At 41.7% G+C, this 71369-nt stretch overlaps 2 protein-coding genes across 4 annotated transcripts; one reads left to right on the forward strand and one right to left on the reverse strand.

Annotated features, from left to right (window-relative positions):
* The first annotated feature begins 12405 nt into the window (after window positions 1–12405).
* On the forward strand, window positions 12406–57051 carry ZMYM4 (zinc finger MYM-type containing 4). Of its 3 annotated transcripts, XM_067311329.1 has the most exons (29): window positions 12406–12411; window positions 25731–25773; window positions 26183–26713; window positions 28304–28371; window positions 32218–32296; window positions 32730–32982; window positions 34542–34716; window positions 34835–35047; window positions 37008–37158; window positions 38030–38145; window positions 38274–38546; window positions 39034–39184; window positions 39427–39599; window positions 39891–40041; window positions 41695–41835; window positions 42124–42161; window positions 43373–43517; window positions 44128–44249; window positions 44594–44765; window positions 45723–45776; window positions 45890–46069; window positions 46602–46696; window positions 47296–47467; window positions 48730–48825; window positions 49190–49341; window positions 50710–50821; window positions 52169–52417; window positions 53496–53625; window positions 55236–57051. In XM_067311329.1, the coding sequence occupies exons 3-29, from the start codon at window positions 26206–26208 to the stop codon at window positions 55441–55443; spliced, it is 4377 nt and encodes a 1458-aa protein (XP_067167430.1). In that variant the 5' UTR covers window positions 12406–12411; window positions 25731–25773; window positions 26183–26205; the 3' UTR covers window positions 55444–57051. The 3 variants fall into 3 exon arrangements, with proteins under 3 accessions (XP_067167430.1, XP_067167431.1, XP_067167432.1); XM_067311330.1 differs by lacking the exon at window positions 48730–48825; XM_067311331.1 differs by lacking the exon at window positions 38274–38546.
* An 8855-nt stretch (window positions 57052–65906) lies between these two features.
* LOC136994290 (interferon alpha-inducible protein 27-like protein 2A) lies at window positions 65907–67961 on the reverse strand. Its single transcript, XM_067311447.1, has 4 exons — window positions 67879–67961; window positions 67235–67285; window positions 66680–66841; window positions 65907–66189 (listed from the first exon to the last, which is right to left on the reverse strand). The coding sequence occupies exons 1-4, from the start codon at window positions 67895–67897 to the stop codon at window positions 66077–66079; spliced, it is 345 nt and encodes a 114-aa protein (XP_067167548.1). The 5' UTR covers window positions 67898–67961; the 3' UTR covers window positions 65907–66076.
* Window positions 67962–71369: the final 3408 nt, after the last annotated feature.

Below are 71369 nucleotides of genomic sequence, written 5' to 3' on the forward strand. Positions count from 1 at the left end.
CGTTCAGTTTCAGGTTTGAAGAACCAAAACCTTATGAGAAACCCAAGTGAAAGCCACATGTTTTCCTTGATTCACACAGAAACCATAATTGTTGCATTTTTATGAATATGACATTATAAATCATAAATATTCGTGAACCTCTGGGCAGTCAAAGGTGGACTTCACCGCTTAACATACTGAATTTCCCTGTGGCTTTAAATTTGTAAAATAAAAATCTGATATAGATTGATCTTTTCCCCAAATCAGTATTATATTGGGCGTAAGACTTCAACCAATTCCACTGCAGCCTGATGAAAGCCCCAAGTTTTGTTTTAAAATGGATTCTCTCCCGAGATGTCAGCCCCTCACTACAAGCAGTAAACGTTTCCACCACGAGGTGTCTCAGAGGTTATAGCACTAGAAGAAGAAATTTGGGACCGACTCTAACAGAATACAAAAAATGGCATTTCCTCATTGTCACACCTGGTTATTTCTGTTCAGTAAACAACAAAGAATATTCAGTGTAAAACAGTTTTTTCTGACTTTGTTGTATCCTAAGTGTAAGTGAATTGTATTTTAGGAAGTTAAAAATTTTTACCATTCTTTGAAAGAAATAAAGAGTTATGGTGAAACAACTGTGAGAATATCAACCTCAAAACCGAAGAATAAACAAGAAGCAATTCTTGGTCCCATCTCGCAGTGGCAAGCTGGTACGCCCACTGAAGGCATCAACAAATGCAACATCCATGGGATAACAAGAGGATACGATCTCAACAGCAGGTATTCCAGCTATAGGCAAACTGAACTGGCACAAAGAGTGGACAACTGAAGGTGTTCACCACACTCAGTGTAGTAAAAGAACAGATTGACAGATTAGGAGGACTATGAACACTAAAAACACATATTTTAGAAAATGAAGGATACTGACGAGAAACTTGCAGAAGAAGTTCTTAAACTAATTCTTGTGGAGGAAGAAGTGCTAAAGAAAAGTATTTGTAGTAACACTATTTGGATGAATGCTAAAATTTTATAATCCTCACCCTTCTGGCATGCCCACTGCCAAGTAGATCAGAAAAACCCTGGCAGATTAAAAGACACTGATTTTCTCTCTTGCCATCTCCAGATCTGCATGCACATGGCATAGGCTTTGATCCACCAGACATATGTTCCAAGTTGCATGTCTTTTAAACACTGGAGCCTCAATCCCCTTCACAAGTGACACAATTTCTTTCTAGTCTCAAATTACTACATAGCATAATTCTGCTCCCAGACCTGTTTAAATCAACAACTCACTTGAAGTCCACAAACTAGCCAGGATATGATTAAATGTCTTTGTAACACCATAAATGCATTATAAGTATTTATCCTGGGCTTGAAATCAGAGACATCGATGTAGCTATGAGGATCTGAAACAGAAATGACCTCTGCTAACAGTCACCTGATTCTGTAAATATTCACACTAGGCAGCTTGCTGTTATAATACAAAAACAAACACTGAGGAAAAAAGCTTGAGATGTTCTCTACAGTATGTCCCACTGTAAATAAACTTTGTGCCTGAGACTGGAAACTCTTCAGGACATCTGTGATACATTTGAAGCTGCTCTGTAGTATTTCTCCATACTTCCTATATTGATTTGGTTATCAGGATGCTTACTGCATATATTTGTTAGTTTAGTTTAATAGAAACTTTTGGGAAAAACAAGCAAGCAAGAGAACTCAAGATCCTTGCCTCCCCCAAAATGCTAATAGCTACATTAAAGATAATGCCAGTGTCACTACTTTGAAGATTTTTCCTACTATACAACCAATCTACAAAAGTGAATTGAGTCAGTGTAAGAAGCGGTCCATGACTAAAGAGAGGAAAAGACCTGTAGCAAGCTTCAGAAGGAATATTCAAAAGAGTGAATCAGGCTGACACTGAGGTGTCTGAAGTTATGCATGTCTCAGTTACCATCAAGGCAGTGATAATCTTCAGGTATGAAAGGCATGTGTTAGATTCATTTTCCCTAAACTCTTTCCTCTTCCTGTAACCACAAACAAAATACTGACAGGAAGAAATCTGTTTTATCTCTGTAGTATTAGTTGCAGATTTCAGGAGGAAAAAGCCACATGTGTCCAACCAACTAAGTAGGAATAATTACCCCTTGAGGTTCTGTAAGTGTCCCACCTACAAACAGTAAAATTGTATGCATCACAGTAACATATACCACAGCTAAAGAAACAATTAAATCTTGCAAGGAGATACTGAGTCTGCATTCCATGTGCATTCCCTGGGCATTTTTTATCTAGAAGGGAACAGTTTAATGGCACAAATTCAAGTAGTACCACAGGAACTCCAGATGTTCAGCAATTTAAAAAAACCAGGAAGCAAAACAGAGGAGTGGACAGAAAGATCAGAGCAGTGAAGAACCAGAATGTGCAGCCTAGCACCTTTGCCCTGCTGCAGGCTCTGTAGTCAAGACTATGGCGTACTGTGATAAACCTGTCTGGAACAGCAGGGATTTCTGCAGAACAGTTTCATTAGACTGGGGCTCAACACAGTTTCATGAATAACAGCGTCACCTTTTAAAGAAGGAAGGAGGAAGTAAAATGCCTACAGCAACATCTGGTACATAAAGCTGAGAGACAGGACAAAAGGAGTGTCTAATAGCTGCTGCACTGGCCATTCAGTGTGCACAGCAGAGCCCTCAGCAACTTGCCTGTGTCACTTGATGATGAGAGTTCTCCTCTCTCTCCCTCCTCCACTGTTTCACTCCTGCCTGAGCACTGATTAAATCTGCTCTCCAAGTGTTTTTTCCTGTACACCATGACAAATATGCCTGTAGGCCATTTTTTAACCCAGATGAATGAAAGTAATGCAGGGCCAGATAAGAGATTACGGTGATAGTAAAGCAAATTTCCGTGGATATAATCTTGACTTCTACTGGAATAAAGGAGATCAGAATTAGGCTCAAGAGTCTACAAAAAAGGCAATATTGGAAGTCTGCTAGTGGAACACTACAGAGACCAGAAGTTCACAGTTCTGCAAGAGACTGTATTCTCTCAACCAGGAAGGGATGGATAAAGTTAAGGATTTTCCACTTCTAACTTCTCCAAACTAAATGAAGTTTCTGAAACTTCTTCAGTAGCAAAAATTTTGAGCCCCCTGTCAAAATTCAAACTAGCATCGAAGTCACTTAAGAGAAAAATTAGTTCTTCTGTGAAAGAAATGTTCAGTACACCAGTGGAAAATACAACAGGAAACTTACTCTGTCATGTCCCCGCCTTTCCCTTCCCCTTTCCCTTCTTTCTACCTTTCACTCTTCTCCCTCTCCTTTCCATCCTGGGCAGTGCGGCTGGTATGGGAGGCCACAGGGGGAAGCTCTAACCAGTTTACAGTTACTTTGCATTGCTTAGGAGATCCAAGGACAGGCACTTCTACACATAACTTCACTCCTCATTGGCTTTCCTGACACTGCTATGGGTTCCAGTGTTTGTAAGGGAAGGTTTGGTCTGTGAGCCTGCGTGGGTCAGACAAGCATTGGGCCTGGAAGGACAATCAGTGGACTTGTTGAAACCAAGAAGGAAACATTATACACCGCTATTATAGCCTGAGATGGCGAGTATAGCTACTTATCACTTGTACTCATGCAGCTCCAACTGCCATTGTATCTGACTATCTCATTACCTTTAACATGTTTAACTTCATACCCCAGCTAACAAATAGAGAGCTCCAAGACAGGGAAGTCCTGCGACTTGTTCAAGTTCACACGAACAGTCTATAGCATGGCAAGGAAAGGAACCTAGTGTCTTAAGAGCTGGATGGGCACTGGAACAACTGGGCCTTCCCTCCCCCAGCTGCCTGCTTTCTCTTCTCTCAGCAGTAGCTGTGTTCTGCCAGTGGACAGAGCAATGCTTGCACACAGCGTGCATGTCTGCTAAAGGCACACTTGAGCATGCCAAGTCTGTCTTCTCTGAGGCTCCAAGAGCCCTCCATTTCCAATGAAGTCAATTGGAGTGAAGGATGCTCACAAGCTTGCAGGAAGCACTCAGCAAAGTTGTGTGACAGAGCCATCAATCTATACATTTCCTCGAGCTGTGGAGAGAAAAAAGACATTCATAACTAAAATGTATCCTGCTGCCCTACAGTTGGCAACATCCATTTCTTCTGTTAAGAGAATTTCAAATTTTGTCACTGACAATAAATATGTGACGAGAATGGAAGGTAGCTGTTACAGATAATCCTATTCTTCATTCTTACAGAGGAGGAAACAAAGGTTCAAGGAAAAACACATACATCAGCTCTGCAAAAATTCCAGCAGCTCTGAACTGCTGTTTTGGTTAATGTTTGCCTATGCAAAGAATGTAAGTGGGGCAGAAAAAGTGAGCAGACTCACCACACTATTTCATCACACTGCCATGACCTTCTGGAAGTTTTAAAGACTGGCCATGTCTTCTATGTATATTTTCTATCCATTGTTACTTCCAAAATATAAAACTCACAAAAAGAAGGAACATTGGAAATATACAGAAGAGATAACCATAAGAATTAAAAATCTTTTTTTTTTCCATAACATGAAAATGGTAGAAGTATTCAAATAAATAGTTTTTCTCTGCACTTGGAAAAAGTGATGTAGTCACAGCATGAAATTCAGGATGATGTTAAAAAGCAGCATACAGAGTTTCTAAGAGGGCATGCCCACATAACTTGCAATAAAAACCTGGAAGAGCTTTCCGAATAACAGAAATGGCCAAATAATTCCATAGATTATTCATGTCAATTTTCAGTAACTCTCAGAAGATGAGAATAAAGTTAATATTGTGGTAACATCTAAGCAATAGATTAGACTTCCCAGGGAATTATAGGTCTGATCTGACGCCTATGCCAGGCAAAATTTGTGACCTTGAACACACTTGGATTTTGCAAATGTCTAAGAATTCCCTTTTTTAAAGAATAAACGTTTCCACATCTTATGGCAAATAATATTGTCTGAACAGCACCATATCCCAATGCCTACTAGGGGCCTGTAAGCAGCATGAAACAATATCTCATTGAATTCTTACTAATCTCAGTGTATATTACTCTGAACCCTCAGCAACGACAGTTTGTTGCCAACACTAATTCTTCCATTGCTGATCAAAGTAGCAGAGAGCTTTGCTTCAGGAAATAAGTTTATGTGGGGTTGGAATTTAGATATTCTGCAATGAAAGAAAAGCAGATGAAAAACAAAGGAAACACAAAAGCCAAAAAAAAAGGGGGGGGGGGAATGGAACTGAGACCAGAAGTAGCAGTGGTATAGCAGGGAACAAATTTTCCTTACAGAGGCCTGATTTTCCCTTAAAAATTAGCTATACTACTTGCAGGCATGAAAAAAACCCTACAGCTTATATGGTACAGCTTTGCTGGCAAAAGCCCAAGTGCTGACATACTTCATCAGCAGTGTTGGTGCACATCTAATGGTCTAGGGTTGTAAGCGATGTAAGATTTATAGGGAGAGGTAGTATCTTCTATGAGACAACTACATAGTTAGAAAAATGTTTATATGAATCCCAAGGATATTAATTTGGGTCTTAGAAGAGAGATTCTGAATTTAAAATTTCACCTAGTCTTTCCGACAATATTTGTTAGTTTATTAAAAGGTATTTGCTCTCCCTTGCCTTGGCACAAGAATCTGATATGAACCTGGTATGAACTCTTCTGTTGGCATAAACAGGCTCTCCACCAGGAGGACTTGCCAATAAATCTATACTGGTAGCATAGACAAGGCCTGAATGTAGCAGAAAGCAGCTAAAGGCAGTGTAGGATTACCTACTGCATCAAAGATGTGTTTTCTGCTTGCTCTTTATGCTAACTGCCACTTGAGATCTGCTGCGGACTACATGCATAAATGTCTTGAGGATGTATCTAGCTCATGGTCTATAATTCAATAAGAAATCCAGGCCCCTTCTCCCTCTGAGTTCTGTACTTCTGCTATAGACTTTTTCATAATAGAGCACCTAGTATAAAAAAAAAAAAAGCTTCAAAAAGTACTGCAAGAAACAGTGAATTGTAGATGGCTTACTGACAAATTTTTAAGGTACAGAACACAAATGGTTGAATCACTGATGTGGAGTAGTATCAGCTGTCTTTTAATACAGAATAAGGTGTAAAAATTTAGATACCGGGTTTGCACATGTTGGTCACTATCTATTTAAATATTTCATGAGGCACGCAATTAAGTTCCTTTATCATTTTATTGACTGTATGATTTTAGATATCCAGTGTACTTATCACTCTCTATGTTTCTGGCTTATTTTTGCATTTCTCCAGGGTTGCACGGTGAAAATGAATGAAAACAGTTTCCTTTGTATTTATAACCAGATTCACTTTGGGAACCTTAGATCTGCAAAAGTTGACTGCCGGCATGTTTTGAAAAAAAACCCTGTGTTATTTAGACTTAAAACAGAAGATGCAGAATAGATTTATAGTGATTTGTAATAAAAGCATGAGTGCACCGAACTTAAATTCTGGTTCAAATTTCATACACACCCATAAATCCATCCAAATAGAAATTAACTTTATAATCAATACTGGATCATTCCCATTACAAGAAGATACTATTAACTATTTATGGTGGCTTTATTTCTTCCTAGCTGTTTGCATTTTTTCACCTTCCAGTTCATGGAGTGCTTTGGATAATGCAGCACACAAATCAAATCGCTCAGAGCCATGTAAGTGATTGCTCCACTCTCGTCCTCCCTGAACGCAGGAAGACCCTGCTACTCTATGTTCTTATCAAGCAAAATACAGAGGGGCATTTGTTTGCACGAGCAGAGCTAGAATATTCTCTTTTGAGTTCAGCTTCCTCCTTTCATCCCACCCACCATCAGACACTTCCTGACATTTCTCCTGCAGGCAGAGCAAGGCAACTGCTTTTTTTTTCCCTTTTGCAACGGCTGCTCCTTCAGTAATCCGTGGGTGGTGGGGGAAGGGGATGTTATCTCAACAGCAAACACCGCCAAGCAAGTCTGGGATGTGAGGGGGAGTTTTAGAATGAAAATAGGCCTCTGCCATCCCTCCTGCATTTGTGTATCTATGACTAAGTACACTGAATGCGTTGCTTTTTAAAACTTGGCCTCTCTTTCCTTGATCTTTGTCGTTTCCAAGCCTCTTGATCCCCTTTGTCCTTGCAGCCTCGGGGGACCTTGCTGAGGCAGGCCTCTGACATAGCCAGTGCCATGGAAATACAAATCCTGCCCAGCAGTCGAGCCCCGCCGCTTGCCAAGCAAGCCCTGCCATCCTGGCTGCTCCGTCACCCATGCCGTCGGCCTCTGCCGTGCCATATGCCACCGGTGCTGGGGGACAAAGTGAAAGCAACCCCGGAACTGGGAGACAAACCCCTATTGCTGCTCAGGCGTCCTCCCCACCCCTCCCGGTCTGCTCAGGCACCAAGATGAGGCTACACTAGGATTTTTTTTCCTGAAATATTCACTGGTTTTGCTTATATCATCACAGCCCCATCTTGGAAGCTGCTAGCGTCTGAAATATGGGACCATCTAAAACTAAGAAGTTTGAGCAGCTCTGCACACACCTGGGGCAAAAAAGGTTGCCGGCAGCTCATCTCCTCTAGAGTTGTCACTACTGCTCCGCTGGGGAGCTGCCTGTAGGTTTAAGGGACCAGTAGGAGAGTATGAAATAAAGCTGCTAGGTTCCAGTCTCTCTTGCCTAGACCAGATTCTTAATCTCTTTCCCCAATATAGCTTCCTCTGAGCTTTAAACGCTATCTCCTCTGTACACCCAGGCCAGATTTGTTGAGGACGGTAGCTTCCTCTCCCATTAGCACTGCCTAGGGGACCTGCAGAAGTGGCCTCTCATCACATCCTTTCTCAGTCCCCTACCACAGTCTGGACAAAGAAGGGCACAAAGCATTCTTCTTTCCTTCAACTCTGATGTTCCCTCAATCCTGTAAGTTCTGGTTCCTCAGACTTTGGGCCACTGCTGTCCCCTACTTTCATGCTAGCCTATCCCACAACCCTACAGTGCTTTGCTCATTACACTCCTTGGCTTCGTATGCCAAGCAAACAGGCACTCTCCTCTTGTCGAGTCTTATGTCTGTTGTCTAGACCAGACACTTGTACTTGTGTAATAACGTCTGGAGGTCAAACTATGTACTGGCAAAATCCTGAACTGAGAGGAGGATTGAGAACAGCATGAAAGAACTCATGTCTGGATTTTGCTCAGGAAACTCCACTGGCAATAGCACATTGTTACTAGCACAAAGCATGTTTGTAAGGGGATCGTTTGCCAGTATAGCTACGTGAGTCTAACCTATATCGGTTCAACCTTTTCTACTGAAATATCTGGGCAGGCAGGAGACACACAGGTTTGCTAACTCCAAGCTCCCATTTTATTAAACAGTACATGCTACATTGTTCTTCTCTCATTGGGCCCCCCAAATGCGGGTACAACATATGCACCCACCATGTTTCTCATATTCTTTTGTATCAAGCCCACCTTACAAAGCCTGTCCTATTAGGACGCTCACAGAGCTCACTGAAAAAGAAAACAAGATTATTTATTGTTATTGCTTTTGATCAGAGTCACTTAACAGTATTCTAAGCAGCATCTGCAACTGTAATTCTCTGAACAGAACCTGAGCTCAAACAGAGGAAGGAGCGTCCGGATCTCAGTGTGTAAGGCTGGCAGGTTTTCTGGATGATCTATATTCAGCTGTGCATGCCCATGGGTACGTGGAAAGATCATTCATCCAGTTCACTGAACTGCAGCCTGCATGTGAAAGGAGTTTTATGGTTTCTTTTTTAAATGTCACTGTTTTAAAAACGAACACTCTCATGCAGAATTGTACAGCAGATTATAATATGGGGACTCCAGGGGTAAATTAAAAAGCAATTCAAAAACAATACACAGTGGAACAATCTTATCTTTTCCCCGCCTTATCTAGGCATTTATCTAGGTCTGTTCCTACACTACTCATCACCACATTATCTACATATTATACAGTCTCTTCTTTCGCCACATTAATACATATACGGTTCATTTAGAGTCAAAAGTAAGTCAGGTCTGAACAAGCCGGAAAATGTGCTGCACCAGTTCAACTGCCCTATTCATAGAAAGGGCTGAGATATGTCTACAGAACACATATACTGGTGTTGATCTAGGTCTAAATGGTCCATGCTTGTTGTCACCCTCTCAGCTGGTGAGGGTTCTCAACATCAACTTGAGCAAACCCATCAGGCACAGATTTCAATAGCATATGATTTTCTTACACTGTTTTAATGACAGTATCTATTCTTAACAAAATATTTGGTTTATTGGCCTGAATGCATTTTCAGTTGCATATTGAGAACTCAAATATTTCCATCAGCTCCCTAATTTACTTAGGGGAAACACGCAATAAAATAGAGCTGCTTGTTCCTGTTAGTATGCTCTGACCAACTTCTATAAAATTTTCATTTTATAAAATACTATGGACATACACAATATAGCCCTAAGAAGTTATAACAACAGTTTTGTCAAATCTTGTGATGTTAACTGGAAGTTTCACAGCCTTTGAAGTTATTCTGAATGCCTAAGGTTTTGGAGTCATGATTACATGACAATATAGGTTTAATTAGAACAAACAAACAACCTCCCCAACACACTTTCTAACTTTACGCCTGAAAATGTGAATGCAGTGCACCATAACATCTCAGAAACCAGAGGTCAAACAAAACCTAAGTTTGTTATTCTCAAACTCTTGATTTATAAGCCAACCTCATCTTTTAAGGTCCTCCTCCTGACTGCTGAATACTTGGATTTCTCAACGTTGTTACTAATTTTTTAAGTCGTTTATAAATATTTATATTCTAACAGGGCACTTGCATTTTTCTTTTCTTTCTTTTTTTTTTTTTTTGCATTTTCTATCTTTATAGAAAGTCCGCCTCAGAAATATGTGCATTTCCAGTGCTTAAATGAACTGCACATCTACAACACATCCCTGTAGCTACACATACGCATTTGAGAAATCTGCGCATGCACAATGGTCATTTATGCAGAATGTCCACATGTCTTGCAGTCTAATCAGCACATTAGTGGATATATCCAAGGGGAACATTGATAAATGGTAGCCCTACATTTAGAATTTCTAGCTATCCAAGAATCAAAACCAACATAAATACTAATTAAGTCACATAAAATCTTTCATTGTTACTATATTTTGTGCCCATTAAAATATTCACACTTCTCATCTAAAGTTATCTAAGGATAGAAGTACTTCTTAAACAGTTATTAAATATCACATCAACCTCATTTTCCACATAACATCTTTAGTCATAAAGAATCCCAAATTCTCTAAGAAACATAATGAAATGACATATTAACTAGAATTATTTTATACTTGAGGATGAAGATTACTGTATAAGTGTAAAGTATTATTTATAAATTATTAAGTTATAACATACATTAATTATTTCATGAACACTGGAATGCAGCCACTTCTAAAGAAAGACTTGACAGGATTTCATAAATGAATCCTGATATTATGTATCCGATGTTTTTGGCCAGATGAACCATGGTGTTTACATAAGAATCACTTCATTCACCATTGAAATGCAGCTGCTGTTTAATACCACATGTCAATTGTGCACATCAGATAAACCCAGGAAGTGGAGATTTCTCTTTAAGACAAAGTTTTAATTAGCAGTTAGATCATTTAAATAATAAAGAGAAAGGAATACATTGTTCTTATCAACTATTTGTAGGTGCTAATAATGTTTGGCTTGTTCCCAATAAAAATGGCAACAATACGTATCTCATCCACAGTTTTACATTTTTTCTTAATAGGCCTATATCTTGCTAACATTTTGAGTGTGTTAACTATTGGAAAACATGAAAATGACAGGCAACATTACAAAGCTTTAAATATTTAGTTTTTTCTCTTGAAAAGTTATACCAATTTTTGCAATCAAATGAGACCTCTCAGGTATTTCAGGCTAAACACATATGCAAATCTTCATAGGATTAAGACCTCAGATTCTGCAGAAAGAACTCTTGTAGGAACTTTTGAATGATACTAGATTAGCAAAAATCTGGTCAAAAAATAAACCATCCATTGCTACATTTAAAACACAGGTGTTTTATTGTTATGCTACCAAATGTTAAATTAACTAGAAAGTACCTAATAGTTCATTCATGGTTGATACAGCACAGGCACTACCAACAAAACCCAGATTGGTCTGTTTTCTCTGTTTGATTCCAATAAAGTGAGAAAACTCAATGTCCTGCAAATACTGCACACAGTCTTCAAAACAACAACAGTGCAGTAGATCCAGCATAGGAAGGAAGTGCCTCCAGGCTCCACGGCAGTACAAAACTAAAAGTGAACAGCCTCGGGCCGAAAGTTAGGTCAAATCATCTCACTGCTCAGGGTTGCAACACAGTTAGTTTGTTACACGGCGTTTTGTACGGCGTTGAGCATCCCGCCGAATAAACAAATACATACCCTCTCCAACAGGAAGGTCGCGAGTGCAACGCCTCCACTTCAGGAGAAGCGCCGAAGGGAAGACGCAACGGCGCTGATCGCTCTGGGCCGGTCCTCACGGCTGCCTTCCCCGCCGGCACACCTGCGCGGGAGGCGGGGAGGCCATGGGGGCGAGACAAGAGGCAGGGGAGCATCGCGCCGGGGATGGCGTCGCGTGGCCAGGCGGGTGCTGCGGCCTGGCGCCAACCTGACGCGCCGGGGTGGCGCGGGCTGGAGAGGCGAGGCGAGGTGAGGCCTGCCCACAGGGCTGCCGGCGTCGGGGACAACGCCATCGCCACCGGCTCCCGCCGCGCACCGGCCTGGCGGCTGTGGCATGAGGTTGCCGGCCTGGTGGCCACCACCACACGGGCCCAGGGCCGCCATGGCGCGAGGCTCCCTCAGGAGAGCTCGGCGCCTCACGCCCCAGCCCGCCTCAGGGCGGCCGTGCTGGACAGCACCTCGGCGGCCACGGCGCCCATGACCCCCCCGGGCCCCCCCAGACCTCCTGGGCCCCCCCGAGGCCTTTGGCGCTCTTTAAGAGCCAGCCCTGAGGGGGCCGCAGCGCGCCTGCGCGGGGGGGGGCCGAGAGGCGGGGCCGGGCGGCAGTGCGCAGGCGCGCGGCGCAGGCGCGCTGCGGCCCCGCGCTGGGCTTGTCGTTGCTGCTCCAAGTGGGCTCGCGGCCTGGCGGGTCCGACCCCCGCCCCCCGCCGCCCTGAGGGAGCAGCCGCCCCCCCGCCCCCCCCCCCTGACGGTGCCAGCCCCCTCCTGCCGCAGCGCGGCTCGGGGCCGGCCCCGGACCCCCCGCGGACCCTCCCCCCCGGCTCCCCCCGAAGCGGGGGGGGGAAGGCTGCGAGGGAGCGACCCCCCCGGCCCCGCGAGCCGGGCTGGGACAGCCGAGGGGGGGGGGCGCAACATGGCGGAGGCCAAGGAGGAGGGACCCGGACCCTGCGCCAGGGTGAGTGGGGGGGCCGCGCGGGGAGGTCAAAGGGGAGGGGGCAGGGGGCAGGGCCGGCCGCGGGCGGGGGTCCCGGCCGCCCCCCCCCCCCGGGCCGGGCCGCCCCCGCCAGGTGCCTCGCGGTTGCCCGCGGTGCTGCTCAGCGCAGCCCCGTGGTCCTGCCGGCTGTCGCTGGCCTCGTGCGGTGTCTCGGGGTGTCGCTCCGAGCCCTCCTCGAGGAGAGCGTCCCTGAATAGCCTCGACGAGCGTCGCTGAAACCGTAGGCTTGCGCCTCGCTGGGGTTCACCGCCACCCGAGCGCCCGGCGTCTCCGCGTTTGAGACACGCGACGCTCTCGTCTCTACCTTCAAATTTGTTTCGGTCGCCCGCGTTGGCCCGAAGCGCGTCGCCGAGGCAGCGGTGTCATCCGGTTCTTGGGTGCTCAGGCCGCAGCCATTGCGTGAGCACCGTTAGCTGTGCTAACCCTGAAACTTGGCCCTTCCTTGCTGCAGTTGGGTCTGTAAGTATACTGGGCATAGTAACTTACGCAAACAAATAACTCATCTTTTAAAACCAGTGAAAGATTCTCTTTTGCCCATGTCTAATAGCCTATGATGTAACTGAGGGAAAATAACTTTTTTAGCAGTGCTCGAAATAATCATGCAACAAGTAGGTCCTCTTTCCTGCAAGCACATAGCTTTTGATTGAAAACCTTCTGACAGAAAGGAGATTAAGTCTAATTTTGAGGTTGTGTGGAAGGGTCCATAGTCCACTGCCAGTATCTGAGCTGTCCAATTCCCTTTTTGTAGGGGTGAGGAGGTCTTCCCAATCTCTAACCTTGAGAAAGGCAAAAGCGCTATCCAAACCTTTCTATTCCTATATGTGAGAGAAGTTTTAGTTGCTGCATTTATTTCAGGCAACATGAAACTTGTGATTGCTGTGAAACTCATTGTTGTTAAACAGAATAGTTGACTCTCAAGAGTATAATTGGAGGAGCTGTTTGCACATTGTTCAGATATTCTACAATTATGGAAAAGAGCATTGTAACTGAATTGTGTTAAACCCATGTCTTTCAGACATTTGCACTTTTATATACCTACAAGCAATCTCAAAGGGTTTTATGGAATTGCTCACAAATGTTACATAAATTTGTATGTCTCTAAGATCAAGATTGCAGCTATCTGCAAGGTGTTTAGAGGGAGGTAGCTGAAGGTAGGACAGTAACTTAAGAGATCTTAGCTAAAACTTCATTGCCAGTAATTTAAATGTTACTGGACATAGAGAAGAATTTTCATACCATGAGGACAGTCGAGCAGTGGAAGAGGTTGCCCAGAGAGGATGTGCAGTCTCTATCCTTGGAGATTTTCAAGAGGAGCCTGGATAAACCCTTGAGCAACCTGGTATGACCTCATAGCCAACCTTGCTTTGATCCTAGAGACTTCCTTAGGTCATTTCCAACCTAAACTATCCTATGATCTCTACTTTTTTAGATCCTGTCTTTGAATTGGTGCTTTATGTAGTATGTGTTGTCCCAGTGTCCAGTGATCTTAACATGCTCAATGCCTTGATATGCTCAGTTTATCTGAGGCGCTATCTGGAATTGCCCAGCCGAATATATTGGGAAAAGAAGAAGATGAAATTTTTTTCTTCTTAAACTTACTCATTGTCTGCTAAGGAATAACAGAAAAGTATCATCAAGTTAGTATCCTCTTCATCGGTCTCAGGAAAAGCTGGTTCTGTACCACCAGGATAATCATGCACTAGATGCTAAGTCCAGCAGGCTCCATCAATTATTGCTCCATATGTCCCAGCACATCATGGAAAGCATCTCACATGCTGTTATCTCTGGCAGCATTCTAGCTTCTTGCAGAAGCAGAAAACTTGTTTGGTAGAATTTACAGATGATCTTGGAAAGTTGCAGTTACCTCAGGCTGTTAAGTAAGGGAAGAAGAAACACTACTTGCCAATCTAACCTGAAGGAAAATACCTTTCTGGTCCTAAGTCTGGTAGTGAGCTTAATCTTCAGTGTGAGAAAGGCTTCCGTGAGATTTTAGAACATCTGGTAGCACCAGTGCACTGCATTCTGTCCATCTGTGTGCAAACTTCAGAGCCCAAGAGGTAAATTTCCCCATCTCCTCTCCCCACACCCAAAACCAGTTTATGCACCAAGATGTTCTTGAGGAATGTGGGAGAAGTGATCCTTCCTGGCTGCTCAGATGAACAGTGGGAAGCTTTGAAGAATGAGATTAGCATACAGTAAAAAAGGTGAACTTGTATCTCTTCTATTGAAAACAGTAAGTAATGAGGTCTTGGAAATCCTGCGTATCCCCTTTCTCTTCCCCTGTGTGGTCCAGTTCCCGTTCTACAGGAGATAAGATGATAGACTCTTCCAAATCCTGGGCTTAAGGAGCAGTGAGCATTTCTTATAAAACTCTCTGTCCCTTCATATGGAAAAAATAAAGACTGATTTTATAAATTTTTTCGGACAGGAACGTTGTAAGTGCTGGTACATTCAGAATTCTTCTTTCCAATGAGAAAATCTATTCCAAAAGCACGTACACTGAAACTGGCATGTTGTAGAACCCATTGGTAAATGGATGCCATCTTTTATCTTGAGGCACAATAATTAGCAACCAACTAAAAAAGAAAACTTTTGTCAGTGTAAGACTGATAGAAGTTTTCTGATTTTGATTTTTAATAATATCCTGAAAGTTCTCATTATTAAATTGTTATTTCAGAGAAGTTAAATTTCTGCCCAAAATCAAAACTGGTGTTTTTTCTAAGGAAAATATATCAACCTATTTAACTTTTAATTATTATAGATATTACATAATATCAAGGTTGACTTAAAAGGTGTCTGGTTATATTGCTTTTTATTTAGCTGATCAAAAAAATTTATCACTTTGGCTTTAATTTGTATGTAACGTCACTGTCTTGAACAGTTTACATTTTAAATAGAATGATCATTTATTTATGACCATACTCTGTCAACCTATTGAATTAGACAGGACAATTTGTGGTGCACAGTACTAACTACTGAAATTTGACACTTGAGCTCTTGGAAATTAATTTGATGTGAGTAGGTAAACAGGTGGGTGCCTACATCAATAAAGCAGCTGTTTTCAAAAGATTTTTAATTTTGCATAGCTTTTATTAAAAATTGAAGGTGATGAAAGTTTTAGAAAGTTTTGTTATTGGACTACATTTAAATGGTACAAAGACAATGATTTCTCTGCAAAAGCTTATCACCTCTCAAAGGATGCTTTGCTGTCATAATTCTTATATTCACATTCTAAAAATAAGCATGATGGATCTCAGTCTTTTACATTAAGGCTTTTCACACTGTATAAAATACAGAAAAATAAGTAAACTATGCCCACTTCAAGACCCTGTACATGATTAGAATATTGGAAATCAGGTGTGAGAATCACTCCCAATGTTTTTGAAGTGGTTATCTCAACATTTCCCATAATTACGGTTTTAGCCCCATCATTTCTACAAGACATTCCAATTCATGTTGACCTTTCCTTAAATAAGTCTTGTAGCAAGTTTTATGTAGTGAATTTTCTTGAAGGATTCCTGTCAATGACTTCCTCTGTTAAGATGATTTCCATCATCCATTTTATAAGTTTCTTAACTGCATAAAAGCAGCACTGTTGTACCTCAGTCCTGCTTTTGCTTGTAACATTTATTCTCTCTGATCATCTAAACTCCTCAAAATAAGGCTTCTCCAGCAGAGGATATTTCATCAAGGGCATGTGCATGCTCACAGCGTCCATCATCTTAGCCTGTGTTCTGCCTTTCATCCTTTAATAGAAAAAAATTCATGTTTCCACAAGGGCAAAAAAGGACATGGGCAGAGAACACCAGCAAGGTTGGATTTTCTATTAGTTTCTATTAGTTGTCTGGTGGAAACAGAAAAAGAGAATGAGCAGGAATCAATCTGGTAAAATAACTTGAGGATAAAATGAGCTCAGTTCTTGGGAAGGTCCAGTAGAGTGTTTCATGAACGCCATAGGCCTGAGGCTGTGATAAATGCAACCTTGCATAATCTTGATCCCAGGAGCAGTCACTTTATTTCTAGAAGTTCATACGAGGGTGAAGCAAAAGCCATATGACAACTGAGTTTGAAAGAGTTTGAAATCTCCTATCATGAGCTGTTCTTTAGCCATATCAAGGAAAGGGAGACCAATTTAAGCAGGCTGCAGACTGGTGCTAACCTCATGACCTAGAGTAGAAGATGACCTTTATTGCCATACTGTTCCTTCAACTGTGACTTTCTGAAAGTGCAACTCAGAAATTTCAAAGGAAATAAAAATTGAAAAGTTTAAAGACTTAGCTGTAGCTTTGCTTTGCCAAACTGATACTGATCCAACAACTGCATGTTGCATTCTGTCCTTTTTATAAAGACTAATTGAAAACTGGTGATAATGTATTTAATTTTGGTTACCATATTTGCTCTCTACTTTATGTGTTTAAATTTAATTTAAAAGCAGTTTGAAGTATTAAAAAGGGTTTATATATAAATTATCTGCAGTGTTCTTTTTGAAAACCCAAAAGCAAAATCATAGTTGGTGAGTACTGGAATGGCTTAAATTTTGAGGATAGTCATAGAGAAGATCTGACTTGGGGCTTTTCTGTGCTCTGACAATACCATCATTAACTTATTAATGCTTCAATTTTAAAGTGTATTTAGAATCTTTAGTCTAGTCTTAAGAGGCATTTGCAGACTGGAACAGATAGTTTTAAAGTGTGTTGTATCTAATACCTTTGAAGTTTTTAATGAAAAATGTATGATACTCAGTTACCATTATAACTAAAGCTCTTTTTCTATCACATTGGGTTTTATGGAATAAAAAGTTAACTACCTGTGTCAAAACCATAATTTCATTTTTACTTTTGGTCTCTTTCCCCCAGTTATTCTGAATGTTTGATGGCTGGTCCAGATTCAGAAAAATCTTTAAAGTTCTCATAAGCTCCAAGAGCTTGGAGAAGTTTAGTATCCAGATCCAAGACTCCTTGGAAAATCTGAATCTTGGCCCTGAGTTAGCTAAGCACATTGATCTGAGATCCATCAGGCTTATCAATTGCCTAAGTCCTGATCTTTATGTCTTAGGCTTTTGTTGTCCATACTGGTGGTCAGAAAGCATAAACTCCCTCCCAAAGGGTAGCACAGGAGAGTAGTAAGCAAGGTACGAGAATGCTAGACACTGCTGAATCAACAAATACTGCAAAGTTGCTTCTGTGTACCAGTCCGCTGTGCCAGTGCTGAAATGGTCTCTACATACTACACTGTATTGCAGATGATAAATATAGGACAAATAGTTGTTGATTCTTGTTTTTGCTTTCCTAGCAACATAAAGGGGAAAGAGTTTAGAAATAAATGTATTTTCCTCTTTCTCATCTTCACACTGTAAGCCATACCCATAGAAGAGTTATCTGTCTATTTTAGCTGAGGTTATCTTGACTCTTTGCCCCATCAGTGAAAGAGATGGGGATCTCTGAAAGATCATCTGCCCAATCCCAGGGTAGGATGGATTGCCTTCTGGAAGTGCCTCGTCATTTCCATTGAAAAGAGAGGAAACCTGAATGACTGGCCTAAAAAACTAATGTTTAGTTGTCTAAATATAGGTGAGAAGAACATGGGACAGAATTAATGTAATAGGACACAGTTGTTCCTACAGGAGAAGTTTGAGAATACTTGCTTTTTTTATTGTTTTTTGAATAAACTTATTCTTGTCTTTTTTGAATCTTGAAACTTGTCAAAACAAGCTAAAAAGTAACTGGAAACATTTCTTCTTTATTCTAAATGGTTCTATATGCTCAAGAAGGCTTTTATGAAATATAGTTTAGTTATTACAGACTATTAGCCCAGGTCTTTATTATGTTTGATATTGCCTAGTAGAATTTGTCACAGTGTTCTATGAAAAATGGCACTTACTTCCTTGGGAAAATTTGTGTTATCTGGAAACTTACTGATTTGATAGGTTTTATACGTCTTTAAAAATGTTTTTTTGGGAAGACTGAACCGGCAAGTTTTACCTGCATCACTTATTTGCAGTCAGAAGAATCTCAAGTAGCCATGGATCAGTATTTTTTTTAATACCTCACTGTGATAGTTGTTCGTTTCTTTGCAGGCATCTTGTGCAGACAACCTTGTTTGTTTAGGTAATAGGGCAGTTCTCAAGTGCTCCGTGAAACAATGGCAGGAGCTTTGCAGAGAGCTCTGATCACATAGTATTAGTGTTTTTTCTGCCTGTTTTTACAGGTGTTCAGGCATTTCATTCTGAAGAGCCTTGGATACCTGTAATAATACCTGCAAAGAAGGTGGAACATCCAACTAAACCACCTATTCTAAGAACCACTTCTTCATAGGAAAAGAGAAAATAGAAGCCAACCAGGGCAACAACTACAAATGGGACTGGAGTTGTAGCCATCTGAAAGAGTGAAATGCCAATTTTTATAGGAGCAGGAGAGGAGAAAATCACAGGACTGTACAGGAGCCTTGAAGAGAAGTAGAACAGGCAAAAAGGAAGCCTGAGTTAGGAAGATACTTTGAAGAATAAAGTAGAGCACATGACTGCTTTTATTTCTTTAAGGGCAAAAATACTGGAGTAGAGAAAGCTGCATATACATACAGCCTCTCCTGTTTTTACCACCAGTTGTTGTTGGCACCTAGCTCTTGTGAGAAGGGAAAAGCCTTGCAGTACCTAATGGTGGGTGAGACGATTCACCAATGTGGGCCTATTCCCATACAAACCGTCCTGTAAAGGAGGGCCGATAATCCCTGCTGTGTTTCTCAACAAGCAGAAGGTGCTACACTGGTAAATTTTCCTGACTTGCGTGCAAAACCATCTTGTAGGCTTTTTATTTGAGGGCAGATTATAATGACAAGTGGACAACTTAGGTTTTATGCATGTATCACTTTCTTTAAAGATTAATTTACTAAGAGTAACATAACTGTTAGCAAAACAATGACTAACAAGGCTAATTACCCTGTTGGGGGAGACATTGAGTAAATGAATCTTTCCTAGGTTATAGTGTTCTGGTCTTCCAGCCCCCAGATTGTTATCCTCATTGCTTTTTAGTTGTATTATCTGGACCAGTTTTTCCTTAAAGGACATGGTGATGACTTTCTATTAATGAGAGACTCAGCTTCTGAGTTAAATGGAATTAAGGGGATTTTGTGCTTTGCAAAACATAATCTTCTAAATAAATTATAGCTACTCTTTTGAAAGCTTTGGACAAAATATTTAAGTATGTGTTTGTAATCTGGGAAATGCTGTCCTTCTTGTGGGATGATAAAATATGTAACTAAAGTGAATTATTTGGTTTGGAATAATTGCTCACTGAATATCACATCAGAAACAGGCATTGTTATAATGCAACCACTAGTCTGATTTTGATGGGGGATTTTTTTATATATGCGTAACTTTATTCACTTCATTTTAGTTTTTTTCTGACTTATGCTGTGAGAAATAGGAATTACCCTAATTTCCGTTCACTTAGAGATTTAGTTTAACCAAACTCCCAGTGTCAAGGATTGTTTGTGTAATGCCTTAAGCAGTATGAAAGTTCAGCACATAGCTGGGGAGGAGCATTTGGAGGAAGAAGCTACATATATATACATATATATATATATATTTTTTTTAAGAAAGGCTTTTTAAGCCTTAAGTGTGATGTCTTGGTTTACTTTACATGTGTTTTTTATGTGTGTGTTTCTTAATTTGCAAGGCCTGTGCATTTGGCAGGCTTCAGATCTCCATATCTTATTCTGGTGCCTTTGCAAAAACTGTTGCAAGCTGAAGCCTTCAGTATGGAGCTGGTTCCTCTTCAAACTCGCACCCTTGTGGGGGAATGGGAGACGGGCTAGGACCCCCCTCTGTTCTTTATAGGTATTGATTAAAAGTACTGAAACACTGAGAGAAGATAAGGCACGCTATAACATTCAGTGTATTTGGCAGGCTGATCTGCTTGGCTTCATATATTTTTGTAACACTGTTCAGCGTGTGTGTGTGTTTGGTAGATATGGAAACCACGGATACAAGGTGGACAGAGGTTTTGTTTAGAATTGGCCTATGAATATTCAGAAAACTCAGGAATGTCAAAAAAAATCTGGGGATAGGAAGGAGTAATAAGGTTATGTGCTGAATTACTCACTGGTATTTACGGTGAATTCTAAAAATGCAAATATAAAATGTCCTCAGCACATGCCTTAATCTTATTTTCTGAAACTTAAGAACTTAAGACGCCTAAACAACATATAATTGTATTTCTTGAGCAGGAAGAGCAGGAGCCCTAAGAAACAGAAAAATGTCTGCCTTTGTCTTTTTACGTGTGTAGATGATTGTTTGGATTTGCCTTTAAATTCACCCATCATAGCATCCATTTCATTACGCTTAGACTGAAATAGTGATTGCAACTAAAATCTAGGCACAGTCTTCTGAAAGCTTGAACATTCCTCAAATGCCCACCGAAGTCTGAAGGACGTACCTTGCAAAACCTATAAAGTTCGCGTCCTCCCGACTCCTGCTCCCCAAACGCGCGCTCTGATTCTATTTCCATCTGTTAAAAAGCGCCGGCCGGCAGCCTGGCCCGCTGCGCGGGGGGCGTCCGGTACGCGGCCCCCCGCGCGGGCCGCGGTGTCCGGCGCGGAGCCCAGCCGGCCGGGGCGGCTAGGGGGCTCTGCAGGCCCGGCTCCGCGCGCGGAGCTCTATGGCTCGCCTGACCCCGCCGGGTTCTCTTCCTGCCGCAGTGGTTCTTTTCCTGTAGCAGGTATCTGCAGCAGCCTGGCTCTTTGTTACCCTCTGCTCCTTCCCTCTCTAGGTGCTTTGAAGGTATGGATCGATGGGTCTGTCTGCGATGCTGCAAAAGCAGCTCTAGGAAAGACCTAGTGCTTAATTCTGCTTGTGCTGCGTGGTTTTCCTACGGAAGAGGTGCAGTGCAGTTGGCTGCCTGCCTGGCATCTCTTCTAGGGATGTCATGTGTAAAAGGTCAGGGGATGCTTCCTGATCTTATTACACCTGGTTCAAGAATAGGAATTAAAATGCAAATTGCTTTTTAAAAAATTATATCTTCCTTAGGAGCTTATTAAATTCTGAAGTGGGGGTGTATGCTGTGCTCTGTAGGTGTGAGGAAACTGTACAGACAAGAAATTGAGAAAATCTCTGGGTTTTTTGAACTGCAATTTTCTTAACATCTCTGTTTCTTCTCCACAGTTTGCTTATGGATCCACTAAAACCTAAGATCAGACTTCAAAAGGCTTGCTAGAAAGATATGTGCCTGTGTATGTTAAGTTGTTATGATTTTTTTCTTTAAAGTAGTTTTTTATTTTGCATACAAAACAATATTGTAGCCATAGGGCAGCTTCTGCCTTTGTATTGCACAAAAATAATCTATTGTTTGGTTTATGGATGCTATGGCAACTTTGAATGCCATTATAGTATTGAACAGGTTTTTTAGTTATTGCAAATTAGCACACTGTATTAAACTGTAAACGGTGTTCTTCTGTCACCCGCTTCAAGCAAATAAGGGGTGAGTACTGTGGATGTAACAATATTTCCCTAGTGTCTAGTGTGTAATTACAACAAAATCTAGCAACATACCTAGTGGAATAATTTTTATAAAAGCAGTGCTGTTGTTCTGTTTGTAAAGAATAGTTAATTTAAAGCAAACTCATTGTGAGATTTATTTTAGTAACTGTAGTTTCACTGAAGATTTTGTTTCCCCAGCTGATAGAAAGCCTGACATTTTTCTTTTAAAGTTGCCGCTTCCAGAAATGCCTAACAGAATTTGTTTTATCACCATTTGTGTATTATTGTATTATTTATTTATTTATTTGTTACAACCTGAATAGGCAAAACATTGCTCTGTGTACTATTCTAGCTAATGAGACAGAATCACTAAGAAACATATATTCTAAAACATTTCATTTTACTAATTCCATATCTAAGCTGTTTTGTCTTAAAATCTTAGGGAATGTTTGCTATCTTAAAAGCACTGATTATCATTAAGTTATTCTCTGGCAAAATATTAGCCAAAGTGATTAAATGAAGGTGTTATAAAATATAGTAGTCATGTGTTTCGTTTTAAAACTAGAAGTGTGTTTTGAGGACTATGTTGGGAATTTCAGGCCTAGAGTATTGTAACAGAAGACTTTCCGTTCTGCATACTTTCCGTTCTGCAGTGACCTAGGACTTAATCTGTGATATGAAGGTGCCTCTTCTTAGATCTGTCTCAGAGGACCTTTAAGAAATGCCGTCTGATGAATCAGTTGCATGTTTGCCTCTAGAGTACTTTTGTTCCTTTCTAATCACCACATCTTAAAAAAATTAGAGCAGAAGAAATGAAGGGAATTAAGAATGGATGACAACTAATCAGAGGAGGAAATATTAGGACTGGTAAGAGAGGGATCTGCAAGGTAACTTTATCTAAATAGAATAATGTGGAAGTAGTAACTTTGGCATTATTACTTATATTTCTGTGTAATACAAGACCATAATCCAGTGAGAGCCAACTCATTTAAAACTTATAAAAGGTGATACAATTTTTGTGTAACTACTTGTTAATATATGAAAGTTCCTCCTGAGTGGCATTAAATAAGATCTTAATAGGATTCAAGAATGGAATAGAATGTATATAAATGGGGAAAATACCCCCCACTATTTCGGAAAAAATATATAAAGATATGAGCCCTCATTTGAGGGCATAGTCCAATTATAGGCTAGAATTAATAATTTATTGGGGTTATTTTTTTTGTGTGTGTGCGTAGATACCTATGTATCGAGACACATGAACATGCAAACGCTTCCTCTAGGTGCTTCCCCACGTGGGGGTTCTGATGCTGTCCACCATCAGAAACCACGACTGCTAATATTATCAGATCCTGAAGTTCCTATTTTATAAGTATTTGTAATGCAACCTTTTGATAGTAGACGCAGATATGCCTACCCATGTAGGTCTGAAATATGTCTTCAGATCCTTGATCCTTAATTGGCCTGCGCATTTCCACTTCACCGACCACCTCCCTGCACAGGGTAGTTATCCCTTCCTTTTCTGACTCCAGACTGTTGCAGCTCTACTAAGGGTCCCAACTAGTGTGTGTTATGACCTGAATATTCACTGCTGACAGAGACTGTAGCATGTGAATCAAACTGTAACCTTTGTAATTGCCAGCACAAGCTTAAAGTAGGGGAAAAATCACATATGTAAACTAAACACAATTAAATGTCTATCCTGAAACCTTTTAAAAGGAAGAAAATTGATCAAGATCTAAAAGTTCCCAAGGCAAACACATCACCTACTATTTTCATAGCTTCACAAAAGAGGAACAAAATCCCAAATAGTTTTTTTTTCCTAGGATGACCTTGTGGTTGGGAAGTGTCTTGGATTCCTTCCAAGCAGATTGTAAGTGTTGTCCAGAATATTTATGGTAGTGCCTAATGCCCCCTTGCAAATGGCACCTTGTGCCAAGTTAAACCATGCATTTCTTTGAATGAAACAGTTAGAGAGGTCCAGACAGCAAAATTTCATCTTCTGCTAATAACGGGGTTTTTGTTTTGTCACCTATTAGTAAAAAATTTATTAATGCCGGAGGTGGAGGAGGAATACATAGGTTTGGGACATAAAGTGACCAAGATTGTGGTAGAACCTAGAACACTTCCCCACAGGTATTCCGCATCTCACATGAGTCAAAAACTACTTTGATGTAAATTTACTTCAACAAAAGCATTATCTAATGCTTCATCTGCACTGAAAACTTCTGTTATCCTACCAGCAAGGAAAGGATAAAGGAAGGTCAAGATGGAGGAAAAAAATACAGGCTATTGTTTATGCATCAGAGGGCTTCATACTCTGGTGTTATAATCAAATGGCAGCAAGTTCCTTTTACTGATGTTATATAAAAACAGTACACCATCACTCTTTTTGCTCTCAGCATCTGGTATTAGCACTAAATATATCAGAGATTTATGGGATTAGTTTTACACTAGTGTAAACTTAGTTGATTACATGTGGACTTGTAGATCAACATTAAACTTGCATCTCCTGAGACACTCTAGTATCATTATAGCAGTAAGAGAACGCAGGCCTTGCAGACCTTCCTGGAAGGTGGTTGCTTACTCTTTTTTCCTCTAGACAATTATGATGAATGTGGCTTTTCCAGCCACAACTATCTCTGCTCACAGAAGCTGGAAAGTTTTGTTTTTAAAGTGCAGTACTGAGTTGTCTTGAAATTCACAATGCTGGACAGGGCCTCACTAGAACTTAGTTCCACATTTGTCAAGTTAGGCTGAAGGAGCTAACTCCCTGTTATGGACTTGTAGGAGATGTTGGATTTAGACTGATGGACACTGTGCCATCAGATGAATCCTGTGACTGCGTTGTCATCTCTTCCCAGAGCTGTCTGCTAAGAAACTGATAGTTCCCCATCGCAGTCCTGTGGAATCCCCAGATTATCGACTAAATGACTTGAGTTCAAAGAAATTAGTGATTATCCCTTTGCTTTCAAATCCCATTACTTTCCTTAAGATGGCTTAAGAATTGATGTGTGAGCAGGATCTACCAGCAAAGAAAAGTTAGAGCTGGAGATGCAAAGAAAAGAGAGATGACTTAAATGAACTGCTATTACTTTTTAGGCAAAAAGGACAGATGCTAATAAGAGCAGGACGTTCTAGAGAACAGCAAGTATTCTGAGTGCACATGCTTCTTCAGACAGCATTCAAGCATGCTGTCAACTTTAACATGTCAGAGGAAGTGTAATGAAAGCAGATGTTTTGTACAGTGCACAGTCGTCATCTGGTTCTTCAGTGACACTCACACTGACACTCATTGCCTCCCAACTCCTAGGAGTTTCACTGTCACTGGAAAGGGGACGTTCCCTAGTAGAATGATTAAAGCTTTGCATCAGTGTAGCCCATGTCAGTGAAAGTGGTATGCATTGGTATTGTTCCATTTATAATGGTTAGATGAAATGAAAGCTTGCAGAGAGCAGAAGAGGGCAGAATGCTTTTGGTGTGGGATCCATAATCTTGACCTGATACAAGTATCTCCTGTAGAAGTGAAAGTTTTAACATTCCCTTCCCTCTCCCCCCACCTTTTCTGTAAAGCAATACTAGTTTTAAATTTTCATTGTGTGCTTTTTCTATGTACTTCTAAACTCCTTAGGATAAATGTCACTTTTTAGTAATTTAACAGTCCAAATTCACAAAACTTTGCTTGCAGCAGGAAAGGAGGGAGGAGGAATTGTGATTTTTTTTTATGGTTTTGTTTTTGGTAGGATACATTTTAACAAAGTACATCTCAGCTGAGCAAGATAATGATATACTGCTTTCCTTTTTACAGTTTGAAGATAAATCTGATGCAGTATTTGATATTACAGAAAAATGTAAGTATTTTTATTTACTTGTTTAAGGTCATAGTTCAATAAAACACTTCTTAGACATATCACTGCTGCCAAAAAGGCTGTCTTGCTCTTCTCCCAGCCCTTGCTATTCATTCCCTCTCCGCACTGCCTTCTCCACAAATACCGCTTATGATATGAGTTAAAGACAGTGCCCTTTATTCCTGCATTAGTTTTACTAAGCTCAGTTTCTGCTTTACCCTGTGGTGAGTAGGGCAGAAATGCTTCTTGTGTCAGCAGCATTTTATCAGTAATGTTGGCCCAAGAAGGCTTAAAAGGGTTCAAGGAATTGCAGCATTAGACAAATTAGCAAAGGACATTTACACACGTCCTTTGTTACACATAAAGTTTGTGACTTATATGACTGTTTACCAATACTTCTTTTTCTCCTTAGGTGGTGAAATCCTGGATGCAGAAATGTCTGAGGACGCTGACCACAACTTAACACCTGCCCTCGACAGCATATCTTATGGAATACAGAATCGAACAGGATCTGAAAACTCGCTGCTGGATGATGATGATGACGATTACTTTCTGAACTCTGGGGATCTTGCAGGCATACCTGTTGTTGGGAGTGACAATGAAGATGATCAAAATTTCACTCCAAAAGACACTCTCCCTTCAGCAATTCATGGTGAAGACCATTTGGAAGAGGGCAAGAGAGTTACAGAACATGAATTGGACAGTGAAAAAGAAATTCAGATTCAAAATGCAATCCAAAAGGATCTTTCTTCTCCTTATGAACAGGGCCCTGTATTTAAATCAATTCGAAAAGATTTTAGCATAACAAGAGATAATGGCAAAGAGACTTTTTCCACAAAGGACAAGAATAGAGAAGGACATTTTCAAGAACGTGAAAAACGGTTGGAAAAAATCCCTAAAGATATGGATTCTAGATTGAAAAGCAGTTTTCTTGACAAAGCAGGTAACTTGACATCGTAGACCTGGCTACCCAGGAAAGAGGAAGCACGAACTAGATAGAAATTAGTGATAGAGCTAGTTGCTGAACACCTCGTCTTGGCAAAGATAATGTGCCTAGTTGTATGTAGGGAAGCATTTTATTAAGAACCCAAAAATACAGTGAACTCTGTATTAGGACTAGGATTTGCAAAAGGGCCTGGCAGCATTAGGGGGTCTCGTCCTCCACAGTTTGTGTCAAAGCCTCAACGTAGCCTTTGTTGTGGTGTTTCACTAAACCAGGCTGGGTGACACTTTAAGCTTCCTTATGTTTCTCTGGCAGTTTTTTATAGACCTTGTAACTCCTTAAAAGAAAAGATGATTAAGTTTAGTTTAAGCTGGTGGCCAAGAAAGATTTCTTTTGAGCAAAGCACCAATTCTTCATTAATACGAGTGTACTTAAAGCACTATGCATTTCATAGTGGCATCAGGGAAAGGATTACAAGAAATTTATTAGTGTCTGCAGGGAGTAACCTGAGATCTACTTTTCTTGGGAGACAGCTCTCCTTTTTCCTCAGATACTTGTTTCTTGGACTTTGTCCAACCAACACAGAGAGAAGCAAAGATGCCTGTAATCCACTTCTCATCTGAAGGAGCCTGAAAGACACCAGTAGTCTTGCTGCCCACATACTTTTTTTGATTTCCCAAGCTCTGATAGTTAGAGTGGAAGAGTAAATGAAAAGTTAAAAGTAACCAGGCTGGAACATGTGATTTAATTTTATTCAGAAGACTGTATAGATGGAGGGAAGGACAGACAATGAGTGAGAAGCTCCTGACTATTTATTGAAATTCACAGCTTACAAAATTTAAATACCAGAATTGTGTGTTTAGTAACAGCATCTTAAAATCAGTGCTTCCAGTTTCCACAGATGATAGAGGAACAATACAGAGGTTTTTAAAATAGAGAGGAGTTAAAGATGTTATCTTCAGGTGGAAATAAAGTACAGAATATTTCTGTGCAAAAGACGTATTTCAGAAAATTGCAAATACCTACAAACATAAGATTGTGGCTGAAAGCTGTGCAACCTCGGAGAGTGTAGTCAGTAGTTGAAATAGCCGTACTAAATGTTCATAGGCTTTCTATTTAGTAACAAATCCAGTATTTGTCAACATATTAAAGAGATAATATGCTAAAAAAGCAACTTCTATTATTGGTAAGTTACTGTTTCCCGAGAGGAGGGCAAGAGGCAAAAGATCAGAACAGCAAAGAAAAGGATGGAATTTGTTGCTTTGAAAAATATTTTCTGAAGTAAATGTAGAAATATGGCAGAATTAAGAACTCTTTGGGGTGTAGAAAATTCTGAGTGAACAATTCTGCTTCAGAATTTTACAACCATTTTGCTGGAATAGGAAAATAATGACCCAGTAGAATAATAATATTGTCAGCTCTTTTTGAGCATTACCTTCTTGTTTGCAGGGAAGGGAAAGGGTGTAGTTTAATACTTCTGAGGTGCTGACGGACTATGGGGTTGGGGATTAGTATGAGACTCTAGATAGTTTTAAAGGAAATTCTTTGGAATCTGTATTCATTTATATTTAATGTATATGTTTTCCTCAGTTCATAATCAAGTAGAAGAAACATTACGGACGCAGTTAGCGCCACAAACTCCAGAAACTAACTTCAGGGTAAGCTATAGATCTTTCAAACACTTTTGCAAGTGTAGCAATATACTTGGAATAATTCAAAATACTTATTTTATATTTGAGTGTAAATCTGAGTATCAAGAAAACTGATCTTCTGACTCTTAGACATCTTTGCTACTTAAACAGTCTGCATATAATTTTGTAAAATTTTGCTGACCCTCTCTTTGGATTGAGGATTCTTTTGATAGCCACTTCCATATTCAGCATGGTCTGACAGTGACTGGTGAGCCGAATCTAGACCTGGATGCATCCATCTGACCTGCTGCCTTTTTTTCCAGATGAGACAGGGAACAGCTGTATCAACAACAGACTCTGTCCAAACAACTGAGTGTCCCCACTGACAACCAACTTAGAGAGCTGGGTGGCTTCTGCTTTGTCCAAAGGAGTGAAAAAGATTGGGGGTGGGATGGCAGAGGGTGCTGCAGGGAGGTAGAGGCAGCAGCTGCTGCTCTTCATTTCTCCCAACTTCCAGTGGCAGGACCCATTTCTCTTGGTCTGCAACAGAAACTCCCCCTTGGCAGCAGCCCAACTCTTTATGGCAGATGCAGGAGGGTGAATTCTTTTTCATATTATTGTTTCAGGAGTCTAGCTACCTATTTTCTAGTAAGGAATCTATTGGACAAGAGCTGGGGAATTCCTTTGCACCAAATATTAGAATTAAGGAGGAGCCTTTGGATGACGAATATGATAAAGCTATGGCCCCACAGCAGGGACTATTAGACAAAATTAAAGATGAACCTGATAATTCTGAGGTAAGTTTCCCATTGCATTTCTCATTTTGGTCTGACAAATGACCGCATAAGCTGGACATAAATTCAGCATTTTATTTGGTTTGTTGACCGAAATTTAACTTGAAGGATATAGTTTAGTAGAAGGATTTTTTCCCTCTTATACTACCGTGAAACCCAAAACCCCAACTTTTTGATATCATGTTACCATATCACTGAAAATGTTATGCTTTTTAGTTAGAGACAAAACGAACTGCTCTAAAAGTCTCATTATTAAATCTGTGGCAATATAGACACTTTATTTCAACTCATTCTTGTTAGAAAATAAAATGTAAATCATGTATTGCTGAATATTTTGTGAGATGTCACAGTTAGAGCTGTGTAGTTTGAAAAGAACTGTTCCTGCTACTTCCTTCTTAAAGGTTATCTTTGTGAGCACAGTGGTTAGTTATTTGTTTTTGTTTTAAATTAATACATACAAGTCTTACCTTACCAAAATATTAAAATACATGCAGGTCAGTGAAGTCAATTTAAGCATATGTTTACATGACTTTCTCATTTGAGACTGACATTTTTTATGATGATGTAGGTAAGAGTCCAATGATTCCAAAATGGAGAAAGGCTGACCTGTTGGGCTGTGTGGTGCTGGGGCAAGGACCTTGAGTTCTAACCTTTCTTTGCCACTGGTTTGCTTTGTGATACCAAGGAAATCATTTATGTTTCAGTTCCTGTCTCCTCCCTGCTAGTATTTGGGTTTCATGCCAAAATTGCAAAATACTGCGAATTTTTGGCACAGTGTGAACTCTAGTGTTTAACTGTTTGGTTTGGTCATGTGAATAGTGGTGATTTATCTGACCTACCCTTAGCCTTTCAAAATTAGGTGTACAGTCTTAAGCTAAGTGTTTAGAGTCTCTTTATACTAAGTGAAAAGTAAACAGAATTTCCCAAAGCTGATTCATCCCATTTGCCTTGACACTGGAGTTTTGGTGTTCTTGTTCAGGCATTAGTTTTTCTAGTATCATTCTATGTACTTTTGCAGTATTTTCTCTTTTTGAGCCAGTCTTCCCCAATTTTTTTCTTCTTTTCTCATGATATTCTTGGCTAACTAAAAAAAAAAAATAGTAAACAAGTATTTGAAACCATTCAGATTTCACTGCCCTTCTAATTTGTTCAGTATCCATGAGGTTGTTTTTATTTTTCCTTAAGTATATATAATGTCAAACCATATATACCTTAGTTAAATCTGTCTATTCTTTCGTCCTCCAAGATGGCATCTGGTATGTGGATTTGTGTGGAATGTAATGCAAGATGTCTGTGATCATCAAAGATCATATTAATGAGTAAAAGTGAAGACTTGGGGAATTTAAATATCAAATACCTTATTGTTCAAAATACTAATTCCTTTGAGTAAAATCTTATAATTATCAACTCTCTCTTATACTGGAAAAGTATGAGAACTGAGGAAGGTTCATTTTAGTTTTGCTTTAAATCAGAATTAGTGTTTTGTTTTTTTCATGCATCCTGAAAGATAGAGCATTACTTGCTGTAACCTATAGTAGGAGCTGAAGCTTCTTGGCTTCCAGCACTGTTGCACAGCTGTGAAACTATGCTTGGTCACGCACAGTTGATGTCAGGATTTGGTTCCATTTCTATTCCTGGTATTGACTAGGACATAGTTTTTAAATTGTAATACAAAAAAAACACAGTGCTTTAAAACCAGTATCGTGGCATGCCCGTACACAGCTTAAAAGCGGTGTCTTACTGGAAATTTGAATGTGTCAGTCTGATAGTTTACATGGTGAACTAGTACCTTTGACTATTCTTTTGGGAAACCTGTTGAGAAATAGTTTGGTTGTCTTAGTATAGAAACTTGTAATTTTCCCAAATGAGTAGGAGAAATGTTAAATTTTAACAGATATTACGTGGATGTTAGGGTGCATTTTAAGAGATGGCTTAAGCTGAGGGGAGCATTCACTGCCACTGAAAAGTGAGAGTTTATTTTTGCCCAGTGATTTTGAATTGGCTTACCTTGCAGTCAGACAGCAACTGTTAATTTATCTCAGTCATAATATGACACCATGCCCTTGCTATTGTCAAATAACTGTAAGTAGGTTAAATCTTACCAGCTCCATAGTTCCGAGAGATTATTGTTTTTGACCTAGTAAGATTTAAATGTAGAGTGTTAGAAGCTGCTTTATGGTTCAGATTTCTGGAGAAAGCACGAGCAGGAAGCACGGTGTCAAAGTATGAGTAGCTGCTGTGAGCAAGCTAGTGATTTATAGTACGTCAGCTATTCCGCAAGCAACTGTCTGTAGGGATTTTCTTATTCTGTAGTAAATGCAAGGTTATTCCCCTCTCACTGAGGCCAGTCTAAGCAGGGACTGTTATGGTCTGCTTGTAGCAATGGCAGCTTCACACAGCTGGTTCAAGGAACTAAGCTGGCCAAACAAACAAACAAACAAAAAGACTACAATAAGAAGTTAATTTTTGGCTGACTCAGCTCTATCAACCAGTTCAGCATCGAAGCCCAGAATAGGTGATGGGGCAGAACCATGGATGTCCCATTTTAAAACTCCTTAACCTGTCATGAAGCTTCACTTTAGGCTCCTCCAAGGTACTTAAGTCTTAATGAAGTACGGAATACTTCTGCTGATCTAGGTCTGAGTCTCTATTTCATTGTTATCACCTATGAATTTGAAAATAAAGCTTTTTTCACAGAGTGAGGGTAAGGACTGCAAACAGTAAAGCACTTCTGGATGGAAAGTTCTTTGTAAATGGAAGGCAGAGATTTCTTTTAAGTTTTGCCTACACCAAATTTGAAAGGGTCTGGAATACAGCTGGAAAGGGGAATGTATCGTGCAGGTGCACTTTTCCATTTCCACATGTTGCTCTCAGTTGTATGCTGCAAACTTCTGAGCGGGTTGTGTGTGCTGCCTCAGCACAGCAACATCTGTATACCTGGTCTTTGGAAAAGACTTAGGAGATTCATTCTTGCTTTGCTGGACCTTAGATTCAATACAGCATTATGAAAGAATGGAAATCATGTAACCTGTTATTACATGTATATATTTGTTCTCCTTTTCCTTTCCCTTTGTTTTAGGAGTACGGCCAACAGCCAAAAACTCAGGAAGGGGAGCTGAAAATCAGTGCTGTATTTTCAGTCAGTGGCAGTCCTCTTGGTAAGGAATAGGCAAGACTAACTTCATTTAAATCTATAAAATGTATCACTTTTGCAAATGGTCTTGCAGATTATTCTACGTTTCATTTGCTATGTGTAAGCCCAGTAGAAAAAAAGAACTAGTTTGGTTTAGAGACAATGATATTCAGAGATTTTAAAAGACTTTTATTTTTGAGGCAAAGGAGAATTGAATGTGAAAGGGGTGCTAAAAGCACATTAGCAATTTCAGCAGTAGTTGACACTATCTCCTCTGCAGAATGCCAGCGCAGGGCATGTATTTATAGAAATTTCTTCTGCTATTTAATGCTCCCTTATATCCTGACAATCTAAAGCAAGTCATAGGCTTTATGCTTACCCCCTGCACAACAGTGAATGATATGCAATATATATATAACAGTTACTGTATGTTTTCTCTCTCTCTCTCTTTTTTTTAGCTCCACAGTTGTCGTCAGGTTTCCAGCCTGCTGTGGCATCCTCTGGCATGAGTAAAATGCTTCCTTCAGTTCCAACCACAGCTGTTCGGGTTTCCTGTTCTGGCTGTAAAAAAATCCTCCAGAAGGGGCAAACTGCATACCAGAGGAAAGGCTCTACTCAGCTCTTCTGCTCCACACTGTGCCTCACTGGATACACTGTTCCAGCTTCTCGCCCACCAGCTTCTACCAAGAAAACCTGCTCAAGCTGCTCAAAGTAGGACAGTGTTTTAACTTGTTCTAGTAATAATTGATACTCAAGCAAATAATGAAAGGCTTCAATTATCTTCTTATACTATATGCTGTTTTTCTAATGCCCACTTCTTATGTTGAGCTTCCCTGCAAAAGATTGTGTTCAATACTGTTATTTGTTGATCTGTCTACAAATAACACTCTGAGTTCCATTTCATGAATTGGATTTTGCATGCACATAGATTTAAAAGCCTCTGCTGTGAAATGTGCATCCTGTCTTTTTTTTTATTAGAAAGAGCCAAATATAAAAAACTGTATTTCAAAAGGTACTTCACTTTCCTCACATTTTAAAATGTCATTATACTCTCAAAACCACTATTTGGAAAAAATTCTTTAGAAAAGATGTTCTCCATTTTCCACAGCCTGTTGGAAATACAGGCCTGAATCTTCTGCTCTAGAAACCATTTTAATTATTAAAATTATGTTTTTCTTTCTGTCATTATCTCCAAAATAGCAGAAGTAGAGTTCTGTCTGGCTCTTTAAGCTGTCATGAATATGACTGTACCATACCTTAAGGCAAATAAATAGCCTCTCAGGCTAATTGTGTGAGAAGAGAATTATTTATATATAGTAATTTTAGTTATATAAGTTTCTTTGCAGAACGAATGCTGCTTTGTTTTTGCATCATTTCTTCAACAACAGATTTATTTCCTTCAGTTTTACAAGGTCAACAGAACTTAAACTTGAAACTTCAGTTAATTGTTCTTTTTACTTGATATGTCACTGTGAAAAGGCCTTGTAATAAAGTTCACCTGTCTTTGCTGTAATTTGTTTTTATTCTGTTGAAAAGTGGTTTACATCTGACAAGACAAGTGAGGAGGAGGCATCCTTCCAACCAAGGAAGTGATATAAAGATTTCCTCCTATTTTTTATACTTAAGTTCTTTGAAACTTTTCTGCAAATGACTGTTTTAAAAGAGGGAGAAAGTAAGCAGAGCCTTAAGTTTGTGAAATCCAGCAACAAACAAAAAGAATTGTAGACTGGAGATAGAAGAAGGAAAGGTTGCAATAGTGGTCAGATTATTTTGGATTGAACTACGTGGTGATTAGAAATTGTGACCTTTTGCGTTTCCCTTTTTTTTCCCTACCCCGTTATGATTGATATTTTCATTGTTAAAGGGAATTAATCCGCATAACCTCCTTTCTGAACGTTTTTACTAAACACCACGCAAAACAGTTGTCTCCTCCCAGTTCCTTTCCAAAAGGTTCGATGATCCAACCTGATGTGTTTATATGCCTCTCCTAAGTCCAGATAGAAAATGTTTCACAAAGTATCCACTTGCAAATAAACAACCTAACTGATTCTCATTTGTACTTCTTTATTATTTTCCTGCCAGTAAAAGAAAAATGAAGTCAGGTACTTTGATCAGAAAAAAAAAAAAAAAAGCTTTAAATTAAATGAATCCATCCTCTTCTAGAAAGAGAGCATTTGGTCTGCAACAAAAGAAGGGAGAGCAGGTTGACATGAAAACATTTATTCTTCACCTCTTTATTTCTTTTGGGTTTTTTTTTTTTCCTTCCATAGAGACATTCTAAATCCAAAGGATGTAATCACTGCCCAGTTTGACAATACAAATTCCAGTAAGGATTTCTGCAGCCAGTCATGTCTTTCTACGTATGAACTGAAAAGGAAACCTGTTGTTACTATTCATACTAACAGCATTTCAACCAAGTGCAGCATGTGCCAGAAAAATGCAGTGGTAAGTGCAAACTCCTTTTTTGTTTGAATTTCCTTTAGATCAGGACAACTTGATATCCCAGAGATCAGCTATTCCATATTCTTTCTATTTTTATTATATATTCTTTCTATTCTTTTAGATTAGACATGAAGTGAATTATCAAAATGTTGTCCACAAGCTCTGCAGTGATGCCTGCTTCTCCAAGTTCCGCTCGGCTAATAATTTGACCATGAACTGCTGTGAGAACTGTGGGGGCTACTGTTACAGTGGATCTGGCCAGTGTCACATGCTTCAAATAGAGGGACAGTCAAAGAAGTTCTGCAGTTCAACATGTGTTACAGCATACAAGCAGGTATATTTTGACACTTACAATACTAAAAGCATGTCTTTGATTGGATTTTGAGCCTTTTAAGAAATAGATCTTGATTTATTAGTTGATAACTTTAGTTATTAGCCTGTCTTAAGATTTTCCCTTTTCCATTTGCTACTTAATTTTTGTCCCAGCCTATTGCTTTGTTTCTCATACTACTAAAACAGCTATTGAGTATATGTATGAGAAAAGGCACAGTAGAACCAGCCAGCAATAGTCCACTGTGACAAATCTGGGCCAGCTTCTCAGGAGATGACCATCATCTGACAGTGCACAAGAACCTCTTGAGCAGAGCTGGTTTTTTCTGCCTTTGAGGTGCTCTCTGTTTAAGTATTACTCTCTGCCAGATATGAGTGACAAAAGTAATGTAGTTTCTCATTGGCTGCCTCCCAATCCTTACAAGTGAACAGTAGTATAACTTTAGGATATCTCACGTTGTGACAGATCCTTCTTGCTATTGAAAAAGAAGTTTTTTCAAAATTCCAGCTTTCTAAATATATTGTCTCAATCATGCTCCCCAACTTTATGGTCATGGATACCTTAAATAGTAAAAACACGAGAGAACCCTTTACTTTTTTGACTCACCTCAGCTATTGAGATTGCAGAATTTGAATTAAGTGGAGAGGAAAAGTAATAATTAGTTGATCATTATGATTTTAAATTTTTAATATTTTAATTTTGATTTTAATCGTGCCTCTTGAAGAGCTGAGCAGTAGAGAGAACCCTAATTTGGTATGATAGCTCAATTACTTTTGACTGACATTTTAATGCGATTACTTTAGGAGAAATTTCCTTATGATAAGATAGTGTAACTGTACATTTTATGACTTGACTCTGCTGCCCCATTATTCAGACCACTTAGACCAAGAAAATGAATGAATTAAAAAAAAATCTGGTAAAATATTTCTTCCAGAAAACTACCTACAATATTGGTTGTCCTCTGAAGTGCTATTGTAACAAATATGGAAATTAAATTAACTAAACTGGAAAAGAGAGGGATTTCATACTGCCTTTGCATCTCACAACATAATGTCATATAAGTTAGTCTTCCTGGAAATACAGTATGTTCAAAGCTTATAAAAATAAGAGTAATCTAACTTCTATTGTTTTTTGTTTGTTTGTTTTTTAAACAGCACTCATGTCAATTGACAGATACATTCTGATCATATCTGGATCTTTTGTGATATATATTTTTTAATCCTTAGCAATGTATACTCTGTTCTATCCTTCTGTGAAAATCTCGTATAGCTGTTTGTAGAACAAAGTGCATTTTTAAGGACACGGTAATAAAATGTTCTGGTACAGTATTTCTCAAACTGTTTTCCAAACTTAAAGATGCTAAAAACCTTTCAGTGGTTGTATAGACACCCACATAGTAAGTCTATGGAAAAATAGACTTCTTCTTGGGGGTCTCTTTAAAAAAAGTAGTTCATAGACCGTGGATTGAAAACATTGTGATTATTACTAGGAGATATAAGATATTTCTGTTCCCCATTTTCTCGCCAAAGGTATCTTCAGGGAACCTGTTTCTTCATGTTTCTTGTTTTCTAATCTGCTGAATGGGATTATTGCTTACATACATAGCTAAATGTGTTAAGCCATAAGCAAAATGTCATTTATTGGCGAAAATTTTTAAAGTACAAGTTACTTGACATGTGCTACTACAACATGTATTATAGTTTGCACTTGGAGGCTTTAGTCCTAACAGCCTAGGGACTGTTTAAACTTGTCTTAAACGGTAGTCCTTAGCCTGAATGATAGCAAGCATATTGGAGAACTCAGAGAAGTATATCTGCATTATAAATATTACAGCTGTAACGTAAGTTCTGTTTCAAGTACACTGACTCTCATTTTATGCACATTTTATGTGTTAGTGACTAATTTCCAGGTTAGTAAAAACCACTAAGTTTCAGATGAATGACCTCTTTTACTGTTTCCACAGAAGTCAGCTAAAATTACACCTTGCGCACTGTGTAAATCTTTGAGATCTTCAGCTGAGATGATCGAGAGCACAAATAACTTGGGAAAAACTGAACTGTTTTGCTCTGTTAACTGCTTGTCAGCATATAGAGTTAAAGTGGTTGCTTCTGCAGGTAACTTTTTGCTTTTACTTTTTTAGAAGCATAATTTCACATAGTTTATATCCAAACTTAATTTATCTTGAAAGCAAAGGCAGATGTTCTTTCTTTGGGGAATGGAAAGTGACATTTCTTTTTTTAAAGGGATGGTACTGACATGAGAACATAGGGGCTTTCTACTGTAGACTAACTTCACTGTGACAGTGCAGACATTTCAGCTTTTAAATAAAGCTGTTTTTCTAGGAAGAAAAGGGTAGAAGCCAAAAGTTTTCCCTTTTTCACTTTGTCTTTTTGTGCATTCACGAACATATATAAATTTCCAGGATTTGTATATTAATACATTGAACGTTGGGGTTTTCAGATATGTTTATACATTCCATTCCTATTCTAGATATCTGCTAGAAAACAATCTATTTAGACCTTTCTTTGTTTTTAGCGGACCTAAACATAATCATAAACATTAGCGTATTTTCTGCTCTCACAAATGAAACTGGTGGGTTTCCCAGCTAGACAAATCCACTTGTGTGGACACCTACTATACCACCACTGTGACTATTCTGCTTTTGTTGTCCAGGTGATTAGTTTAGTTACCTCTGCCTAATGCTGCCTTGGGCTAGGTAAACAGATTACCTGCTATTTCTCTTGTAAAACAGAAAAATGCCTACTGATGTCCTAGGGATACTAGGAGATTAAAGGGTCTGGCAAGCAGCAGGCACCGCTGCTGCAACGTCTGCTTCTGAATCTGTAGAAACTTTGTCTTAGACTTCTGTGTGTATCTTGCCTTGTCATTCAGAATCTTGCACATCATTGTATGCACAGTACAAAATTATCTGCAATGTTACTTGATGTTGGATAAATCATTTTTTCTCCTCTGTTTCACCCTCAGGTGTTCAAGTTCAGTGCAACAGCTGTAAAACTTCCACAGTCCCTCAGTATCACTTGGCTATGTCAGATGGGAGCATACGTAATTTTTGCAGCTACAGTTGTGTAGTAGCTTTTCAGGTATGACATCTAGGATTTCTTCTTAGCTCAATTAATAGAATAATAAATTGATAGTATAAATATCTGGCATGCTGGGTAATATGTAATACTGTAAAATAAGGTCTCTTCCTCAATTTGCTTTCCTGCAGAATTTGTTCAACAAGCCTGCAGGAATGAACTCCTCTGTGGTACCCCTGTCACAAGGTCAAGTAATTGTAAGCATTCCCTCGGGGGCAACAGTATCGGCAGGTGGCACTACCTCGACTGTGTCCCCCAGCTCCATGAGCAGTTCAGCTGCAGCTGGTCTACAGAGGCTGGCTGCCCAGTCCCAGCAAGTCACTTTTTCCCGCGCAGTTGTAAAACTCAGGTGTCAGCACTGTAACAGATTGTTTGCAACCAAACCAGAACTGCTTGACTATAAGGTAATAAAAATTAGGGCTTTGCAAGCTTTTCTCAACCAGAAATTCAAGAAATTGTAACTATATTATATGCAATGGTCCGTCAGTACTTCTCTGTTGCTTACTGTGACCTGCTATGGGGGAATTTGGAACAGATTTTGTTATTATTTAACCATTACCAAAATTAATACTGATACTAGCTCTATTATCTTAAAAAAAAAAAAAAAAAAAAAAAAAAAGACTGACTGGTTAGGTAAGCACATCCCTTATTCTTGGTGCTAGAGATGATCCTTTTAATTCCAGGACAAAGCACATTGGTGAGGGCTTTCTGCAGAAAATTGCTCTGCCTTTGTTATAAAACTGAATGGAGAGACTTATTCCCTAGTGCTGTCTGTTGGTGAATTCTAAGGGCATAAATATGCTTTTGAGTTTTTATTAACTATTTAAATGTTCACATCTAGGAGGTGAAAACGAGATTTGGCTCATCTGAAACATTCTCGATATGTTGCAGGGTAAAATGTTTCAGTTTTGTGGGAAGACCTGCTGTGATGAATATAAGAAGAGGAGCAGCGTAATGGCAATGTGTGAATACTGCAAAATTGAGAAAATTATCAAGGAGACGGTGCGATTCTCAGGCATAGATAAGCCATTCTGTAGTGAAGGTAAGAAAGGGCAAAGCTGTGTCTCAGATAAATCAAGTCAGAAGTACTTGGCCTTAAAATTTTGGGTGATACTAAAAGAAGCCTAATGTTTACCTAGAACTTTGTTTACACTTTATATTTTAATGCTACATTTCAATAAATTATTACAGACATAACTGAATACAAGGACTAGAAGTGCCAAGCAAACATAATTTTGATACTGAAGCATGCTTTTGATATATTGCTGTTTTCTCTTCTTTTAGGTTGTAAACTGCTTTATAAACATGACTTGGCTAAACGTTGGGGAAACCACTGTAAAATGTGCAGTTACTGTTTACAGGCTTCCCCCAAACTGGTCCAGAATCACTTTGGGGGGAAGATGGAGGAATTCTGCTCAGAGGAATGCATGTCTAAATTTACGGTTTTGTTTTACCAGGTAAGTGATATTCTTGCATAGTATTCTCTGAAATATAGACGTGCTAGCAAAAGAACCTTTGAAGTTGAGGAGCTGTGTGAACTGCCTGTAGTTGATCTTTATATCCAAAGAAGATATTACATGTATGTGATAGATGAGTAAATTCCTCTTAAGTTCTGAGTACCGCTTTCCCATATAGAGAAAACCTAATTTGGATTGTGGGAATACAGACACCAAATGTTCTGCTGCTTTGGGATGCTCTTCTTGTTGTTCATATGTGTGTTTAATTTCTCCCTCACTCTGTTTTTCTAGATGGCAAAGTGTGATGGTTGTAAGAGACAAGGTAAACTCAGCGAGTCCATGAAATGGCAAGGGGAGATCAAACATTTTTGCAATCTGCTTTGTATTCTGAAGTTCTGTAATCACCAAAGTGTTTTTAACCCTCCATCCCAAAACAACACAGGTAAAACAGGATGTGAATAGTATTCCTTTTTGGTGTGCATAATAGTGATATGATCACTTATTTGGAAATTCAATTCAGTGAACTTTTAATTAAATATATATTGTCTACGGGGGGACTTGCCTGTTGCCATTGAATGGGCTCAATTTTAGATATTTCTGTTCAGGCAATCTCAGATTTCTGTGGGTATGAAATGAGGTTGCTTCATATACCAAAGGTAGATTTTGATTTTAAAGAAGACGAAACATGAAGTGCTATTTTCAATCGCTTTCATAAAACGAAGGCCCACTTTATTAAGATAAAATGTACTGATGTCTGTTGAAGACATGTTAAATATCTAGCTTGTCTCATGTACTTTATAAGACATAGCCAGATATAGTACAATGTTAGCGTTCATTTAACAAAAAATGATAAGTGGTAAAATTGTAGTAGCCTTAATGATTAAAAGTACAGACTTCTGTATATGAACTTAATGTATCCAGTTCTGTGTAGTGTGTAGGCATATGAAGGGTTACTGTTTCTATTTCATTAAGTGTTGAAGCTTAAAGTATCAATGCTAAGATTAATGTATGCTGTAGCTGTTTCATTGCTGGTTATTTTAGCAGATGGAATGGGAAGGAGGGTGGGAATGAAGCCCACAGGAATAGGAACTGTGAGTTTCTGTAGGGAATGAAATGCAAAGGGAAGAAAGGAAGAAAGGCCCACAAAGACAGGAAGAGGAAGCGAAACAAAGGGCAGAAATAGCACTGGTCCTAAAGAGGGGCATATTCTCCCACTGAGTGATGGTGACTGCAACAGTAAGGTACCCAACGAGCAATAAAGAATATTAACTGAAAGTTTATAGTATGCACCAGGCCATATACTACTCTTGAATTATGTGCACATCTCCTGCTTACGTTGGTGGGAGTTGTTTTCCCTGATTAAGAGTAATATATCACTATATAAGTAACTTTATACTTTCAGGCCATAACTATACCATGTGACATTCCTGGTCTTGTCAGTACATTTGGCTGTTAGTAAGGATAGCAATATGTATGATGGGCCTGCTTCTTCAAAAGTGTGCCAGCAACTTCAGCTGAGGCAAGTGTGTAACACCTTTGAAAAATTGGGCTCCAGGTGTCTCTCTGAACAGGGGGCTGCCAGAATAATGGAGTGCCTCAGAATAGTGTTTTTTTGATGAAATGTGGTAATGGTGCTTTCAGATGCAAAGAATCTAAGAGTTGCTCTAACTGCGAGATTCTTGTAAAATTCTTATCAAAAAAAAATGAGCTCATTCATTATATAGAGCGTATAAGCTTGTCAGGACCTTTGCTGTCTCCTGTACTATATATGTATGGTACTGAGCACAGTGAGGTGTCCTGTTCTGTTGTCTCCCAAGTACTGCCGTAATACATATAATACTACAAATAGAAAGTCCCTTTTATACTATGATGAACTTCTGAAATGTTTCAGTGATTGGAAAACAGCTTAAGTTTGCTTATGGAACCAACTCCTATTTAAACTGAAAACCTGCAGTTTGACACCTGCATTCCCCTCTCATAAGGCAGGCTTTTTCATTTGGAGATGAATCTGGAGGGTGGGAGCTGTTGCTAAAATGTTTTTTTTTATAAATTATCTTACTGCTCATTCTAGTTTTCTTCTGTTCCTTCTATCCAGCAAACCTTTCTATGGCACCAGCTTCCTCATCAGGCCCTCCTTCTTTGAGAAAGGATTCAACCCCTGTCATAGCAAACGTGGTGTCCCTTGCAAGCACCCCTGCTGCCCAGCCTACAGTTAATTCCAACAATGTTTTACAGGGTAGGACTGTTAAATATGACTTCTGCATTTTTAAAACTCCATTTCAGGATATTTATATTTGTTCCTGGATCTTTCCCACTGGGGACAATAGCCACTTCTTCATTACCCTTCATATCAGTGCAGATGGTTACTGTTTTGTCCTTCCTTTACCAAGGTATAAATAATGACTTAAATTTATTTACATGCACCAGAGAATGAAGTTTAATGGGAATTCTTTTTCTTGACCTTGGCGGATTATGGGTCTTGATGACAAGAACACAAACTACTTTGTGTCGTTTCTCTTCACAGGTGCAGTCCCTACTGTGACAGCAAAAATAATAGGAGATGTAAGTTTTGCAAAAGAATCTTTTTATCCCTTTTGCCCAAATTGTATCAATAACAAGTAAAGTATCCAAGAATTTAGCACTGTCATTTTGTAACTCCTTTTCCTGCTTGTGACTGGGATTTAAAATCCATCCAGCTTGCAGATGCATGTTTATAAATGGATACTTGTATGGTATAAAAGTCTTTTTGTGTTCAAGGACAGATTGATTTGATCTTTTAGATAAAGACTGTTGAATTGCAGCTCTAGATGGCTGTAGTTCTCAAGCAATTTACATGTGGCCTCCATACTGGGCACTACCTTTTGTGGCCAGAAGTGGGATGTGATATCAAAAGGGCTGCCATGGGAGTAAGGGAACCAAATGGGCTGCTGAGGCTGACATTACCAAGCTCTTGCACCTTAGCTTCCCTTCCCCGCTCCCTCAGTAGTGTGATAACAGAGCTGTGGGGAACCACTGTCACTTCTTATCTTTTAATAAGTCCTAGAGTCCCCACTTTTGGGCTCTTTGATGTATGTACTGTATATCTTGTGACTCTCTTAAAATACTGAGATTTTATGATGTAGCGCTCAGGTTCTGGAAGACTGGCACCCTTGCTTTTAGCTCAAGTATGCTTTATGGATTAGAGTGTAAACTTCCCCTACTGAAACAGATCGTGTTATTTGAATGCATGACTGAAAATAACAGTTAGCAGGACTTGAAATGATTACACCCACAAGTAATCAGTGTGTGTATAATCAAGAAGCGATACTGATGCTGCCAGTATTTGCATTCTGGTTTTATTTTTATTCCTTTTCAATGTTTTCACATTGATTTACTCAGTGTTTTGGGTATCTGCATCAGCCAACTCTTAAGTCCTCAAAAAGTATGTTAACATAAGTTCTTTTTAGATCTTTGCCATCAGTAAGATTCCAAGATCAAAAGTTTATAGAGGTTGTTTGACTACAGAAATCAAACATTGTTCGGGTCTGTTCTCTGCACTCTTAACAAGAAAAAAAAAGCCCATTGTTTGATTAAAATACATTTTTATGAAGACTAGAAAGCACCAAATGCATTAGAAAGCTGTTTTTCTGCATTTTTAAATGATTGTTTTTAATAGCAACTGTAATACTGCTTTAAATCATGCAGCCTCCCATAGTAGAGAACAAATATTAATCTTTATAATATGCTACCACAACCAATACTGATTCTGCCCTCATTTGTGTTTATTAAAACAGGCCAGTACTCAGACAGATGCCCTGAAACTACCCCCATCACAACCACCCAGGCTTTTAAAAAACAAAGCGTTATTGTGCAAGCCAATCACACAGACTAAGGCCACCTCATGCAAACCTCATACACAAAACAAAGAATGCCAGACAGGTATGTATCTAATCTCTAACCCATTTTTTAAAAGTCTTTATTGCAGGTGAGAGAGTAATGCATGGTTTATGTAACAGAGAATTATTTTTCTTAACATATTTTAAAACCTTAAATAGTTTTCAGATTGTTGTTTCCAAGCAGCAGTTTGCCTTACAGATGCAAAGCATTGGCTGTTCTTTGAAATTCTGAAAAGCTTCATGTGTAATGAATCTTGAGATTGGCTTCCAGTCATCTTTAGTGTTCTGTAATGATCTTAAAATAGTGGAGAATGAGGTGAAGTGGTTATGTGACATACAAAAGGTTGTGGAGGGAACTTGTTTCCCTCAGGACAGAATTTGTGAGTTCTGTGATAGGTGTAATATGTCCTGTTTCAGATAAATTTACTGTACTTGTTCTCATGTAATCCTCTATTAGGACTTGATGTGTACATGCACAAATATTCAGATAAGTTGCAAGTCAGCAGGGTAATATACAGTACTGTGCACATTGAGCTAAAAGCAGAAGTCGCCAGTGATGGAGCCCCACACAATTATAATGGTCACTCTGAAGTGTGCAGGATGGCCATGCGCTCTTTTTAGGAACTAAACCATTTTTGTTTTCTTTTTAATAGAAGAAGAAGAAGAAGTTCAACCCCAAATCATTGTGGTACCTGTACCTGTACCAGTGTTTGTGCCAGTACCCCTTCACCTCTATACACAGTATACACCAGTTCCACTTGGGATGCCAGTACCTGTAAGTTATCCTTCAGTTCACTAGAGAGGTGGTATATGGTCTTGGTTTTCAACAGGGGACAGAGCAATGTCATTGAGTTTTGTTTTTAGTCCAGCTTAGATGCAGGTGGTATTTGGAATTGAAACCATTTCTTTCCTTATTCACATTATACTTAATTAAGCATCATCACACACAGTTTATAGTGTCGTTGCAGATATGAAGCAAGTTGTCCAGTCTGAAGTTATTTTAAAATTTTATGTAATCCTAAAATATATGTAAGATTAAGGGAGAGGAATCTCCCTTCCCTATTTGCTGTTTCCCTTCTCCCACAAACAAGTTCTAATATTTTCCATGTGTCTGTATAGGTACCAGTTCCTATGCTTTTCCCAACTACCCTGGATAATGCTGATAAGATCATCGAAACTATTCAGGATATCAAGGAAAAGATTCCCACAAATCCATTTGAAGCTGATCTCCTTCAGATGGCAGAAATGATTGCAGAAGATGAGGAGAAAGAAAAAACACACTCTCATGGTGGTATGTGATGTTTTTTAAAAAGGAAAATTAAATTAAGTGAAATAGAGGTCCTCTCTTCACAGAAAATAGGTAGAGAAATAGTTGTTGGGCCTGATTGACTGCTTCCCAAGTAAGCATGCCATGTTAAATGGTCTTGTTGTCCTACCAACATTTGTTTTCACAATGAAAGCGTTTGTGCAGTTTAAGTGTTAACCTACACAGGAGTACAGTGCTTATGCCATGAGTTAGTGATTTTGAGTGCTTGGTTTTTAAAATGAAGAAGCCTTCTGGGAATTCCGCTGAACTGCATATTTGAAGAAAGTTTTGCCTCTGTATGCAATATTCTATTTTTTGTTTTGGAAATGTGTTTTCTTTTAAGGTTTGCTTACTCTTGTTGCATGGTTCCCATCTCAGGTGCTGGTTGTGCTTGCACCTTTCTGAAGCTTTTGTAATTTCACAGAGGTTTATCAGTCAATACTCAGTAGAGCTATGTTTAGCTTAGAACCTGAGTTAGATACAGATCACCAACAGTGGTTTAAATGTCTTTGTATTCCCTTTCCCTGATCCTAGGTACTGGTTTGACTTCTGGGTTGGCAGTAACAGATTCCTAGAGATAGTATCCCCTAGATCAATATGTCATGCATTAGCAGAAGAAAGACTCAGAATCAAGAGGGCAGAGCAGCTGCATTACAAGAATATTTTTCCTGTCAGGCTTTTAATGGTGGATTCTTGGAGGGCGGTACATTTAGAAATTTAGAAAAGCAAAGCAAATGTGAATTAGTTCTGCATTTCTGTTTCTCCCGTAACAGCATGGCATAGGTAGAGACCTGTTGGTAGAACTCTAGTGGAGGAGAAGATTCATTACCTATTGGCAGTATTATAACTTAATATATAGTGTTTTGGTGTTCAAAATCTTTTGTCTCAGTTATGTAAGCTGTGAATCATTTGTAGATATAGGATTTCCTTCTTTTTCTTAAGGATCTCAAACATCTGAGCACGAGCTCTTCTTGGACCCCAAGATATTTGAGAAAGGTCAGTTGGATTTTTTTTTTTGTGAAGAGACTTTGATCCTGCTGTCTTTCAAACTTCTGTTTTTGTCCATCCTTTCCTATAGCACATGATGTATTTGATCGTTCTCATTACAGACCAAGGTAGCACTTACAGTGGAGACCTAGAATCGGAAGCAGTGTCCACTCCACACAGCTGGGAGGATGAGTTAAATCACTATGCCTTACGATCAAATACCCTACCGGATCCAGATCCAGAACTGAAACAGTTCTCCAAAGGGGATGTGGAACAGGACCTGGAGGCAGATTTTCCATCAGGTCTGTATAATGTGAAGAAAAATGCATTGCTGTATAAAAGTATGCACAATTTTCTGAGTAAATATTGTACCAGCAGTCTGCTTGTGAAGGGGATGTGTTTTCATTTACTACAACTGGGTATTTAAAGCTGCAGTAATACATCAGCTCTACTAAAAATTATTATTTTTTAGAATATGGTTGGTGTCTTTAAAGATAGCATTCTACAGAACCACTGACAGGGGTAGCAGGTAATCTTGCTGGACTCCTTTGCATTTAGCACTTCTATGTCCCTAGGTACAATTCATTTCAGTTGTGCAGAAGAATAAGCTTGCCTAAATAAGTACATCCACTGTTTGGGGGGCTTTTTACCTCTTCTGAGAATTTACTTTTTTATATAGAAGGTAAATTTATTGCCTAATTATCCAAAGGCAAAGCATTACTTAAATATGTGGATGTGATTGTCAACTTCAGGATATTCAGTAGTATCTAAGTGACACTTCTACTTCGGCATGTTAAATCATATAAACTCTTAATGGTGTTAATTTGACTTTAGACTCATTTGACCCTCTCAGTAAAGGACTGGGTCTACATTCGCGTTCACGAGCAAGACGGAGACATAGAGATGGCTTCCCACAGCCAAAAAGACGGGTAAGAAAGTATTTTTGGAACATAAGTTTCTCACATTTAAGGTAATAACATTAAGTGCATGCTTATTCTCAAAGTAAGAAGTCTTGCTCTGGGGTGAAAATGAGAACTTGATTTTAACTATGCTATATATATATATATATATTTTTTTTTTTTTCTGTTCTCCTGCTATATAAAATAAGATTTTCTTCCCTCTGCTCTGCAACTAGGTAGAATAAATGTTCTTTTTGGTGCAGAACATTTAAAGAATGTGTATCATTTAAAAAGCTCCAAAATAGATGTATTTTTAAGTAGTGTAATAATCTACAGGAAAGAAACAATCTTTTATGATGTAGGCAGAGAGGAATATATTTCTGTGTGTATTTATCATGAGAAGAATTACTGTTATTATTACACCTTTTCCATGAAGCATGGTTAATATTTGTCCACTTATTAATTAAAAAAAAAAATTGTATAGTCATTCAGCTTCTGTCATGAGCGTAGGTTTTTGTTATCATGTCAGTGCACTGTCTTTATTATCCAAGATCACGTTAAGTTTCCATAGATAAGGAGCTTATTAAATGTAAGCTTGTGTTTTCTTTGGTTTGTGCGTTTTCCTGCAGGGACGGAAGAAGTCTGTAGTTTCTGTAGAGCCCCGGAATCTCATGCAGGGTTCCTACCCAGGATGCTCTGTTTCTGGGATGACCCTGAAGTACATGTATGGGGTAAATGCCTGGAAGAATTGGGTCCAATGGAAAAACGCACAGGAGGAACAAGGGGACCTAAAGTTTTCAGGTAAACTTGTCTGTCTTTCAGTGGAAACCACAGTACTTAGTTGAAGAGCGCTCAGTGTGATATGTTATTCAGGTAGGTATTAGGATTATTCATTATTAACTGAGGTTTAAAATATCCATGAGTAGAGAAAAGATTTTATGGAACATCATCTTATGGCTTCTCATGCATTTAAAAATCTCATCTCTTGCATTCTTAATTTATCTGTCACCTATTAAAACAGACTCTAAAATACAAGGTTTCTTTTCAACATTATAATGCATTAACTCCCCCTTTGTGTTCATTTATGTGCGATAATTCATGTATAGAATAGATGTTTTATGCAGCTGCAGAGCTTTTACTGAACTAATATCAGGCAATAGTTCTAAGTTGGCAATACTATGTTGGTCCCATCTTTTTCTTCTGTAGTTAAAGTATTCACAAAGCATTTGTGTGCCAGCATAATTGTTTGCCATAAAAAAAACTGTATGCTACAGTGTTAAAATCTAACACCTCATTTCTAGACTTCACAGTTGTGAAGAAACCTTCCTGAAACTCTTCTCATTCTATGCTGCACCCTGCCTGAAACTAACTTTAAAAGGCATGAGTTGTTCCTTTCGTCTCACTAGGGTGACATCTAATAGTGGCAATGTAAATGCTGTGTTCGTTTGTTTGTCTAATTATGACTTTTTTACAAAAGCACAGCAGTCCTGGGATTTGGCAGTGTCCAACTCTCCTTTTCTCTGGTCTCAAATCTGTCTTACATGCTTGCACTGAGAGTTTTGTGGGCAAATTTTCAGAGTCCAGCAGAGAATTTAAATTAGGAATGTAACTGAGCTTTGCTGGGATGGTGGGGAAGAGAGCAAACCATATTAAACATTGCTGCAATGTAAAGAACTTAGTGTGATAGGACTTGTATAAGAGAGATCTCAAAGGGAAGAATTCTGGTTAGAGAGAGATCTGCTTCTTCCTCATTTGGAATTTCTGTTGTCATTACATGAGAACAGCTGTTTCTTGTTTCCCAGAAGAAGAGTAATCACATGAGTTATTGTCTTTTCTTCTTGTGGTTAAGGAAAAAATGATTACAGCCAGTTCCAGGAAACTATATCCAAACCCCAGAAAGGTTCCCTGTTTAGTCCCGAGCAGTCAGTCACTTGTGTATGGTGTGGAGCAGCCAAGGCTAGTAATTTCATTGCGGATTCTCTGATTGATTGATTCTCTATTTGCTCTGCTTCCCTTTCCGAATCCCATGGCCCTTTAAACTCTTCATTCCTTCTCCCTTTAAGGAGTCGAATATGCTGCACTCAACTCATGTCCAGAGCTACTAGGAAATACTCAAGATCTTTCTCTCACTCAAGATTCCCCTGAGTCCAGCTATAGAGGTGAAGCTGATTTATCAACCCTACACTGCCAGCCTCAAGCATACGTAACCATTGCCATGCCACAGCTTCGGTGTCACTGAGCTCCCTACCATTTAAATATCCTAGCTTTAAATATCTATATTCTTCTTACTCAGTTACAGCATTTGTACTGGTTATACATGCTGGTGGTTTGTTTTTTGTTGGCCAACTATTTATTTAATTGTTAGCTGACAGACAGGAAATAGTTCACAAGTTTAGACATACAGGGGACTGTTTGTTTGGGATAGATGTTTTAACAGTTCTGCCTGCATGAAATGATAAGGAATGTGTGAAGATTTAGTCTGTTGAATGAAGTTAATTTTTCTCATAATTTTCTTCACCGCAGTTCGTCCTGTGAAACTCAAGGAGGACATTCTCTCATGCACTTTTGCTGAACTGAGTTTTGGCTTGTGCCAGTTTATTCAAGAGGTGCGGAGACCAAATGGAGAAAAATATGATCCTGACAGCATCTTATACTTGTGCCTTGGAATTCAGCAGGTAACTCATTGAGTTAGGGTATTGCTGAGAACATGCCAAACACTAGTGTGGCTTTTTGTGCAGTATCCATAACACCATGCTGTGTTTGCAGAGGAGGCAAGAGTGTTTCTTTATTTCTGCTTTATTCTTAGTCTGTTTTGGTCCCATACTTGGCTAATTTGTCTGGACCTTTTTATGATCAAAGTAGAATGGCCTCTTCTGTACTTGGGAGGAATGTGGTATGGAGGGATAGGTGTTTCTGTCTGGACACAAATCTTTCATTTTGGTACCTTTTTTATCCTTGCCATGTGTAGGAAAGCTAGGTATAAACTTGTGGATCCTCAGAAATATTTGCTTTATGATGGAATGTTTCAGATCTAAATAGTTGCACAATGCTCTTCTAATATGCAAGTTACATGGACGAGATTACCCGGGAAAGACTGTGCTCCTTCAGTGGTTAAGCAGATACCTATTGTGTTGGCAAAACTTACAGAAATAGTATAATGTGAATAATAGAATTGTAATTAATGAATACTAAGAGTCATGTAACCAGTCCTTGCTACCTGCTTAGGCACTGCATGTTGAAACAGTTGCAGCACAAACCTAGAATAAAATAACTTCTATTGAAAACTCAGTGTCTCAGTTTAACATACCACCGTTTGAGGCTTTTTTGTAGAAATATCTTTTCATTCGTTTTCTTGAATAGTCATTGGGTGATAAGGAATAAAGAGCTATTTCTGATGTAAAACCTGCCATTTGATTAGGCATGGAATTATCTTTGACTTTTTTTTTTTTCCTGGCTGTGCTTGAAAAAATGCAGAAGGAGTTAAAATTCAGATTGCCATTGATAAGGTCTAGGAGTTTCAGCATTTTTTGTGTTCCGCTTTTGACTTGCATACTTTCTCGTCTACAGAAAAAAAAATGTTAATGGCTCCTTGACCAGAATTTAGGGGACTTTTGCATTGGTGCTGTAAGTTGAGCTTTTTCTGCAGCCCCCCACTGGGCCTCTATCTGTTGTCAGGAGAGCCTGTATTAGCAAGTGAAGTTTCTTTTCATAGAAGGGTATTCAGTAACTAACCTGTTCTGTATAGACAAACTTTTTTTTTTTGAAAGATATTTTTCTTTACTTTTAGAGGATGATGATTTTTCAGAAAACAGCTCTAGAGCTTGGAACATTGGCAATAATTCTTGCCTATATCTCCCATTTCATACTGGGGAGGTCCCAGTCCCTGCAGAAAATCTGATTAGATATCTTACTGAAGAATTCAACAACATGTTTTGGACCATAAGACACTTGGACATAAGAAAGAAAAAGAATCTGATGTCCTGTATCTTTTCTGCAATGTTAAGTAATCATAAATTGTATGTCTTCCTTTTTTTCTCTTGTAGTACCTGTTTGAGAATGGTAGAATAGATAACATTTTTACCGAGCCCTATTCCAGGTTTATGATTGAGCTTACAAAACTCTTGAAAATCTGGGAACCTACAATTCTTCCAAATGGTAGGACAATTATTTTATTTTGTGTAGCTGCATGACAAAGTCATTATTATAAATTACTACTTTCTCATTGTCATGAAGAAGAATATGATCTGAGGCATTCACATTAGTTTCCTCTTCCCCACCATGTAGTTGTTTGTGGTAGACTAGAACTGTGGATTTTATGTCTATCTCTCTCGGTCACAGATTGCACTTTAATATATCTTTGTCTCTGATTAATCTGTCAACTTCTTTGAAAGAAAGGCTTCCCATTCCTCTAGTAAACATGCCGGTTCTTCTCTTCCCTTAAGTTTTAGCTAGTCTTTATTTGAATACAGGTAGCCAGAACTGTATGTGGTATTTGAGATGGGTTACTGCAAATACTGTGTACAATTACATTAGTATTTCCTTGTCAATACTGGAAATATTTCTTCTGATAAATCATAGGATCACAGTAGCAGGCTGTTGGTATCTTATCTCAACTCCTTGACTTCAAGTTCTTCTCACCTTAATCACTTCCAAATTAAGAGCTCCTGAATTCTGCAGATATTTTTAATTGGTCTTCAAGTATGAACATGTGCTTTATAAAGCTGGACAGCAGCAATTTTAGTAGATCAGATCTTTTAAGAGTACCAGGAAACCTTGAGTGATGTTGGAAACTCCATACCTGGATCTACAACTGGCTTTTCATTTTAAAATTTAACTTTCTATTTAATGAAGAAATAGCCCAGTTACTTGTAGACTGATGCATACAGTGAAGTTGTTTTTCTCAACAAGTATCTTATAAGCCTCCATATCTCCCTTTCCTAGCTGGCTTACCATAACAACAGTGGTAGAGGTGGTATCATTTGAACTCATGCTCCATGCCCTAGGAATTATACTTTTTTTGCAGTTGACTGACTGTGGTTTAATTCAGTGAAATTAAAACTCAGTGAGATTCTGCTGGTATCTGCAATCTTCCTTTATATCCTTCTCTCCATTCTTCAGGCACTGGAGGATCTTGCTGTTGCACAACTTGGTTCTCCATGCTTCCTCTTATGTTCATGCATGCAGTCTTCTTGATGTTACTGGAATTACAGTTGCTTATTATAGGTCTGAATTTGATCTGATGTGCAGTTCATTCACATACAAGGTTAGGTAAAAGAGAACTTACGTGAGTTTCTGACAGAATCTGCCTTCTTAATATTATCTATTTCTGCCCTCCCACCCTGCCTGTATGTGATACTTTCTCTTGTCACTTTGAGAAAATTCTTAAAATCCACTAGATTGCCAGGGATCTGTAAAAGCTGTTCATTTATAACCGAGTGTGGAGAACAGCCCTAAAATAGCATAAATAACCCTTTTCTTTTTTTCTTTGCCCATTGTCTTCAGGTTACATGTTCTCAAGAATTGAAGAGGAACACTTGTGGGAATGTAAACAGCTGGGTGCATATTCCCCTATAGTCTTATTGAACACACTTCTATTCTTCAACACCAAATACTTCCAACTAAAGAATGTCAGCGAGCACCTGAAATTATCGTTCGCCCATGTCATGAGACGCACCCGGACTCTGAAGTATAATACTAAGATGACGTATTTACGTTTTTTCCCACCCTTTCAGAAACAAGAGGTAGAATCAGGTAAGTGCCTGCTTTCTGATTCTGAATTTCTGCAATCATATTTATATTGTCTGCTCCTTATTTTAAAAAGGGACAAGGGGAAGAATATGTTATGCAGTAAGCAGAGCTGTGAAGAGTCTGACTTCTGCTGTTACCCAGTACATTTTCAATATTTTTTCACCTCTAGTAGGGTTTAAAATGAGATTCGACATGAGCCAAGGTGTCTAGTTAAAAAAAAACCCAAAACTTCTAGTTGAAAACATACTAATTAGTAATGTTGTCTGCCTTTGTGGAGTGCCTTTGCAAGGACATCAAGTGGGATCATGATACTATTGGCTTCTTCAGTTAAAAGTTCCAATATGTACATGAATTCTTCTTTATTAAGAAAAATTATATCCTCCATATTCTTCTGCTAGGTACTAGTTCTTGCTAGTTTTTCTGTAAGAGGAATAACACTTCTACTCTTCCCTCATAGAATTACATCCTTGATGAGATTGAAAGCATGTGCCCTAGTTAATATTCTAAGCAAGTGACCACAGAATCTTCCTTAAGTGCTTTTTAGATTACTTCTATCCCAGAATTTAATTTTTAGTCTGATTTCCTAAGAAAGCAGAACTTACAGAATTATGTTGTCTATCTATATGTAAGCTCCCTTGTTCCCACAATGGCTTTGAACTTAGCCAGTTTGAACTGAGGGGCAGGATTCTTAAAAGTGCTCAGTTTTTATAAGCTTTGGGATAGAGGAAGAGAACAGGAAACTCTGCCCAATTGGTGCCCGGTGGCATCACTGAAGGAAAGGTGGGAGCTCTCCGCTATTCATGTCTCTTGTCCTTGTGGCAGCAACTGACTCACCAGTTAGCACCCCCGTAGCTATGGACACACTATAGCATATGTGATGTTTTGCTCACCCAGCAGGCTGATTACATCAGACCGGTTGATTTGCTTATGATTTTGAATGACAGATTATAATGTCAAATAGTGTCTTGCTTCTTTGTGATACAAAATCCCATCAGACTGGTGCTAAGCGAAGTGACTAGGGTTTATTCTTGGAGGTGCTATTCTTCGCTGAACATCTGTGATGTCATTTTTCTGTATCCAGATAAATTATCTGTAGGCAAAAGGAAACGTGGTGAAGATGAGGAGATTGCAACAGCAGTGGAAATGGCTGAAAATACGGATAATCCCCTGCGATGTCCAGTCCGACTTTATGAATTTTACTTGTCAAAATGGTAAGTGACAGAACTTGATTTTCAATCTGTATGTGGACTAGAACAGTCCAAAAGGGCAAAACATTTCTGTGAGGAAAATAGGTGCAGTTTTCTCCCAGCACCCTCCAAAGGTAGAAGAGTTTATGAGCTAAGTACTTGGCTTTGAAAAGCAGGTAACCAGCATCCATCCCTCAGGCCTCTGGAAGCAAGGATCCCACCCAGACCTTTTGTGCCTGTACTGCAGGCTTCTCTCTCCTTTTCCTAGTACCCCAATGTGAGTAGAGCCATGCTAATAGGACTTCCTTCATCAGCACTGCTGTTGGACTCAGCAAATAGGTAGTGTTTGTTACTTGTGTTGGATAAAGAGTAGAGTTACAAAGAGATGTATATCCTTTAAATGCCTTTTTACAGATCCTCAGGAGATCCCTGAAGAGGGCCCTCCACAGGGTGCAAGTCTAAACAGAGAGCATTACTATAGTGACCATGATCTTCTCATCTCTCTAACTTCCTATGCAGGATTCTTCTTCTGAGAAGCTTATGACTAGTATCACATGTTCCATGTGAAAAAGAGTAGGAAAAGTGTGAAATAGATAAAACTGCTGATGGCTTTTGCATGCTGAAATGTGAGATTAACTTTTATTTAGAAATTAGAAAGAAGACTATATAGCAAGGACATAGATATAAGTCATTTTGTCTCTCCCTTTTCCTATACAAATTTTAGTTAGATCATTGAGCAGTTGGAATATGGTGTTCCTCTCTTTTCAAAGAAAATACACGTGCAAAATGAAACAGTATTTCATTAGTGCCAACTAACACCCAAATAAATCACCCTCAAAAATACACCTAGTGAGCTTACTACAAATTATCCTATTGCTTAGGCAAAGGTGTGCCTCGTAGCTGTCCTGACTCTCTGTCTCCCCGTTACCTTCCATGCATTCACTTGCATATCATTAAAAGCTTTTAGCTGTCCTTGGGCTGTGAAAACACTTTCATGCTCCTCGTCATATATCACAGCTAAGCCCCTGCAGTCATGCAAGCATCAGTAAAAATTAACTTTTTTGTTTTAATCTGAATGTTCCAAAGCCAACCAAGAGGAATCCTTTCTCTAGAGGGCTGTGTTTCTTCCTGCCAGAGCTTTCTCAAAGTCTGATGGTCAGTCTTTCAAGCAGATGGGCTCACCATTCTGCACCATGAGCAGGCAAGCTAGGATTTAGTTTTGTGTTTTGCTAATTCTTGAACTGTCCCAAAGTACTCAGCAATTCTGGAATATTAGAACCAATTTTATTCAGATATTAAATGTCAAATGCATCATCAATCGTATCGAGACACCCATACTATTAATTGGATAATACTACAGTTGAAGAACCACCTCTGTAAAGAGGTCGCTCTAATTGTCTTCATTTTGTAAGCAACTGATGCTGAGTGACCTGGAAACAACTTAACTGTTCACTAAATTGAAGGGGGAAAGCAAGTCACTAGTAAGAAGATATGAATTATGCCATTTAAATTAGTGATCATCTATTCACAATGTAACTTCCATTTTCTTTGCTGTTTCTCCTTAACCTCTGTTGTCCATAGGACTGTTAGTGCTGCCTTCTGATAATGTGGTCTTCCTTTCTTTACACTGACAGTTCTGAAAGCGTGAAGCAGAGAAGTGATGTATTTTACCTTCAACCTGAGCGCTCCTGTGTACCCAATAGCCCCATGTGGTATTCCACGTTGCCAATAGACCCAGGAACCTTGGACATCATGTTAACACGTATTCTTATGGTGAGGGAGGTACATGAAGAACTTGCCAAAGTCAAATCAGAGGACTCTGATATTGAGTTATCAGACTAACTGAAGTGGGGTATTTTCCTTTGAATACACATCAGAAGCACCAAACTGTGAATACGTCCAGCCTTTGGAAAATGTGTATCAAATAAGCCAAGATAATGTCACCTAAAGGCATATTTTGAACCACAGTGGATGTACAAACTGGAATTGGAAGGAAGCAAGCTATGTAAGCTGCAAGAAACAACGTCCTACAGCAGCGATAAATCCTCTGAACAAACTCAAAATGAACTAACCTATTTGAGTGGTGCATAAATCCTTTATCTGTTTAGGATTTTAAAAAAATTGTGAAATATTTTTAAGGAAAACAGTTGCGTAAAAGCTACCGTAATGATGATGGGCATAGAGAGCTAGACTGTGGCTCACGTGATTTCTCAGCCCGATGGCTGGCAGTCATTGCTGCCAAAAAACATGTGGAGATCCTAGAGCTCTTCACAAGGACAGGAGAGAAAGTGGTGATATTTAGGCAAACAGACACCTTCCGTTATAAATATATACACACACATGCTTTTATAATTTTTTTAAAACTGGGATCAAATGTTAAGAAGGCAGAAGCTGCCAGGGTAGCTATCTAAATGGACAACAATCTGGCTGCTGTTAAACGGTCACACGATGCCAGAATCTAGCTCTCGGTCCACGCTAATACCAACTCTAGCTGTTTGATCTGTGATGTGGAAGAGGTGCTGTAGGTCAAACTTCAGAGTGATCACGTTATGGGACAAACATTTCTGGGGTATGTACAGGAGAGTGACTGTCCTGGGGTATGTGCAGAAAATCCCTTAACTAGCCCAGTAGCTCTGCAGTCTGTTGATATAATCTAGCAAATACTGTGGTGCGCGGAAATTTTTTTTTCCCTTAAGGCAGCTTTCCTTTCTCCTCTTTCCCCTACTCCGATGTTTTTGGTTATTTTATAAGGCAAATCTGGAGGGCCTTGTCATTTCAAGGGAAAGATGCATGCACTCTTTCTCTTTCCACCTTTGCGACACCTGCGGTGTTGTACAAAGGATGCAGTATTACTTCTGACAAAGAACTGTGGTAGAAAGTTACCATGTGTGTTTTTTCCCCACCCCACCCAAAGAGATTTAGTCATAGTGTTGGAAATTGAAAGAGATTTTTTTAAGGCTTGGCTGTTACTGCATCTTTTAGAAGAGAAAAGTTCCCATATTGTGTTTAGAGGACAGGACATTATCAGATACTGTCTGTATCTCTGTTTTCTCAAGCTATAGATATGTGTTTCTGATGACCAGAAGTCACAAATTCATTGGAAACCCAAACTATTTTTAAAGAAGAGAACTGTATGGTTTTTATCTAGTTTTGGTCAGTTATCCAGCTTCTGTAACAGGGGTCTGATATTTGATCTTGTCACTAAAATTTCAGGAGATGAAAATCAACAGCCTTGAATGATATTTCCTTTTTTTTGTTTGTTTTGTTTTGTTTTTTAATTATTTTTTTAGCAGTAACAAAAGTAATTTAACAAAAATAAAATCAGAAAGTAGTCTATTGACGTTGTGTACTCGGTAGTCCTGTCCCTGCCTGTAACAGATTTCACTGATGTATTTTTTAATACAGAAAACTATGTGAAAAGTAAACCTGCCCCGATTCTGTCTGATCCAAGCCCATCTGTGTCTGTCATTTCTGATCAAAGATACTGCTTTGTCCATGTCCTGGCCTAGCATTCCCGGGGGAAAATACTTTGGCCACAATGTGTACCCTAACAATAAACTACCCAGGCACTCGGAGGCTTAATGATTTTCATTTAGGTTAATTTCATATTGTATAAACACTAACTTATACCCTATAGTTATATTAAAATATTTAAACAGCAGGCACACTATTTTGTATCAGGATGGTTGATAGAATGTTTCAGGGGAAAAAAAAATCGCTCTGGAGAGAACAGCTAACTGGCTTAGCGTGCAGGTCTGTAGAGGATAACAAAGCCTGAGAGATGTGTCTGTTGCACACAGGTATGCCCAGAGCCTCCGTGTTAGTAGAAGACAGGAAGGATCCAGGAATAACGGGAGTTCTTGGAGATTCCGTGTAAGAGTGCAGCTATCTGAGTCTGTATCAGGTTGCCTTTGCCCTTTACTCTCCTTCCGCTGACCGCCCCCAGGGAATAGGCAAGGGAAAGAGTTGAGACATGCTGTTGGGAGGGCTGGTTTTTGCTGGGAGGGGGTGGGGATTGTTTAAAAAATAATACCACAACTGAGTTTTCCCTTAATAGACATAACAGAAGTATTCCCATAGAATAAAGTAGTATATTTGTATATTATGAGTAAAGTATTCATTTTTCTTTCTCTGAAGAACCTCGCTCTTTCTTGTCTGTGAATGCTTTCATGTATGTTAATTTTTTCCAGGTCCTTGGAATGAAAGATATTTGTATATTTTCTCAGCGAAGAAAGCTAAAACACTTTAACATGACTGACTGAAAGCAAAGTTGTTAAACACTGTACTAACTCCTTTTATTTAGTCACTCTGAGATGAGGAAGGGTTCGGTGCAGCTTCTTTTGATGATATGATTAACAGAACAGATAAGCGTAGTTTCCATTTTTCTAGGGAGGTGCCTTCTGCTTCGTGCCCTGTGGCAGCGGCGTGCGCTCTCCTGGGTATGCCTGTGCTCTCGCAGCCTCTCGAGGGATTTGTCGTCAAGCTGGCTAGAATTCACACTGACTAACAGGATCTATTGCCTTGAAGGATTAAAATATATTTATAGATTATACATGCAGTATTGAAGTTCTAAACACTTAGACAAAGTTGTTTATAATAAAAATATCTGAATCATTTGCTGACCATGCAACACTTCATTACTTGAAATATTCTTTTAGGGAGAAAAATCATGTTTTAGTCTCATTATGGACAGAGAAGCAACAAAGATGAGTGTGAGAAGGACGAGCAGAAGAAAGTACTTCCTGCTGATTGATCGAGTTTCTCTCTTTACCTGTATGCCTTCTAACTGCTAGACACACATTGTTCAAAAGTGTTTAATTTCAGATGACAGCTTAGCTGTACAAACTGTCTAGTTTGAGAGTTTGGAAGCCAGAATGTCTTGTTACTCATTAGAGTATATTCTTGTAAAGAATTACAGTTCTGTCCACTAATGCAAGTCTTTGGATTTTGCAGAGATTTTCATTTAAAATGCTTACTGGAGTGTGGCTATTATCTATGCAGGGCTGGTGTTTTCTTAGCAGTTTTTATTCTAAAAGATGCTCAGAACATGCCTTCTAATCTTTCTTGGTTTCATTTGACTAAAGGAGGATACTAAAAGCACTTGGAATGTCACAGAATTAGGTGCAAAAGAAGTTAAATTATCTTATGAATTATTCTGTCAACCTCATGAACCACTGATCTGAAAGAAAACCCTGGATTTCTCTGGCAGTAGTCTCCAGCCCAGTGATGTCTCCTCAGAGACTTGAAGTAAAATGGCAGCGGAGTCATTCATTTCATATTTCCTAAGGGTACGCACATACGATGGCAAGGCAGCACCAAGGAAGCTTTAGTGCAAGGGCTACAGAAGTGACTCTGAACATGCAATAAAGTCTGTTTTTTGGTAACAATCTTAGTAACTCTTTTCAGTCCCTTGAGCAATAGTTTCACTGTTGCCTTAAAAAAGGAAAGCAGAACAAATGCTGCTGTATAAAATATGGTGCTCTTTTCAAACCACAGTCGGCATGCCATGCTCCCTGTGTAAATTTGACTTTTGCTGACATCAGCACAACGGGTTGCTCTTTTTTTGTCTTTGTGTCATCCAATTTAAACATTCCCAACAGATCTAGTGGAGGCAAAAGTAAGATTTGCTCTCTTCTACTAAATAGCTGCTCATCTACCGTATGTGCCTAGTAGAAGGGATCAGTGTACAAGATTTAAAGAAAGAACAAGTGTTGAACAATCAACTAAAACATCGTTGCAGAAGAAAGAGGGAATCTACCACTAATCACTGCATAGACCAAATTTTTTTTGCAGTGGCGATAATTGGTAATTACTACAATGAATGAAGTCTATTGAACATTTCCCCAAAGGAACCAGGTTATTTTACCTTTCTTTTGCAAGAGAAACCATTCATCCAATTCTGAGGATGGTGTTTTGTAACTGAGTGTGAGCATCCTAATCAGTAAAAATTATGGACCATTGCTGACTAGAAAGCTGAGAAGTAGTTTTAAGAGAAATTAAACTGCATCAGAGTGTAGCTTGCCTATTAGAGTTACAGGTTTTGAACCTGAGCTTGCCTCCTTTACACAGACAGTTTGATAAAGTAAGGTTTGTGTGAGTAAGCAAGAGTGAACCACCATTTTTCATCTCTTCATAGATTTCTTGAAAGACGAAACTGCAAGACTAGTTCCTACATGATCACTGCCTTTCTTGTCTTACTATGGTCTGCTGCTTGATACCAGTCTCTACCACAGTACATGACTGCAGTTTTGTCTGGCAGGTAGGACTAACTATATACACCAGAAATATTCTTTTTATATCTTTCCTGAGGGAAACAGTTGGCTTGAAAAAGAGGGAGTAGAATGTTTTTGCACAATATGGTTGCATTTATTAAAAACTTGACTCCAGCCATTTTTAAAAGGTGGAATTTTTAACTAAGGGTGAAGTTGCTCATTTAGTCTGTCCTCTGGCATGAACCTATCACTTTTAATTTCATCTGGCTGAGCTGTAAGCTCTTGCGTTTTTATCTTCAGTTTCCCTTTTCCCCCTTTTCCCAAAGCATTTGATACTTTTTTTGTTGTGCTTTATGAGGAAACTATTTTACACTTGTCAGAAATAATAATAAAGGAGTAAGTGGTGAAGCAGTAGCCATTGAACTGTACTCTAAAGAGTTTATGCAGTAGAAGTTTTAGCGTATTTGCTTTCTGTGCTGCATTATGCAGGTGGACAATTGTGCATGACAAGTAAATAATGCCAATGATATTTAAGGTGCGTAGGTGTCATTATTTTATATTCAATGCATCTCAATTAGATGCTATTAAGAAAAATCAGTGAATGTGAGTACATGTCAAATATAGGACAAACCTAGAGAAAAAACTGGTTTTAAAAGTGTGTTATTCCTGAGCCTAGAATGCTAACTTTTTTGCTGTTTTGTGAAAAATAGCAAAATCTGCAACAGCTTTTTTTTTTTTATTATTCATCAATAGAGGCTGCAGCCATTGAAGTCATAAGAGCTCAGCTGATTGCACCAGTGGTAGAGATCTGTCCAGTGAGTGTTGCAAAGTTGTAGAACGGTTTTAAAAGTCGAAAGGCTTTGTGGACCCCAGGCATCTTGGATTCTTCTAGCCACAGTACTTAAATTTCCATTGGATATTAACAGTCATTAATCTAATGGTTTTTCAGAAGAGATTTGTTTTCTACTAAAGAAACAAAAACTGGAATATCTTAGATTATTTGTTGCTTGGAGAGAAAGATGGAATTTAAATTGCACAGAGTATATCTCAGAAAATGGCCAAGGTAAACAAAACACCAAGCCCCAAATCTCAAAATGCATCCTAAGTACGCAATTTTAATTTAAAAAAATCCAGTCCAACTTCCTGGTATTCATACATAATCGATGCAGACTGCAATAGCCACGATAAGTATGACTCGGTTATTTTTGTGGTTTATAGTAGACTATTAGATATGCTAATGAGCATCATACCTAGGGCCTTTGGTCTAAGCCTCTTGGACCTTTTATTCTCTCTTCTATATATTTATAATATAAAAGGCCAGAATACTTTGAAAAGGTCTTTTAGATCTGCTGGGTAGCTTGTAATCGAGCCAAAATTCTCCCTTTAAAAAAAGGGTGTGAGTGACTACTCCTGATTTTATCCCCAGTTAAGCCACTGACTCATTATATAGCCCAGGGTCTAGTGTACACTTCACGTAACTGCTGTTGTATAGATGAAAGCCTCATGTTTAGTTCCTTGCCAGTCTGTACCTCAGTTGTACCCATTTGTAAATTGGCTAGACTTTCCTACCTCGTGCGGGCATTATGAGGCTAAATTCTGTAGGATGCTTTGCAGCCTTGTGTTGTAAGGTGCTATATAACTGCAAAGTGTTATTTCAAAAGATCTAAATAGGTCACCAGTGCATCATAATCTATATTAAAAAGACTTTTTTCTTATATGAGAATTTATAGAGTTCAATGTATGGTATTAATAAGTGAATTATTGAGACCCCCAAAATAGTTTCTGTTTGAATCGTATCTGTATTCTGCAAAAGTGATTAAAAACCTTTAACCTTAATAAAAGAGTACATCCTCATTTCATGTATCATGTTGGGATCTAAGTTTAAAAAGAAAATCTCATAGATTTTTTTGGGGGGGGTTAGTTGTTCTTAAGCCAGCAGTAAAATAGCAGCTTAGTAGCTTCACAGCAAGGATTGGTCTTTCCCACATGGCTGTAGAGCATCTCACAGTGGGGTTTGCTCCTCTTTGAGGCCTTTGGGATCGGCTTTAAGTAGATCAATCAACATCACAGTTTGTTACACACACCCCTTCCCCCAGAACAAAATGCAGGGGGTAGTGGTGGCTTGTCCTCTGACTTTGCAACCATGCAGAGCTAAAACAACTTCAAACTTTCCCTTCTTTTTAGTTAAGTAATACAATTCAAATTACAGTATTTTGTCCTGCATGGTAACTTTTCTTTCTCAACGCATTTTATATACGCGGAGCTATACGTTATAGAGCCAGCCACTCTTACTAATCTGCCAGTCACAGTTCACTGCAGGGAAGTTGTTAAGATAGGTGTCATGGATCTGGCAACAGGAATAGCGGGGCAGGGTTGGCGCTGCCCTCCCCCCGCTGTGAGCGGTGTCTGATGGTCCTCGGTGGCCAGGAAGATTCCTTAGGACTGAGCATCACATTTTCACTGTTGCCCTGAAATTCCAGAATTACCTAAGAGCTCACGGTACCATGGAAATGACATCTCTCACCTGAAAAAACTCATTTTACAAAAGTTGATTTGTCTTACGATAAGCTCTGAAAATTCTCGTGGTTTTCTGAATGGGATTCCTGTACCGCCTCTGTGTCAGCGTTCTGGGACCCTTTAAACAGTGCGTTTTTTTAAGGTCCTAATCCTGCAGCTAATCTACACTTATTTTGAAAAATGCTAGTGTACCCCCAGCCTTGTGAGTGTGTCTATGCAGCCAGCTTAGCCTTACCAAGTCGAGAAAGCATAGATATTCCTTCTGTTTTAAAGAGTATATTTAGAAAGCAGAAATGGCCAATCACAAGCAAAAAAATTACACGCATGCTGATTAAATGTTCCCAGAAATCTGATGAATGAATATACTACTGGTCATAGCAGTATTTGCTATGACAGTATTTGTCTTAATAATTATTATGCAGCTGATTGATTGAGAGTTTCATACCATCATTTGAGGAGAGCTGCATTTGAACATCTGTAGATGGTGTTTGCTTGAGGAGACAGGGAAAACTGAAAAGATGCTGAGCTGCAAAAGCAGAAGAGAAATATTGTGGCAGCTTGTTGACTAGTGCTGTTGCTTAATGCATTTATATAATGCAATTGGTAATTAATTATAGCGGGTACAGAAACTGAAAGCCAGATGATTGCGAGAGAGCCTTATTCACCAGTGTATTTAAGTAAGTATGGCACACTGGATCAGTCTTCCTTTATGGAAAAGTGGAGTTTTTAAAACGTGCTGACGTGACATGCTGTGCTTATCACACCAGGAAGCGGGAGGACATCAGGATCGCTGGGAAGGCACCAGAACAAATCCCTTGTCTCTAAAGCAGAGCTACTCTGAATATTTTTGATGGAGCTAGGAGATGTTGCTCCGTTCAAGGAGAGCTGCACATTAATAACATAACAGCGCTAAGGTGTATTAGCAGGTCCACTCTGTGTATTATTTTCTGCAGTCCTGGTCTTACAGTGGCAAGTCTTTCCTTTCTCTCCCTGAGGATTTAGGTTCGGATCCTGCAGATGTGCAAAGGCCTAAGTTTTCAAGCTGAATTTAGACTTGACGGGGCTGGTTAGATCTGAGCAGATCCTAGGGTTAGATGCTGTGCAGGGCTGGGGTGCAGCGTGGCTTCTCCCTGTCGCATTTGCCTGGAGAACTTTGTTCCAGCCAGAGCTGATGATGGGGCCACAGTCCCCTCTGCTGCACTTCTGCCCCTGCCCATGTAAATCCACGCCTGTATATAAGTGTTTACAAGATCAAGACCTTAATTTGTAAAATATGATTTAAGATTTAGTATAGATGCTTTATAACAAAATCATGTGTAAGTGATTAACAAATGACTATAAATCCGTGCACGTTCTAGGGCTGGTCCGCATTATGACGGTGACTTATAAATACTCAGCACTGGCATGTCCGGTCCTCGCCGTCGCTGGGTGGGGGCTGCGTTCTGAGGAGGTGCAAGCTGTGCTCTTGCTGAGGCAGCTTGAGCAGAGATGAGGCGGTAATGTGGAAGCTGGAGGGTTTTGGTGTGTGGTGTGTGGTGTGTGTGTGTGTGTGTGTGTGTGTGTGTGTGTGTGTATTTAGCTCCTATTGCATTTGTATTTTTTTATATTGTTCAGATAAAATGTTCTCATTTCACGTCAGTCCAGTCTGTCATCTGTCACCATGTACAATTTGAATTAAACATTGTTTATAATAAAACTATCTACATCCTTGCCAGTGTCTCATCTTTTCATCGGGAGAGCTTTTAAAATCGGAAAAACTGCAAGTTAGATTCTGTTCCTGGACTAGTGCAAATCCCGAGGCATTTGACAGATACCTGGGAAATACGTATGGACAGCAATAACTGTGAGTGTCGTCTCCGTCCAAGTATTCTGTTCCCATTTCTTCTGCACGTTTAGTTTCTCTCTCTCCAGCATACCCTTCCCTCCTCCCAACCAAACCTCTCTAGTGCAATCACATGGACCACGCCTGAACGACTGGGTGCAGTTTGCATAGAGAGCATGATCCGTGTGATTCAGAGTTCAGCTCTATATCAGCACTGTATTCCAACACAGAATAATCTAGGTTAGAAGGGACATCCGGATGTCTCTGGTCCAGCCCTCCCCACCCCAAGGGAGTCATTATCAAAACGTTAATGAGCAGCTGGCTTCATACAGGCTCCACTGGGCCCTGAGGAATTGCTGCTGCCGTCCCAAGCCTGCTTAGGTGCAGCAGGCTTTCGTGTGTGCCCTCGAGAGCCCGGGGGGGTGATGGTCCCTGTGCCGACTGCTCAGGGTCCCCAAGGTCGGGGACATCAGCCCATTAGGAGCTTTACTTCATTAGATGCTGCCAAACTGTTGTCTCCTGCTAATGCCCTCTGACTGCTGCCGTCCCACACTGAGTTCTGGGCCAGAAGGTGCCTGGGTGCTGAAGTGCTCTACGTGTCTGAAGTGCTAAGACTCGGGAAGCTGCAAGGTTGCTCTGGGGGCGCATCGGCTGGCGTGGGCATCCCTGGGAACCGCATTCCCAGCCTGATTCATCCAGTGGGAGGAAGGCTTCTCCCAAATTCAAACGTTACTCTCACTTAATTAATTCTATTCTATTACTTTTGCTTACATGCCAGGAGACTACAGCATACATACCAGTATCGTTAGATGAAATCTGTCAGGCAAGTTTGACTCCTTTACAATGCTCTCTAAGTAGTGGATATTTTTGTTGCTGCTGTTTCCAATTCTGAAGAGCAAAGATTCCCCTGAGAACAGCAGGCTACAGAATGAACACTTTCAAATTCAGGAACACTGAAAATTAGGCTATCTCTGGCATCTCACAAACACTGCAATCTTGTTTTCCAGCTCTTTTGAATAAAAGAGTTTTAAAAAAACCAATCCTCCTACATCGTAACCAAAATGTATGCAAAATATATAGTAATGTCTCTCATGGTTGCGGTGGGGGGGGGGGGAATGGATCCACATACCATTTTTGCCTGCTTTTAATATAGCTAGAGTTAACTTGAGTGTGAAGGAAGTATGCACAGCTCTAACAAAGCCTGCACCACTAATGAGGTCCTCGCACAAAATGCAAACAGATGAGCAGCAGGTTGATGGCAGGGCTGCACCTTGCACTGTTCCCTTGATAGGCTGCTCTGCTGCTATCATCAGACACCCTGCCAAGGCCCACATAGGAGGTAAGGAAATATATTTGTACAAGAAACTTCAGAACATTTCAGCGATTCCTCCCAAGTCCTCTCGCCCCCATATTTCTACTGATGTCAGTCTGATTCTGTGCAACTACTGCAATACTTTTCGCCAACTGGCAAGAAAACCTCTGCTGAGGCTGGAAGTTGCTTGGTATGTTGCTGACAACCATGTAGTGGCTCTTTCTTACTCCTTTTTTTTCCTCTTTACATCATCCAGACAATTTTCCCTCAGTTTGCCATGTTCCAGAGCTGCAGGAATGGTCTTCCTTTCGCATGGGCTTGCTCTCTGCTGCATACCCAGAGGTTGCTCTGGCAATAGTCCACTTCTCTGGCCCAAAATACCCGCGAGCCCCTCTCCCACCCCCTGCCACAACCGCACACAGATCCACCACAGAGACGCCCACCTGGAAGCCAGGTTTATTGCTCTCCAAGTACTCTCTGCTCAGTGGATCGACGGCTTTTCAGAAGACAGCAAAGCAAGCGGTGTGTTTGCAGCGTGGTTTCCAGCGATCACGCTGCCTTTCAAAAATCTTGGGATGAAGCGGTTCTTCTTGGTGTTACTCAGCTTTGTGTTTAGGAGCTTGAACCTCTCTTCCCTTTAGGCCACAGGGCACCAGCTGCTGCACCAAGAGGCCCAAGCGCTGACCCTACCCCAATTTTGGCGCCTAGTGAGAGTCCTGCAGCTCCTGCAAAGACAGAGGCATAATGCCCTCGGACCATCTGCTCTCGCTGCTGATGGCCAGAGCACAGGACAGGGGTACCTAATGACTTCTCCAGCTTCAGTCTGGGTGAGCTGGCCTGCAAAAGGGCTCTGGCCTTTGAGCACCAGCCAGCCCCTTTCCATTGGCCTTTCCTGGAAATGGCCAGAGCTGCCTATGAGTGCAAGCCTTGGCAGAAGAGCAGATGTGGGGCCCAGATGTCTTCAACCTTGGGTCCGTCACCCCAGCAAGCCCTGAGTGTGTCTTCCTATGGCATTTTGGATTTATCCCGGCCTCCATCCCTTCACCACAGTTCTGGGTGATTAAATCAAATCATGCACTAAAGGGCACAGGCCTGGTTTGGCTCTACAGCAAGATTAGTTTATAAGCCCAAGTCACTCATGCACACCCGCCTCTCTGGGGACAGACCCAGGTGCAGTCGCTCGGCCAGTTCAGCTCCTCTGCCCTCTCCACTCACCGGCCGACTGCAGCAGGGCCACGAGGCTGCCTGAAGCCACTCCGCCGCCGTTGGCTATGGCAGCCGCCGACATCATCTTGGTGGCTATGGACCCCGCAGCAATGCCTTTCGCTGTAAATCCCAGCGCCCAGATGCCCGCCGGGACACCAGCAAATGCCACTCCTGCAGCGCGAGCACAGCAGCGTTAGTGCACCGAGCGCCTCCGCGACCGGCGTCCCCCCTCCTGCCATCAGCACTTCTTCTCTAGGCTCCCGGAAAGGACGCAGGCACGAGAGCTGCCACGGCGAGGGTCGGGACGTGCCCCATCCTGGGGGAGAAGGGGCACTCGCGCAGCAGCAGCAGCAGCAGGCATGCACGGCTGCCGCGGTGGGCGCAGCCGGCTTTGCAGGGGCAGCCCGGCGCCTCCCGCTCCCGCAGAGCCGAGCCGAGCCGAGCTGAGCCGAGCCGAGGCCGCAGCCTCCCCGGCGGCAGCGGCTCCGGGGCCCCGCAGGCTGCGGCGCTGGGCTCAGCAGCGAGTCACCCTGCGACGCAGGTGCTTCGCGAGCAGCCCCTTACCTAGCCCGACCGCAGCGCCGATGGCGGCTCCCTTGAGTTTGCTGCTCACGCCTAGGAAGGAAGGAAGGAAGGAAGGAAGGATCGGCATTTAGACGGCGCAGCCCGTAACGTGGCGGTCAGCAGCCCGTGCCTGCCCCCCCCCAGCCCGGCGGCTCTCGCTGGCTTTGCCCTGCCGCGGTTTGCGGCTGCGGATTTGCCCTGCCCGAGCCATAAAGCCGCCCAGGAACCACGAGCCGCGGGAGCAGGTCCTGGCGCCCCGGCGGCGAGCTGCGAGACCAGCGGGAGAAGGGGCAGGGAGCCCCGGAAGGGGGGGGGGGGTCCTGGCTCCCCGGCGGGCACCGTGCACGCTGCGGCCCCGCTGCAGGGGTTGGGGGGGGGGAGCCGAGCCCGGAGGAGCCCCCGCTGCGAGGAGCGACCCCCCCCCCTTCACCCACCGGCTCGCTCGTGCGGGAGGGGACGCAGGGCCTGGCGGCAGCGACACACACACGGCCGCCCGCTGCTCTCGGCGGAGCGGCGGCAGCCCGGGCCGGCAGCCAGCGGGATCGGCTGGAGGGGAGCCAGCGGCGGCCCGGCCCCGGGCTGCCCTCCCCGCTCCGGGAGGCCCGGCCGCAGGGGTGCCGTGCCCGCCCCGCCGCCCTCCCTACCCTTGTCGTCGCCGGCCATGGTGCAACCTGCTGCTCTCCCGGCCGCCCTGGAGGAAGGAAGGAGCAGGGAACGCCCCGGGGCTGCCCCAGCCTGCCCGGTGCCGCCCAGTACCGCCCAGTGCTGCCCAGTGCCACCTGGGGCCACCCAGTGCCGCCCAGTGCCGCCCCGCGCTCACACAGCCGCTCGCCCTGGGAGGAAAGCAGGGGTGTCTTTATTTGGGGTTTGGGTACAGCAGGAAGGGGCTGAGCCGGGGGGGGGGGTCCCGGAGGGGATGGGGTCAGCGGGGGGGGGGGGCACAGCGGAGATCCAGGGGGATCACGGCGGGGATCCAGGTGGTCCCGGCGTGGACGGGGATCCCAGCAGGGAGCCGATGACGGCCCCGAGAGCCGACACAGCAGCCTGCGTGGCTCCAGAGTGCCCGTGGCCCCTGTGGAGGAGGAGGAGGAGGAGGAGGAGGAGGAAGAGGAGGAGGAGGGCGAGAAGTCAGCCCTGCTCCCGGCCCCCCGCACGCCCAACCCCGGCTCCCCGCCGCAGCCGGCTGCAATTCCTGCTTCAGTGAAGCCCAGCACTGCCAGGGCCATTGGGATGCCGAGGTTTGCAACTCCAGCATTTCGGAAAGTGCAGTGTCCCCGCGAGGGGCCCGGGGTCCCCCCCGCCTCTGCCGGCTCCTCCCGGGAGGGAGCCACGCTGCGGCCGGGCTTGGCAGGAATCGAGCACAAGCCTTTTTCCCCGTAGGCCCCCGCCGCTGCGCTGCCCTCGCAGCCGGCACGGCCCCGGGGCCACGCTGCCGCTGCGGAGCTCTGCGGGAGCACGAAGCGCCGGCGGCCGAGCGGAGAGATCCCGGCCCCCCCACCCCGGCACCGGGATTTCCCCGCGATGGCAGTTCCTGCGAGCTCCCCTCCTGGAGCAGCTCTCGGCTTTTCCCGTTAAATACACCAGCCGGCGGGGTTTTAGCAAGCTGAAGACATTTGCGAGCGCAAGCACCTGCAGCTGCGTCCGGGCCAGAGGCCGAGGCATTTAACGGCGTGAGCTCCGCGGGGGCACGAACGCAGCTGGAAACGCCGGCGGCCGTGATGCAGGGCCTGGGCCGAGCGGCCGGAGCTGCCCCTGCCTCCAAAGCCCCCTCCTGCCGCCTTCCCGGGCTCTCCACCCGGTTGCTCCGAGCTGCCCCTCTCTCTTCAGTCCGGTTTTGCTCCTTGCCCCCGGGAAGAGGACGTGGCCCCCCGGCATCTCCCCCTCGGCGCCCAGAGCCGCTGCCCCGCTCAGCGCAGCCGCCCTGCGAGGCTGAAGCTGCCCGCGACGCTCCGGGAGGCTCCCTGCCTTCGATCCCAGGCAGCAGATGACGTCAAACAGTGCGAGAAGGAGGTTTCCTTTCCGCTGGTTTCGTTTTCCCGTGAATTTCTCATCCTTCTTTGCGTTAACGCCTCCGGGCGCCCGGCCGTGGGGAGCGGTTCCCGCGCCGGGCTGGACACAGCCACGGCCGGGGCAGGACGGGGCGAAGCGACGCATCCCCGGCACGTCCTTGCTCCGTCGGTCCTGCTTCTTTACCAGCCCTTTTGGACCAGCTCTCCAGAAACTTCAGAGCCTGGCGCTCTTTAAAAGGAAACCCCGGCGGCGGAGGCAGGGCAGCGCGGTGCCACGGCGAGCGGCGGGGGCCGTCTCGCTTCCACCTGAAAGCATCAAAAAAAGCCCAAGCCAGGCTCCGCCGAGCCCTTTCCCGGCACGCGGCGTGCTCCCTCTGCGCGGCCGGGGGGGACCCGGCCCCTCGCGGGGCGCCCTGCTGGGGGGGGGGGGGGTCACCCCTTCCCCGGCAGCTCCCCCGCCAGCTCCGAGGTGCCGCTCGCGCCGCGCCGGGGCCGCGCGCGGGCGACGAAGCGGGTGCCGTAGCGCGTGCGCCGCTGCAGCTGGTTGAAGGGGACCAAATCCAGTTGCAAGTTGATCTGGTTCCTTTTTACCAGCTCCAGGGACGCACGGTGTCTCCGGAGGCGCCGGCGCTGGCGGTGGGGTCCCGGCGCGGGGGTCCCAGCCCAAAAATACATACTTCTTAACATTCCATAACGCCGGCCGGCTCCATATGGGCATATGAAGAAGTATGTAGGGTTGGGAGGGAGAGGCCAGAGCCGTCCGCCTCGCGCTTGGCCGCGTTGCTCTCCGGAGCGTCCATCTCTGCCACGGGCTGCCGGGACCTTGGGAGGAGAAAAAAGCCGTGGTGAAGCCCGAGGTGGCACGAGCACCTCTGTGTGCAGCCCGTGAGCAGGGACCCCGCAACGCCTGCCCCGACGCTGGTCCCGGCTTGCATCTTGGCCCCAGCGGTGGCCCCGGCATCACCCTGCCGGCATCGGCCCCGGCGCCAGCGGCTGTTGCGTTGGATGCGCCGGGAGCGAAGAGGCAGCTCGTGGCGCCGTTAGGGAAACGTGCAGGGAAAGCAAAGTCATTTAAGCAGCCGTGGTGCTCCCCATCATCCCCGTCTCCTTTGGATGGTAACTGGGATGTGCTGGGATGGGGACGAAGCCCCGCTGCGGGGACAGCGCCGTACCTGGCCCAGTGCCGCCACGCTTCGGCGGAAGGCTGGATGCTTCCCGTCTCCCGCCTTGCCCTCGAGCTGTGCCGATCCTTGGGAAACCCCGGCACCGCGGCCTCCTGCCGGAGAAGAGGCGGCTGCTTTGCAGGGAGCTGCCAGCGCCTCCGTCCTGCCACCGCCGTGCAGCCGGCAGGACCCGCGACGCGCGCAGGACAGTGGCTCCCGGCACCGATTCCCGAAACACGTCGGGTTTTGCAAGTCAGCTGGGGCCGCAGCAGCCCGGCTGCTGGCACCCGGGGGCTCCTGAGGCCAGCGAGCCCCCACGGACACCCCCAGGCGTAAAATAGGGGCGCAGGGAGCTGCCCCCAACCCAGGGACGTGCTGCAGAGAGCTGTGACGCCCCGAGACCTGCTCGCCTGTGCCGCCGCGGCCCCCAGCGCCGCAGGCAGGGGGGTCCTGGGGCTCCGCGCGAGAAGCACCCGGTCCCCAGTGCCGTGGTGCCATGGCAGAGCCAAAGCGACGTTTGCAGGCCGCCCGGGCTGCGGGCTGGTGCGGGAGCTGGGACGAACCCGCGGGCTCCCTCCGCCCCCCCTCCGCGTTGCCCTGCTCCACTGCGCGGCTGGGAGAGGGACCAGGAGTCCTGCTCCCCCCCCACACACACACAAGCTGTCCTTGGGGGGGGGGGGGGGCTGGGTGTGGATTCACCCTCTGGAAGAGGGTTTTGCAGAGGTCTCTCGGGATGGAGACCACAACGGGGGCAAAAGGGGACTAACCGGCAGGAGCACAGGGAAAGCTCAGCCTCCGGAGCCGGAACGGGCCGAGAGCCCGCGGCCAGGGTGGGCACAGCCCCGGCTGGGCCGGCAACGAAGGGGGCAACCCGTCCCGTGCACTGACCCCCGCGACCTTCCTGCCCCTAAATTCCTGCTTGGGGCGCCGGGTGCAAACTCCGGGCGCAGGGTGCAGCCCCGG

Source organism: Apteryx mantelli, chromosome 27 (genome assembly GCF_036417845.1).
Source record: "Apteryx mantelli isolate bAptMan1 chromosome 27, bAptMan1.hap1, whole genome shotgun sequence".
In the NCBI taxonomy this organism is placed as follows: Eukaryota; Metazoa; Chordata; class Aves; order Apterygiformes; family Apterygidae; genus Apteryx; species Apteryx mantelli.

Coding starts and splice junctions, on each gene's coding strand:
- LOC136994290 (XM_067311447.1), bottom strand. Junction 66,842..67,234: donor CGGCGCTGCGGTCGGGCTAG/GTAAGGGGCTGC, acceptor CTCGCGCTGCAG/GAGTGGCATTTGCTGGTGTC. Junction 66,190..66,679: donor GGCCCTGCTGCAGTCGGCCG/GTGAGTGGAGAG, acceptor CTGTCTTTGCAG/GAGCTGCAGGACTCTCACTA.
- ZMYM4 (XM_067311329.1), top strand. CDS start 26,206: ATGTCTGAGGACGCTGACCACAACTTAACACCTGCCCTCGACAGCATA. Junction 46,697..47,295: donor TCCCACAGCCAAAAAGACGG/GTAAGAAAGTAT, acceptor GTTTTCCTGCAG/GGACGGAAGAAGTCTGTAGT. Junction 49,342..50,709: donor TGTGCCTTGGAATTCAGCAG/GTAACTCATTGA, acceptor TTTCTCTTGTAG/TACCTGTTTGAGAATGGTAG.